At 40.4% G+C, this 72,089-nt stretch overlaps 5 protein-coding genes across 5 annotated transcripts in view; all 5 read left to right on the top strand.

The window, feature by feature from the left end:
- The window catches only part of LOC124268102 (acrosin-like), a 17,447-nt gene extending 14,285 nt beyond the window's left edge, over positions 1-3,162 (top strand). Inside the window, exons 2-3 of the mRNA XM_046703119.1 lie at positions 2,349-2,483; positions 2,627-3,162. Coding sequence (XP_046559075.1) covers positions 2,349-2,483; positions 2,627-3,162 — 671 coding nt within the window. The remainder of the gene's footprint in view (positions 1-2,348; positions 2,484-2,626) is intronic.
- A 67-nt stretch (positions 3,163-3,229) lies between these two features.
- Positions 3,230-4,027, top strand: LOC124268100 (early nodulin-75-like). Its single transcript, XM_046703118.1, has one exon. The coding sequence runs from the start codon at positions 3,230-3,232 to the stop codon at positions 4,025-4,027; it is 798 nt and encodes a 265-aa protein (XP_046559074.1).
- Positions 4,028-27,579: 23,552 nt separating this feature from the next.
- On the top strand, positions 27,580-36,764 carry LOC124268099 (integumentary mucin C.1-like). Its single transcript, XM_046703117.1, has 3 exons — positions 27,580-27,952; positions 36,128-36,247; positions 36,454-36,764. Exons 1-3 carry the CDS (start codon positions 27,625-27,627, stop codon positions 36,762-36,764), a joined length of 759 nt encoding a protein of 252 aa, XP_046559073.1. The 5' UTR covers positions 27,580-27,624.
- A 365-nt stretch (positions 36,765-37,129) lies between these two features.
- On the top strand, positions 37,130-42,001 carry LOC124268108. Its single transcript, XM_046703127.1, has 6 exons — positions 37,130-37,179; positions 38,346-38,474; positions 38,854-39,123; positions 39,995-40,129; positions 40,537-40,668; positions 41,642-42,001. Exons 3-6 carry the CDS (start codon positions 38,958-38,960, stop codon positions 41,899-41,901), a joined length of 693 nt encoding a protein of 230 aa, XP_046559083.1. The 5' UTR covers positions 37,130-37,179; positions 38,346-38,474; positions 38,854-38,957; the 3' UTR covers positions 41,902-42,001.
- Positions 42,002-46,865: 4,864 nt separating this feature from the next.
- Positions 46,866-68,502, top strand: LOC124268098 (multiple epidermal growth factor-like domains protein 10). Its single transcript, XM_046703116.1, has 26 exons — positions 46,866-47,203; positions 51,726-51,959; positions 52,375-52,534; positions 53,193-53,314; positions 55,179-55,336; positions 55,756-55,859; positions 56,859-56,996; positions 57,524-57,661; positions 58,251-58,388; positions 58,982-59,119; positions 59,262-59,399; positions 59,569-59,706; positions 59,817-59,954; positions 60,105-60,242; positions 60,369-60,505; positions 60,960-61,095; positions 61,504-61,641; positions 61,755-61,892; positions 62,371-62,508; positions 64,361-64,498; positions 64,963-65,100; positions 65,565-65,699; positions 66,009-66,146; positions 66,451-66,570; positions 66,743-66,836; positions 67,150-68,502. Exons 6-26 carry the CDS (start codon positions 55,820-55,822, stop codon positions 67,361-67,363), a joined length of 2,808 nt encoding a protein of 935 aa, XP_046559072.1. The 5' UTR covers positions 46,866-47,203; positions 51,726-51,959; positions 52,375-52,534; positions 53,193-53,314; positions 55,179-55,336; positions 55,756-55,819; the 3' UTR covers positions 67,364-68,502.
- Positions 68,503-72,089: the final 3,587 nt, after the last annotated feature.

Genomic DNA, 72,089 nt, shown 5'->3' with positions numbered 1-72,089 from the left:
ACCCACATCAGCCACCCAGTGATACAGTTATTACCACATCAGTCTCCCAAATCTACAGCTGTACCAACACCAGTCTCCCAATGATAAAGTTATATCCACACCAGTCTCCCCATGATACAGTTATATCCACATCAGTCTCCCAATGATCCAGTTATACCAATGTCCTTCTCCCAATGATACAGTTATACCCATGTCAGTCTCCCAATGATACAGTTATACCAAAATCAGTGTCCCAATGCTACAGTTACAACCATGTCAGTCTCCCAATGCTACAGTTATACCCTCACCAGTCTCCCAATTATACAGTTATACCCACATCAGTCTCCCAATGATACAGTTATAACCATGTCAGTGTCCGAAAGATACAGTTATTTCCACACCAGTAAACCAACGATACAGGTACACCCACACCAGTCTCCCAATGATACAGTTATACCCACACCAGTTACCCAATGCTACAGTTATACCCAGATCAGTCTCCCAATGATACAGTTATACCCACAGCAGTCACCCAATGCTACAGTTATACCCACATCAGTCTCCCAATGATACAGTTATACCCACAGCAGTCTCCCAATGCTACAGTTATACCCACACCAGTCTCCCCAATGCTACAGTTTACCCTACCCACAAGTCTCCCAAATGATACAGTTATACCCACAGTCTCAGTCTCCCAATGATACAGTTATACCCGTCAGTCAGTGTCCAGTCTCCCAAGATACTCCAACGATCCCAATGATACAGTTATACCCCACATACCCAGATCAGTCTCCCAATGATACAGTTATACAGCTACAGTTATACCTACACCAGTCTCCCCAATACCCATGCAGTTGTATCCACATGCAGTTGTCAGTCTCCCAATGAACAGTTATACCCACACCAGTCTTCCAATGATACAGTTATACCCACACCAGTCTCCCAATAATACAGTTATACCCTCACCATTCTCCCAATGATACAGTTATACCCACATCAGTCTCCTAATGATACAGTTATACCCACAACAGTCTCCCACCGATACAGTTATACCCACAACAATCTCCCAATGATCCAGTTATACCCACCAGTCTCCCAATGATACAGTTATACCCAGTTCAGTCTCCCAATGATACAGGTAAACACGCAGCAGTCTCCCACTGCTGCAGTTATACCCACATCAGTCTCCCAATGATACAACTAAACCCACATCATTCTCCCAATGACACAATTTTACCCATGTCAGTCTCCCAATTATACAGTTTTAAACATGTCAGTCTGACAATGATACAGCTATACCCACACCAGTCTCCCAAAGATACAGTTATACCCATGTCAGTCTCCCAATGATACAGTTATACCCATACCAGTCTCCCAATTGCTACAGTTATTCCCACACCAGTTTCCCAACGATACAGTTATACCCACATCAGTCTCCCAATGATACAGTTATACCCACACCAGTCTCCCACTGCTACAGTTAAACCCACACCTGTCTCCCATTGCTACAGTTATACCCATACCAGTCTCCCAATGATACAGTTATACCCACCAGTCTCCGAATGATGCAGTTATACCCACACCAGTCTCCCAATGATACAGTTATACCCATGTCAGTCTCCCAGATATACAGTTACACCCACACCAGTCTCCCAATGATACTGTTGTACCCACAGCATTCTTCCAGTGATACAGTTTTACCCACACCAGCCACCCAGTGATAAAGTTATACCCACACCAGTCTCCCAATGATACTGTTGTACCCACAGCAGTCTCCCAATGATACAGTTTTACCCAGACCAGTCTTCCAATGTTACCGTTGTACCCACACCAGCCACCCAGTGATGAAGTTATACCCACACCAGTCTCCCAATGATACTGTTGTACCCACAGCAGGGTGCAGTAATTCCAGAGGGAAGCACGGTGCGATCGCCACGTAACATTGGTAAAAATTATATTTTTAATAAACCTACTAACCATATATTCTCAGAAACAAAAATTAAATACCGAATTCTGCTCTTGAGAAATAATACACCAACAAATGCAAAATAGATCAACATTTGAATGGCAGTTCCTAAAATACTCCATTCCACCATAAGATGTTTCAGCGTTTGTGCGTGTTCTTAATTATTTTTCTTCAGATGCTCTTTCCTCTGGAGGAATGACCAAGTAATATCGACACTAGCTGGAGTTAAAGAGTATCTGATCTGTTTCCACCCTTTATCATTTGGTTTGTGACTATGCACATTAATGCAATGATACTCGTTGGTCTTCAGGTGTTTTCATATTATCCCGCCTTACGTTGATCTGAGAAGAGATAGTGAGTAGTGTTTGTGGATATCACGCTTGTTATGTGTTTCTTTTGTCAGCCCCTCAAACGTTTGGATCCAGCTGCACAACGAACAAAGACTGTTCCTTCACAGCATATACCGCTTGCAGAGACAATTTCTGCAAATGCCAGGAAAACAAATTGCAATCGGGGAGCATATGTGCTGACATGTCAGGTAAACATTGCAACATTGTCTTCATATTCACATTATATATTACCGTATAAAGATCAAGTTTCGGTGTAATTCAATCACATGAATAAAAGAAACACAAGGAGCTGTAATAAACACTATCCATAGCTATAAACAATTTGCTTCAGGTTCTCCCGTCACATTAACAGATACAAATTCTCCTCATCAATCTCCTCCACTTACTATAGAGCCTCCACAAAACGATCCTCCTCCACCAGCTATGGAGCCTCCACAAAACGATCCTCCTCCACCAGCTATGGAGCCTCCACAAAACGATCCTCCTCCACCAGCTATTGAGCCTCCACAAAACGATCCTCCTCCACCAGCTATGGAGCCTCCACAAAACGATCCTCCTCCACCAGCTATTGAGCCTCCACAAAACGATCCTCCTCCACCAGCTATAGAGCCTTCACAAAACGATCCTCCTCCACCAGCAAAACGATGGAGCCTCCACAAAACGATCCTCCTCCACCAGCTATGGAGCCTCCACAAAACGATCCTCCTCCACCAGCTATGGAGCCTCCACAAAACGATCCTCCTCCTCCACCAGCTCTTGAGCCTCAACAAAACGATCCTCCTCCACCAGCTATTGAGCCTCCACAAAACGATCCTCCTCCACCTGCTCTTGAGCCTCCACAAAACGATCCTCCCCACCAGCTCTTGAGCCTCCACAAAACGATCCTCCTCCACCAGCTATTGAGCCTCCACAAAACGATCCTCCTCCACCAGCTATGGAGCCTCCACAAAACGATCCTCCTCCACCAGCTATAGAGCCTCCACAAAACGATCCTCCTCCACCAGCTATAGAGCCTCCACAAAACGATCCTCCTCCACCAGCTATGGAGCCTCAACAAAACGATCCTCCTCCACCAGCTATTGAGCCTCCACAAAACGATCCTCCTCCACCAGCTATTGAGCCTCCACAAAACGATCCTCCTCCACCAGCTATTGAGCCTCCACAAACGATCCTCCTCCACCAGCTCTTGAGCCTCCCACAAAACGATCCTCCTCCACCAGCTATTGAGCCTCCACAAAACGATCCTCCTCCACCAGCTATTGAGCCTCCACAAAACGATCCTCCTCCACTAGCTATTGAGCCTCCACAAAACGATCCTCCTCCACCTGCTCTTGAGCCTCCACAAAACGATCCTCCTCCACCAGCTATAGAGCCTCCACAAAACGATCCTCCTCCACCAGCTATGGAGCCTCCACAAAACGATCCTCCTCCACCAGCTATGGAGCCTCCACAAAACGATCCTCCTCCACCAGCTATGGAGCCTCCACAAAACGATCCACCTCCACCAGCTATGGAGCCTCCACAAAACGATCCTCCTCCACCAGCTATTGAGCCTCCACAAAACGATCCTCCTCCACCAGCTATGGAGCCTCCACAAAACGATCCTCCTCCACCAGCTATTGAGCCTCCACAAAACGATCCTCCTCCACCAGCTATTGAGCCTCCACAAAACGATCCTCCTCCACCAGCTATGGAGCCTCCACAAAACGACCCACCACCACCTGCCATATAATCTCCTGTACCAACTATTGAGCATTCACAAAAACGACCCTCCACCATCTCCTCAAGACCCTCTATCAACAATATGAGTTACCTCCACCTCCTGCGTAATGATCCAGACATTACTAGAACCTCCCCTACCGTCACCACCGCCATATCACTGTAACCTCCCCAAACTGACCCTCAACCACTGCTTATTATAATGACGACCTTCACAACCATCCCTTTTGACACAACTTTCACCACCCTTCCAAAAATGACCCTCTGTAGCCACTGATACAGCCAGAGCCACCACATATTGACACTCCTCCGCAATCCGCAATACCACCATTCCACCACCCAACACTAACCTCCAGGAATGATAATCTTCCTTTGGTTCCTTGTAATACTGTGGCGTTTACCAAAACGTCAGCACACATAATGGTATTATGGTCGATTCAGATATAAATTTTTGTCACTTTTACTCGTCTTTATGTGTTTTGCTCTCTATCAGAACTGGGGACTGTTCGCCTCGTTGAAGGACCAGAGGCGTGTTCAACAGAACGAATACCCGCGAGTATTCGCGAATATCCGCTGAACGAAAACGAGGTCTCGCGTACCCGCTAATACACGAGTGACCACTTTCGAGCAGTCACTCCTAGCGAGCCAAGATGGCGTCCCGTGTTGTAAATCTTGAACCTGTCCAGCTGAAAATGGAAGATAATTCCAAGATGTGTCGATCTGGCGGGCTATTTTGTGAATGAAACGGGGTTACACCTTCAGAAATTCGACCACCTTTAGCGTTATTTTAACAAGTGGTATTTTAGCGGAGAAAGCGACACTTTCGTATCGTATGCGGGTGCATATGATATGTTGAAGCTTATACTTGCTATGTTTCTATTTTTTGGGTGTTGTTTAACGCCGCACAGCAATATTCCAGCTATATGACGACGGTCTGTACATAATCGAGTCGGGACCAGATAATCCAGTGATCAACAGCATGAGCATCGATCTCCGCAACTGTGAACCGACGACATGTGTCAACCAAGTCAGCGAGTCTAACCACCCGATTCCGTTAGTCTCCTCTTACGACAAGCATTGGTTGCTGAAAAGCAGTTCTAACCCGGATCTTCACGGTTCAGCACATAGGATATAGAAACGAAACACATGTGATAAAATAATATGCATGCGTGTATGTGTCTGTACTCTGTGCATGTGATTTCATTTTAGTGCATGGTGTGTATTACAATCATCGATTAATAATCGGTTAAACTAAATCACAAGAATACCCTCTAAATAATAAATATATTACACAAGGTCATGTGTTTGTTATTGTCTCAGACTCCTGAAGGTAAGCATGTACAGTTCAGAGACAGATGGTTGAACATGTAGAGGTACACAAAAGAAAATATTTTTTGTTCTTTTATGGTTAATTATGTACCATCAACAGCATCAATTACCAACCATTCAACAAACACCAGATCTTGTCAGATGTCATAAAAACACTACATGACTAAAATGCGCCTTGAAATGAAGTGTAGTTGACAGAAAATGGATGACGAGGCGGTAATCAGTTTGTGATTGTTGAGAATAATGTTAAAATTGGTACTATCACGGTTGGAGCGAAAAGCGTACCCTCATGACCATGGTAAGCAGAAGTTGTATGCGCATGGAATGAGGTGAAATACACATGACAGTTTGTTGTGATCGCAAGCTCCAATAAATATGACATTTAACAAAACAAAATATATGTATGTATCCATTTTCTGTCAACTACACTTCATTTCGAGGCGTGAGTGGACGCAATATGTTTGTGATTTCTGTGAATAATGCGGATAGAAGTTGCCAGTTGTCTTGTGGTCTGAGTTGGGTATTCATTACTGTTTTCGTAAGAATTATTAGCGACAATCGATTATGAAATTTTGCAGTCGATTGTCGCGTTTGGAAAGGGTAACCAATCAATTTTTGATTATAATCGATCATCGGAACACCACTACCCAGCGCCCACAGGAGATGCCTTACTGGTGAGGATTTAGGTTGTGAAAGGTTTTCGTAATATTTGCCGTCCAGTACTGCTTAGGATATATATTAGTCGGTGGACAGAAGTGGTGCTCGCAGAAGAGTTTTCCCCATACACAAAAGTATTCGTGATTGGACGTATTGTCCGTAGACTTGCATGTCAATTGGTTGTTGGTGAAATAATTGTCATTTAGTTCATTTTTGCAGGATGAGTTTCAAATTTTACAGTTAATTAGAAAGTCATCTCAGGCACACGAACACAATCTTCACAGATTTATCCGTTCAACATTACACACATGGTAGCACTATGTTCGCGCTAAAACGATTCCTCACACTGGAACAATATGTTTGACAAAGGTCCATCCTAAACTAAATGTTTTTAAATCATATTACCTACACCAACTGAGCATGCAATTCTATGGAAATTACGTCCAATCTGAATCACGAATACTTACGTCCAGGGACTGTAGTCAAGGGATATTAATAGCAAACCGTTATGTCTCTGCCATAAGCCTTTAAACATGACTTGTCGCAGTTTTATTTGAAATTCAAATTCAATTGAAAGTTACTGACTGGTGTAGGCTTAATTTAAGTAAACCTCCAGATTTTATAATGAATCGTAACAAATTGAATATTTCTGGTAGCGAAAAAGACTCTGCGCATTTCGTCGCTCGACGCCATCTTGGAAAGTACCAGCCAGCCAATTTCCCGTTCAGCCGAAGTTAGCGTGTACGCAGGTACTCGCTAAAGGAGTATTCGTTCTGTTGAACACGCCTCAGGTCTCCTGACCGGCTAGGGTAATATAGTGAAGAAGACTTCTAGTTTCCCTACTCGTGAAGGTCCGGGTTAGACTATTGATCTTCAGTAACCCTGCTTGTCGTAAGAGCTATATCGTCAGGCTCGCTGACTTGGTTGACACATGTCATCGGTTCCCAATTGCGGAGATCGATGCTGTTGATCCCTGGATTGTCTGGTCCGGACTCGATTATTTACAGACCGCCGCCATATAGCTGGAATGTTGCTGAGTGAGGCGTAAAACTAAACTCACTCACTCACTCTAGTTTCCCTCGGGTGTGATATTCCTGCGATATTGCTAAGTGGCGTAGAACTATACTTACTAACTAAACTACCTGAGATTGTAAACCAAAATTCACTGTGTTCTTTAATCTGATTGGTTGAAAAACGTGATCAAATGGTATTCGATTCCCGGAAATTCGCTGCGTATTAATACATACAAACATCGCTCACACCATTGTATTGTTACGTCGTCAGCTGTGATGACGTCATTCAAATCATTCTTGTGACGTAAAGTCCGAATGACGTCACAAATGAGCAGTTCAAGATGCTACCATGAGAGACAGCCGAAACGACCGGTTGATGACATTTCACTGCTGTACCCGTACACGATGTCAATGAGTGCAGGACGTGTGTGGACCTTTTTGTTTACTTTTGTGTTTACAAAGTCGATAAACATCATGTGTTGGCCAATTTCCGGGTGTTATTGAGTATTTGAAGCACGGGAATATTCCATTTGAAACCTCCGGCTGACGCCGTCGGTTCCAAATAAATTCCCGTGCTTCAAATACTCAATTACACCCGGAAATTGGCCAACACATGATGTTTATTTCCTAATTAACAACCGTGTTCCTGTAATGACCATGTCAATTTCAATGTCGTGTTGTATTATCCATGTATATGTAGTATCGTACAAAGACCAGACCATCAGATATCCTGGTCACTAGTTACGTTCATTGCATTCTGGCTTATCATAACTGGAAACATGTTAATGAATTCAAATTTGTCAAAATCCCAGCGATTTGCGAAGACGTAATATAGAGGACATTTTAAACATTTTCTTTGCCCGTAGAACTCTTTGAATGTCTTCAAAACGAATGTGAATTTAAATTATGCTTGAATGTTATGTCTTGATACAATGATGAGGTCATATTGTTCACACGAGAGTGGGAAATCACCTCGCTTGGCAGAGGTACCACTCTACACCACCAATCCACACAACAACAAATTGAATAAACAATCTGTTTATTAGACAGTCAATGATAGAAATGTTTACAATCAATTATTAGAGTATGTCATAGAAGATGGCGCGTGGTGAAGTGGTGCCGCGTGGTCCTGTGCTTAAAAAAGCTCAGGTCACAAATCGGTGAAGTTAAGCAGCGTCGAGCTCGGAGAGTCCTTTGATGGGTGACCGTGTTTGGCAGCTTGACTCCTGAGAGTTTCTAGGACTTGAGTCCTGCCCCACAACGAAGCACATGTGACACATGTGGTCTCACCTTAGGCATGTGAGTTTGTTCAAAATTGTCTCTGTTCACCCAGCAGGAAAATGGGTACCCGGTGGAAAAAAGTCATATGACTATAACCTTCTAGAGCCTAACAGGCAGCTTGGGTTATCCGGGGTAATAAAGGCCTTGATTGTTAGCGCTATGAGCATACCTAGTGTGGAGTTTGGCGCTATATAAATGGACACATTATTATTATTAAGATATCAGTTATAGAAGTACAAACGTAAGCCAGGAACATCAGCTGAGCACAATATTGATTCATTACATAAGGTGCTTGCTACATTAGACACGAAGTACACAGGGCACAGCAGCAGTTTACATATGACTGAATACGGTATTCCTGAAACACTCTAATACATTACCCGAGTGGGCATTCGCAAAAGCTACATTTTTATCCGCAGTACATAAGGTAATTAACACAACAAAGTTAACAGAAGTGGCCTCTATTTGCAGCAGTAGAACAATGGGAATATTTAAGATATTTGTTGAAACTAAACAATTAACCGTGGAGTCTGTGAAAGAACTGGGCGTGCAGCCAAAGAAGTGTGCTGTAATGAACAGCTTTAAAATTGATGAAGTTCACAAACAAGTACAAAGGTGTGACTATGGTAATACACAGTTGTGTGGCAGTCTGTAAATAATGGACTCTGGACCAGACAATCGATTCCCGTAGATAGCATTCCGCTGCCCAGTTGTGTAATTCGAACAACTGTGTGGTTGTGTTTCCCCATTCATGTAACCTCTGGTTCTTTCTCTGGTTCAAATAAACAAAATCATTAACAAGTTTACCAAAGAATAAGTTCCTTATCACAATAACTTTTGCCATGTTACGTTTGGGTGGCACTGAGGGTACATGTATGTAGAGAAACAACGGGACCATAACATGTTTTTAAAATGCAAATGTAAAGCCAACTGTGGAACAAATGCTCATTTATATGAACATGTTACTTATTCTTTTCTTTACACTGTAAATTTGGAAATGAGTACTGATACGATATACAGTTTTTCATCGCCACTGTTAACAAAGTTAAATAAAATCTCTAAAATGGGGTGATAATTCAAACGCTGAGCCGTGGCATTATGTGAATATTCTGTCACGGGTTTGTACATTCACTCCCCGGCTTGTGATTCAATGTACTCTTTCAGGACAACAGGTTATGTCTTTTTAAGTTCATTGTATCATTTTATGGCTTGACATGTTTACACTTGAACATAAAGAGTACATGTATTAAAGTCATCCCTGATGTACCTTCGTCATTCATACTCCTTTTGGTGCCGCTGTGAATGGGAAATCAACCCTGATCTACTGATGTCGGTACGAGTTCCAGCGAACATGATATCGCCCCTGGTCTGTCTTGGCCAAATGTTAATCACAATTGGATTCCTCTTAACCCGATGCTACCCCTGATATAATTTTGTAACACATACTGGTCAATTAATTCCTGATCTTCTTTCACACGATGAACCCTGCTATTGAAGTTCCTCTAACTCACAGTCATCCGTAGCCTGCTTTCACACCGTACGAGCCCTGTCATTGAAGTTCATCTAACTGGCAGCCATCTGATGCCTCCTTTCACTTCACACGAGCCCTGTTATTGAAGTTCCTCGAACTCGCAGCCATGTGTTGCCTCCTTTCACTTCACACGAGGAACCCTGCGTATTGAAGTTCCTTCAACTCACAGTCATCTGTAGTCTGCTGTCACAACACGAGCCCAGTCAGCTCTGTAGTCTGCTGTCACATCGCACGAGCCCTGTTATTGAAGTTCCTATAACTCGCAGCTACCTGTAGTCTGCTGTCACATCGCATGAACCCTGTTATTGAAGTTCCTCTATTAATTCTATTTCTTTTTAAAAGCTAATAATTAAATGAGGACTAATTCTAGTTAAAAGATCCTTCACAGAAGATGATTTGATAGGAGTGTCATCTAAACTTAACTCCGGATCTGTATGGTGTTTATTTGTTCTACAAAAATGGATACAGTTTGTTTTCGATTAGAAATTTGAATCCAGTTTCTAAGGACCATTTGGAAAATGTATTTAAACATAGCTGCAGTTGCCTTTCAAAAGTGTTCATATTTTTCCCACGACAAGACACACCAAAATCATGCACAAAAAACTATCCATCAATTGAATCATTTAAAACTTTAGCTAAACTGTTATTAATTTTTATGCTAAATAAAGTGACAGACAAAATACTGCTTGTGGGACACCCTGATCCTGATTAGAATGTCCAGGATAGAACCCACAGTGACTTGAAATTGTCTGTCAAATTAAAAACGTGGATATAGATTGAGGCAAATGGCCTCACAATCAAATATCGTGAAAATCCTTTAAAATACCACGTTTCCATATGTTGTGTCATATGTATTTTTCTAAACCGAAAAAGGTAGACACTGTATGTTGGTTATTAATTGCATATTTAACAAATGATTCTAAGCGATCTAAATGGTTCAGGTCAACGGTACTTTGAATTTTCCGGAATCAGCACTGAGTATATGCAATTAAATTATTGGATTCCATATACCATGTCATTCTGTTGTTGACCGTGCGTTCAATGGTTTTGCAAACGCAGCTTTTCAATGAAATGGGTCCATAATTAGAGGAATCGGACTGACCACGTCCAGGTTTTGGTACTGGTACAACTATGTCTGTCACGCCATGACGGAGGGAATTCACCAGATGTCACATATTTACCAAGGTTTCCAAACATGATTCTGGTAAATGTTCAGGAGTTGGTAATATATTGTGAGCTTGCCCTAGAGCGATATGAAGCTCAATGGAAGATAATTCATTTTAATCTTCCCCGTTATCAGACTTGAAATTTATTTATTTGTTTTTTTCTTGATGCTTTTAATATGTTTTATCTTAGGTATATAATTAGAATGTTTGGCAAAAGTTTCATCAAGTTTAGTTGCAATGTCTGAAGTGTCTGTTAATAGTACATTTTCATCATTAAGATGATGGATGCTAGATTGAGTACCCTTACAATTGATTATCTTTATCATGTGCCGTACCTTGGAGATCGGGGTTCGTAAAAGTACATGTGTTTCGAAACATAATTTTGCCGAGATTGGCGTTTATTTTGTTTTGTTTTTGCATTTAAAATTGTATATTTGTTCAAGTTATGTACCATGGCTTGCGTATGTAACGCGGAATATATTCATCAGCAATTTTGTTCAGTTCGTCAGAAAATAATTGAACCGGATCAGGGGGCCGTTGTACAAAGCGATCTTAGCGCTAAGGTGATCGTAACTCCCATACACCAGACTTTACGACTGGCGTAGCGCTAAGGTTGCTTTGTACAACGGCACCCAGGAACATCAATGAATAGATCAGGCTTTAACTTGTGTAATGAACGTATTTCAAACAAAGGCCAGTATGCTTTGTTGAAGTTCCATCTGGATGATGGAGGAACATCTGACGGAGTTAAAGCTTTGAGAATGGTTGGAAAATGGTAAATCTTCCAGTACTTTTCTCTTATCACTACTACTTCCCCAGAGGGAGTTGTGTCAGTTCAATCACCCGTGATGATACAGGGCCTGGGAAGCTGATTATACATTGTACGATCTCGTACAGTTTCTTTACATGAGTTTAATGTTTTGTGTGCTGAAACAGAAACCCCAACATTGACAATAGATAAAAAGTTCAAAGATTGCTGTTTTCGCAAACACTCAGCAAGCAAAGAGCCAGAACGGAGGCGAGTAACATTATTCACTTCGGCACAATATCTTCTGACAGCCTTTTAAATCGCAAACGGATTGAGGTTAATTGGACTGTGAACTAAAGCCTCGATAACAATGAATCGAGCCCAGGAATACACGTTAATGCCATGATTATCATTAGACGAGCTTGCATCTAAATATCGTCCTTTCGAACCAGAGTTTTTTTAGACATAATGAAAGGATGTGGTTCGACAACCCTGCTCTCCACCCACCAAAGAACGTCAACAAAGACGATGTCTAATTGCATCGGACCTCCAGCATGCAAACTGCCAGGGATACAGGGGTGCTATATTCCAGCAAATATGACATGATGAATAACTGCATTTGTTTAACAAATTTAGTGTCAGGCTGGTTCTGCCCATAACAATATTTTAGAAACATACAGAATTCAGCAGTCATTACTATATCGGCGCATGAGCCAGGTCTGGTATTATTCTCTAGGCAATGTATGTAGATAAATAATTTGAATTTCAAATTCAAAATTGTCTAAATTAACAGAATTCTCAAATATCAAGACCAATATTTACCATACGCAGGGCATGGCGTGACCAGCCGATTGATAGAACCGGGCTCATTCTAAAGCCCGTCCAGGTGAAGTAAGGATCGAAACGGTGTGTTGGACAAAAGGAACACGGTTCCAGGCTCATATGCCCTCAACCACCAGAATCCCGTCCTCAACCGACACAGAGGCGCTGCCCACGGCAAAGAGGTTGCCCAATTCGGTCGCCTCTTACGACCAGCAATCGGGTGCTGAGGACCTATTCTGCCCGGGGTCAACACAGGGGAAGAGCTATTAGCATTACCCATGTAGGCGTGGTCGTCCTAGTCATCGACCTTAGAGGTTAGTTCAACAAATTCAACATGAGCAGTGACAATGCAACGAAATCACTGCCAATTGAAGACTCGATTTCGCCCTCCGTTAACTACGATCCTCTGTGAGACCGGAGACGGAAATGTTGATTTGCAACAAGCAAAGTGGCCCCATAACGAATTCAAGTATGATCGCCAGGGGAAATGACCTTTTCCCCGTTTTCTCTATTTATCATTTAACTTCAGTATGTAAGCAATATGTATAGCCCATTTTAAGGATAGGAGGATGTAATACCAGTCGAAACCTGCGTAGCTGAAAATTACTTCGGGAAGTGAAGACATTGTCAGAGATATAAAGGCACTGAGATGTTGTCCCTAGCCAACAAAGTAACGCAGAAGACAATCTACGTTCATAGACATTGATTATTAATATCTATATATCTATTCCAAAAACTCGAAATTTCGATTTATTCGTTGCTTCGGTTATTTTCTCGTTGTTGTCACTCGTTATTTCAAATTTATTTTACCAAACACAAGAATAACAACAACAACAACAACGACAAAACAAAAAGGTAGGTTCTTTTGGCACTTCGGTTATTTTCTCGAATGTCCACAGTTTTTAACATTAACTTGAAATATCGAGAATGCAATCGGCGTAACGAGTAAAACTGTTACTCGTAATTTCGAAAATATTAAATAAATAATTGAAGTAGGAAGATAATTCGCTTTAAAGAAATGATTCATGTTACCAAAGTCACTCCATAAAGCTTTTCTAGGTTTTCACCTTTCCACAGCTGACTTGACAACAGATTTGAACACTGGACAGTTGTTTTACGTTTGCGGCACGGTTGATGCAATTTTCACGACTTACTAAAAGATCAAAGGCGCCCACAGTACTTTGTCAGACGACAACGTACACTTTTTGCATCACGTCACACCGCCTTGACGTCACTACACCATTCTAGTCTCTAATCTGCAATGTTCACTGACTTGCAAGCCTCTGTCCACAGTCCTACAATGCATATGTGGAATGTCGCGTGACAAGTCACCTTCATCTGGATATACTGATCCAAACGTATATTGAAAGTACATTTGAAACATATATATTGCCCCTAACGAATAACGATGAACTCAAATTCAATTAACATAATTAAGAGAATATATTAAGCTCTTTGTTAATAGAACAGCACGTCAATTTGCCCTGAACGAAGTTACCGACACCGTCATTTTCTGTCTGTTTTCTGCCTTAGATTAATTGTTGGTAAGTATACTCGGCGTCAATAATGAAGGGTCAAGCTATCGGTAACACTATTTCTTAAAAGTTGTAAAATCTTCGTTTTTGTTTAAATATATACAACTGAATGTTTTACAAACTTTCTTAACAGTTCAGGCCATTGAAATGTCATTATTACATTCTTTAACGTCTGATACATTCTGTTACAAGTGGCATATTTCTTAATTCAAATTGTCAATATGGAAATCCACCTGCCACTTAATGTCAATGATTTGCACGTACAAGTCGCTCTATCCATGGGAAGTGGAGGGTAATGCATTGATCCTTTGCACTGGCGTTCACTGTTATCTGTTTGCAATCCAATCAATCAATCAATCAAATTACATGGCCCATAGTACAATTGTATTGTAAGTTATACAGTCGTTGTCACATGACCAAAATTACATTAAGAAGATCTTAAGCTAAATATGTTTAGCAAATGTATAGATGTTAAACGTAATATATTTACATCAGGTGTGTTTAAAGAACCACTAAACTTTGTTTTTTGTTACTCTTTTAACCATTACATATGAAAGATTTGTGGTTAGTCTTATGCGGAACACCAAATTTATTCTTTAAAAACTTGTGGTTAATTAATACCGAGCGATTAAAAGTGGCCAAAAAGTCGCCTGCTTCCCTCTCGCCCGCCAACGAAACCACAGACAGGTTACGTAACTCTGTCGCCAGAGCACTGCAGTGACGTCATATGAGGAACGATTTTCAGTTAGTTGTATAGAAAATGTGTAGCACGCTCATCATTTTGATGATTTCTCGACATCAACGACGATATGCCGAATCGTTGCTTTGTCGTCAATTGCTCCTAGGGGTCGGGCGATGGTGTCCCCATGCACAGATTTCCACAGGACCCCGCAGTTCGTGCTAAATGGGTTATGTTTGTGAGTGCGAAGCGAGCGTTGTGGAAGCCTGAAACGATATCTTACTTGTGTTCAGATCGCTTCACGGAAGTTAAAGAATCAAAACTACTTACTAGTTGTAGTAAAATATGCATATGATTGATGACCATAAAGATTTTCTATGACACAACTTGTAAGATAACGATTTCTTCCTCGGAAGTGAGGTTGTGGTCGAAGTAACAATAATATTGTAAGTAGTATTATATTGACACCCACCTCGCTGCCACGAGAGAAATTGTTATGATATACGCTATGTCATGCAAAAATCCTATTGGCCATCAATAAAATACATATTTTACTACCAGTAGAAAGTAGTTTTGATTTTGTAACTCGGTGAAAACAAACCTAAATACCATTTATCCTCAGACTGGCGGATGTTCCCGACAGGGCGCCGCCATTTTTAAAAATAAAAAAATCTGTTAGAATTAATGAGATTATAGTTTGTTTTCTTCAAGTTAGAAAATCAAGACTACTTTCTACTCGTTGTTAAAGATGTATTGGAATCATAACCAAACGGATTTTGCATGACACAACTTATAACATAACGATTTCTTCCACGGAAGCGAGGTGGGGGTCGAAGTCACAATACTGCGCGATAAATTTCTTGCTACATTCCCATGGTTAATGTCCACTCACCAGTATGTAGATACTAGTCAATGTGCGTCTTTATATTTGGTCTTATAATCCTAATTAGTTTATTATCACACTTGTATGCATTTTGAAACTAAATAAAAAGCAGACGATCTGCTGATACTTATAGTGAATTTATAACAGAACTGTAATATCTAGACATTTTATAGTTTGCCAATGTGAATCATAATTCGCACACACACCCTAGTGCATGTTGTCTGTCTCATTACACTTCACGGCGAAAACAATGATTCTGTTGAATGCTACGACAAATGAATAAAACAAAATGCAAATATTAAAATTAAAACAGATTAAAGTTATAGGAACAATATCAGGCCATTACCTTGTTCGAGGAATGTATCCATCAATATCCACAAAACTGTTCCAAATGATGTGTCTTTTAACAGTTTAATATACGAAAAAGTGATAAATCTTTTCAGATATTGGTGTATAGTCTCATTGGTCACCCAAGATAGCACACCTGGCAACTAATTGCATAATGTCCGCCTTTCTTTAAAACAGTAATTTAGTTAGCCAATAATGGGCAATCAATCAATGTATTGCCGGTTAATCCTTTGAAAGAAGGACGTTGTTTTTACGCAGACACCGACACGACAGAGTGTATTCAGTATAGATTAGTAAATCTACATACATAAACACTACCTTTTGACAATTCCGCTGTGTAAGATAAAAGTAATTAATCAATCAGCGTGTTATCGGTTAATCCTTTGATCGATGTTTATAATGTTGAATATTTACTCCAGACACAAGAAATGCCAAATGGGAACCTTTGTCGGGTAATCTAAGTGTGTTACCACTAATTATACCTGTTATAAATTCATTAACTGACCATCAAGTGAATGATGACAAATAACATGTGTAGGTTTATACCACCTACCACGGGTTACAACGAGGGAGTATTAATTGCTGTGTTGCATGTGAAAACTTATGGGCCGACACTGTTTTGAGAATACAAACAGATTTTTACATGACATGATTAAATATCGAGGTAAAACGACACAGAAATGGGATCAATTTGGATCAGTCATTATACAAGTAGGGCCTAACGACACCAATCGATTTTGACAGAATCGTCTATGAAAACAAGTTGTAACTCGGAAACTAGGCAAAGCAGGAGACAAAATTAAATGACAGTAGATTGTGAGAACATATAGCTTTCATTTTCCACAACAATTGTCACGATTTCAGGTTTATACAAGCCTGTAAACACGATAATTTACCCCCTAAAATGTAGATGAATTCTGCATCGGCTCTCAAAGCTATTCCTCATATGACGTCACAGAGGCGCGCCGCTCTGATTGGTTGAAATTTCGTTCGCGGGTGAGAATTGTGCACTGTTGTCAAAAAGGTCGATTTAAGTCAATTAAAGGTCGAAATGAGTAGTTTTAATGACGGGGTTTCATTTATAACGATGCCAGTTAGTGATTTATGTATTTGTACCCCCTAGGGTTTATGTGACCTTTAATATTTGTTGCGAAGTTAATCTAGTTTTACAATATTCTTTGATGGACAAGAAGTAATTATTACGGAGGAGAAAATATCTATTACAGATAAAGAAAACATGGTATTCATTTTCTACAACATTCATATCACAGTGCAAACAAATAGATTCTATATCAGAATTATCATTGACTTTCTTTTTACGTTGTTGATTAACCCTGAAATCATGAAGCGATATACGAAATTTACACATCGATCTAACTAAGTTTCTATTTTCAAGTTTATGGATATACGATTCGCATGGGAATAAGTTCTTTATACTAGAATAGTGTGACAAATATGATGATGATTCAATACTTTGCTGCCAGGATTGTACTCACATATCTGTACATATACATATGTAACCTCTTCTGAATGTAGATATAAAAATAGTGGCATCACCAACATCTTGCATAATCCATACATACCTAAAACCACTTGTAAATAACATCTCGCGAACGCGAGAAACCAAGTTAATTTTACCATGTTTGTCATGTAATTTAAGCATTTCATAACAATGTAAAGGATGACGTGAAACATTCATTCTTAGTAACTTAATCCAATATTTTATAACTTTTATCTGCGTGTTTATGAATAAACAGTATCGTCCGGTTTCTCCAAGAATAGCTTTGTTTGCAGCATAATTACCCTGCCCCAGAAATCTTTTGAGGAAGCGTGTTTATACTTTTTGTATAACTTCGTGGTATTTTACCAACACACACACACACACACACACACACACACACACACACACACACACACACACACACACACACACACACACACACACACACACACACACACACACACACACACACACACACACACACACACACACACACACACACACACACACACACACACACACAAGGTTTATGTTTATGTTGATTTTTTATTTGTCTATGTTTACACCCAGTCCCCATTTCGAACAATAACAATACTCAAATAAGACATCTAATTGCCTTTGTAGGCCAGTAGTTGAAAACGAAAATAAAACAACATCATCTGCAAATAACAACATTAAGTCGTCAATACTCTGGTTAACAAATATACCGTAATAGCAGGCTTTATAAATTTCTGTTTGAAATCGCAGCCTATAATGATACCTTTTTTGACACTTACTGAAAGGGGTCTGGCTATAGGCCTTTTGGAATCTGGTCAAGCTCAGCGGCAGGTTGCTGTCCGCTTTAATGTGAGTCAGAGTGCTATTGGTATACTGTGGCAGAGGTTTCAAGCCAATGAGTATCCACGTCGACCAGGTCGCCCCAGTCACATCAGTCCGAGAAGATCGGCACACGGTAACACTGCGTTACGTAACAGATTCCTTAACGCAGCAGATCTCCAGTCAGAACACCTCCATGTTAACAATGTAAGGATATCCAGGAGCACCGTTCGTCGACGTTTAATGGCAGCCGGACTCCACTGTAGGCGATCTGCAGTTCGTCCACCACTAACACCACGTCACAGGCAGGCGCGTTTGAGATGGAGTGGACATCATGGCCGCTGGAATCAACGTCAATGGTCTCGCGTGCTCTTCACAGATGAAAGCAGATTCAGTTTGTCCTTCCATGATGGTCGACAGAGGATTTATCGTCGCAATGGACAGCGAGTCACAGTTGCAAATGTGGCCACGCTTAACCGATTTGTAGGGGAGTCGGTCATGGTTTGGGCAGGGATAACTCCTACTGGACGTACTCCACTGCACGTGGTCGACGGTAATCTTACCGGACAGCGTTATCGGGACGAGATTCTGGCTCCTATAGCAGTACCATTCCTGCAAGCTATGCATGGCTTTTATGGTTGACACTTTTTACTGCAAGACGACAACGCTATTTGAGAATGCCTTAGATGAACTCGGTCGACAAGAAGGGTACACAAGATATTGAATGACCGAGTGCTTCATGTTTGTTATTTACATTTGGGGGCGTTGGTCTGTACAATTGATGTTTGCTAGGGCTGTTTGAACTTTTTGTCTGTATGTCACGATGTGTCACGTTTGTCAACACATTAAACATTATGATGACACACGTAATTGTATTATTTTTGAAAACTTTTCTTTATATGTGCTATATATCATTTGACCCTCTATCAATGACGCATTGTATATCAAATTTGACATCTAAGAAAGGATGCGAATATGTCATCACTACGAACTTCTCATCAGAATCAAATTACTGTCAACCTTAGTCAATCCTGTTGGATAAAGGGGCGATGGGGTAGTCTTGTGGTTAAAGCGATCGCTCCTCATGCCGAAGACCTGGGTTCGATTCCCCACATGGGTACATTGTGTGAAGCCCATTTCTGGTGTCCCCCGCCGTGATATTGCTGTAATATTGGTAAAGGCGATGTAAAAACTAAACTCACTCACTCACTCACTTATCCTGTTGGATAAATTATGAATTTTAGGCAATAGCGTGGCAGTGTTGATTTGTGTGCATATTTTCGGCATAGTCTAACCCAGAATATTATGGAAAGTTGGAATGTTCACATATTTCACTGATGTGTGACCATTCATTCATTGATTATTCATTCATTGCCGTCCGCGAAACTGAGGGTAAACCTGGATTCATCGCTAAAGACGACTCGATTCCAGTCTCTCTGGGTCCATCGGAGGTGACGTTGGGCCCACAGCAGACGTTGACGTTGATGAAACGGCGTCAATATTGGCCCACGATATGGACGTCGAGAATGGAGATTGGCAGCCCGCAACCGATTTCGAATGGTCTGTGAGGACAGTCGACCTCTAAACATCTCAGCCCTGGTTCGTGTAGCCGGCAGAAATCTGTCACGTACGTGACGTAGGACGATTTGACGGTCTTCTGCTCGTGACGTCACACGTGGACGACCCGACCTTGGGCGATCAGAATTGGTGCCAGTTTGTGGTAGACGACCTCGCAAGTCATACACAGTACGACGGCTGCATCCCATTGCTCTTAAGACGTCAATAACTGATCTTCCCGCTTGCAACATGCCAACGGCACGTTCACGTTGCACATTTGACAATCGTGGCATTTCAAGTACCGTTAGAACTGTGGTTTAAAAGTGTTTTTTCAATTCTTGAGGCCAATGCAAACACGTGCATATGAAGAAAACTTCGATGCGAAAATCACGTGATCGACTGCACGTGCAAAACCTGATTTGGCACTAACGTCATTTGCACGACGAATGGATGGGTTTGAGTGGGTTTTGCTAACGTTTTAGAGTCGAAACATAGGGATCCCATTTCGGATACATAGATGTATCATCAGAAGAAAATTATTCATTATTTTTCAAATTACATTTTGTGAAGTTTCTTTTTTGACTCAGTGTTTTAATGACACATTAACAGAAATGAAAAGTTCTCCATGATCCAATTTATCGAAACTTACAAGAACAATGGATAAGTAATAATTATTAACTAAAAAAGGACCATGAAAGAGTAGCCGAATATGTTCCAATTCATTTTGTTACATTTGTGATACATCGTACCTTCTTTGTTGTTATTATATCACGTTAGTGGTTTATAGTCATGTGTAACTAGATTTTCATTTAGGTCACTAATTCTTAAAAAAGTGTTTGTACTTCGATCGAAACAAAAATCGCTGAACACATAATCGTATCAATTGTAATAAGATCTACATTCTCAGTGTGGCGCATATGTATGCATGTCTTTACGTTACTGTTTTACACATGTTGTTCTGTTGGCCTCTTGGCCATATATACGTAATAAGGGATGATGAAATACGAAATAAGGAACGATTGCAATTATTATTAATAAGGAAAATAGGACCATGAAAGAGAAGCAATTCGTTTTGTTTTATTGTTTATATTACATAAGTTCTTTAATGTTACTAGATCAAGTTTATAGTTAATATTCGTAGCTGGAACGATGTCACGAGAGCAGTTTCTATCATACGCTTGTGAACAGTATGATCGTGTGTTGGGGTGTTGGATGCGCGAAAGGGGACACAAAACAAAGAATATTTCTGTGAAACCACCTTGTGAAGTAAAAAGTTTAATGTTCCAAGCCTAGACATATGACACCAGAAAAGCGTGACCGTGGAAGGTGTTACTGAATTTCTGTGGGTTTTATCACGTGAATGAGTAAGGATTATACTCCAAGACTTGCTGCCAATCTCAGAGTAATCGCGGAAGCTTCAAGATACCCATTGACAGCTTGGTTAAAACAAATATTTTTGCATTTGATAATTAATCGACGTAATATTACAATGTAATTGTGACATCAATTTGCACTAAATTATATTCGAGTCATATCAGTGCAATAGACACCATAAATGGGCCGCACTCAAAATCTGCCAAAACGAGTTATCACATATTAATGTTTTGGCATTGGTGAGGAAACCACAAACCTGAAAAAGAGACACGTGTTCTCATCTCAACTCACCCATCATTTATTTCCTTAATATTCCCACTGGGGAAATAGCAAACATAGTCCTCCATGTGAATTGAACATCAAGGATCCATTCAAAATGCAGGTGTGCCTTTTTCCTTTCTGCTTTCTTTGGCTTTGACCTATCATATTTATTGGACTGTTGACGGAACCAGGCCCCTATCTGATCAACATGTTATGTATAATAGATGCCTATTTGTGTTAAGTCTTTTGTAAGACTGATTAAGCATTAATGAAAAACATGTGTGCTCACTCACAATACAAAAATTCTACAAACTACAATAACCTTCGTGGCCTGGCGAACTAAGGATGCCTGACCGAGTCTACTAATTAACGAAAATAGCAAACATTAAAAAACACCATAAATTGAAAGGAGATCTTGGTGATGGGATTCCTCTTACTTTCCCCCTGACTTCAATAGACGTCGACGTGCATTCTCTGGTCTACAATGGTTTGATGTCGTGGGCTTTTATAATCTTTGAACAATAAAGAGTGATATACATTGCATTGGGCTAAATTGGACTGTAATACGTACTTCCCTGAGCCCTGAACCTACAGGCCAATTGGCATATGCCTGAGGCATTCCTCGCTGATGACATCACAGTACGTAAGTACAGGTCTTTATTGGGCGTAGTTAACCTCGGTGTTCCTCTTCATGGTCTGTCTGATATCTACCCGCTTTCACTGTAAGGTTACATTAAGATAGTTACAGCCACAGGGGGTTCGAATCACTGTTTGGACAATAATTTTTAAAAATACAAATCTAAACTTTTGCAATCGTTTATTGTTTTTATATATTCAGCAGCAAAAAGCGAACAAAAACGTCAGTACGAATTCAAAATTAGATAAGCACTGTAATCAAATCATTACAGAAATCAAAATCATTTTCTGTGTACAATAGTTTGACACATCAATGAATAGCTCAGCACAATTTCAAGACATTACGTGAACGTTTGCAGTCCATTCAGACTCTTGACTTCAGTATCTAGTGTGACCACCAAGAGTGGCAATAACTGCAGCACAGTGTCTATGCATGGAGTGCACCAATCGATTGATGAAGGCCATTGGCACCTGGAACCACACTCTGAGAAAAGCCTGGCGCAACAAATCGGCTGTGTTCGGCCTTGGTATGACATTATTCAGTCTCCTCTGAATTTCATCCCACAGGTGTTCAATTGGGTTTAAATCAGGACTAAGGGCTGGCCACTGCATAATGTTGACACTGTTCGGCTGAAGGAAGTCCCGTGTGGCTCTGGCAGTATGGGCCCGGGCGTTATCATGCTGGAAAATGCTGTTCCGGTGACGTGCGAAATGGGGTCTGAGAGCTGTAGATGGTCCGATAGTTGACCTGGAAGTGATTGGCAACGGCTTATGCAGTGTGGCCAGCTTCAATTCTTCCTAGCGCCTGGTTCCTCTGAGCTGTCGTGAGTCGCAGTATCCTGATGACGTTGTAATGTGAATGTTTCAACCCGGTTTGGGGGTGCATTTTATAGGGCTGGTCCTTGTGAACAGCACGTGCAGAATGAATTGCATGAAAAACATGGAGAACACCGTACAATCTCCGAGATCAGGTTGCGTTTTTGAGACCATTTCCTGGGTTCCATTAAGAGTTTGGGAAAGAATGTCTTTGCTCAGGTAAGGTTGGAGATGTTGTCAAAAATATACAATCAAAACAGTAAAATGAGTTTATAGTTATACGTTTATGCGAAGGAAAATTCCAAACTGACGTTTCTTTTGCTGCCTAGTATATGTTAAGATTAACCTATATTTCAACTTTGAACGAGATCGGAGAAAATGTGAATTTTAAAGAAAATTCTACCGCTACACTCATTACATAAAATACACAGGTATTTGGGAACAACCACATGTTCCAGCAATGTGGGCATGAGTTGGTTCCATCGATATCAGACCCAGGGCCAGCCAGCAATGTAGGCATGAGAGGTTCCATCGATATCAGACCCAGGGCCAGCCAGCAATGTAGGCATGAGAGGGTTCCATCGATATCAGACCCAGGGCCAGCCAGCAATGTAGGCATGAGAGGGTTCCATCGATATCAGACCCAGGGCCAGCCAGCAATGTAGGCATGAGAGGGTTCCATCGATATCAGACCCAGGGCCAGCCAGCAATGTTCCGGCGTCAGACGTGGTATTTCACTTGTTTTGAAATCAGTGTGAGTGTCTTACATGGAGTCCATATCATGCATTGCTTGTACTTTGTGAGTCCACGTGGCACGGAATTTTTGTTCGTTTCTTTTATTCGGCATACACAACCGTGCTGTATATTTCTGTCGCTGCGTTTGGACGATGTGTCTGTCTTGCATTGATTTACCTGAATTTTGTTTATATATATCAAGAATTTCCTTTTATATGATGGTGGAGGCTCTTTTTGAGTTTATTATGCAAAATAGGTCACAGATGGTCAGCAGAAGGGACAGGTGTAAAATGAAAACATATATATGAAATAATCATCAAATCAAAGTTCGTACCTTGATCACAATTTTCATGGACAGAAAATCTTAACAGATGATGACGACAATCCAGGTGAGTGATTGTAACACCTGTTTGAACAGCATTTCAGTTGTATCACACAGCACAGAGTAGGAGGAAGACCCGAAGTAATGCATGTTTTAGACTTGACGAACTTATGTCAAACACAGTAGCATCTGTATAAGTGCTATCGTGCCGACAAATCTAAATCTGGGGACAAACCGGGATTCGAACCCCGACTGCATGTCTTTTTTCTTTGATGCAAGAAGACCATGAAATATCAAGATAGGACCTCGTTATGATCCATGTACAATAAGGTATGAGATGAATGCACAATGCCATTTAGAAAGTGGTCAAATGTTACATGTGTTTGGGATTACAATTTCTCAGTGTAACATTACATATTCACACCATCCATTGAGCTCAGGCAGTTTGGGGTTGGTCCCCGATATTACGGATTGGTCAAAATCCAACATGGCGGCCATGTCGCGCTTCAAGCCTTTGAATGGGCAAAAGAGGGAATAAATATTCATTTTTAACATTTTTATAAATTCAGACGTCGACAACTAAGCAGATCAATTGTTGAAATATATGTGTTTTAATGACAATTGCTCTATTAAGTCCTCAGTTTGCTAAAGTTCACACGGTTTTCAAAGAGTCATCAAATCACGCCACGGCTGTCACGATTTTCATCGAAAAAAATAGGAATATCCTTATCAGGAACGTGTATTATAGCTTGAGAAATACTCTTTGATATCTTACCAATCAGTGCGCCATATTCAGAGTTACCAAATTTTCTCTAAATTGTTGAAATTGTCCGTCTTGTGAGGCACCCCTCGCCGTTGAGTGTACGGATTGGTCACGTGTCAATTTTTAGTAGTGGGCGGATTGGTCGTTTGACGGTATACGGTTTGGTCATAGCACTTGAATGTGTTGTCATTCAATAAAGTAGATTTATATTTCCTGGATCCCCCAAAATTGGGACTGAGAACATTGGGACCGGTTGTGAAATTTAATAGGAAGAATAATTGGTGTAAATAGACTTGTTGATGTCCTGTTAAAGAAATTTGTACAAGTATTTTTCTCGGAAAATTCTTTGGATTGGCAAATGACAATTAAAATAAAGACACATATGCTATTTTTGAGGACTTTTGAATTGTTTTTAAATCATTACAAGAGTTGTTTTCGTTGATGTGTGACAGTGAATCTGGTCTTGTCACATTTAAAGTGTCCTAAGAAAGTATAAAGATAGATCATTGAAAATTGTTCTTCCAATGGTGAGTGTTTCCTTTTTTCTGTTGTAGCAGTGCAGCGGTTGTGGATGCCTTGGATGAATATATCCATGAGCTTGACGGTCCCAAAAATGTGTCGAAGCTTTGTAGTACATGCGGCAGAACATTTAAATCCGTTAGTGGATTGAACACTTTCATTCAGTTAGGCTATATACTTTGAGATATGGTCAAGGCAGCACACTGATATCTGTGCCCCTGAGCGTGCGGAAAGTTGTGGAAAGCCTCTTTAAAGTAACCGAGATAACTTTTGGTTAATGCAATATTACAAATGTGTCTTTGAATTCACACTTCACAGTAAAATAGGACAAGTATCTTCGGATAAGTATTATGACAAACCCGTACACCAACTGTTTAGAAAAAGCGACCAACCCTGCAGTGTGTGCCAAACCAGCCCGTACACTAATAGCATTGCCCGTTGTTGGAAAACGCATTTCTACGGCCAAATGCAGTAGTTTGTCTCAACGATACCGTATTCCCCATGTAGCAGAGGGTTTCCCCTTCAATTGTGCGTGGTGACAGTTTCCAACTGTCGCTCGTTATCAAGAACGAAGCAATAATATACCAATTCAATGATATAAATAAATTCATTCGCTTTATCAAAAAGGTTTATTATTATTATTTATTATTCCGCCGATTTTTGTACCAAACATACCTCCTCAACCAATGCTCCGAATCGCTTACAAATAATCACACAGATGCCCACCGAGGTGAAGATATTCCCCTTAAAAATCTCTAGGCTCTAGGCCCAATAGCAAAGGGGAGATAATTCCAAATTAATCCCACAATTTCAAAGTTTAACAGCAAATATCTCAAGAACTAACTGATCCAACACTTCCAAATCTCTTGTACAGATGCACAATCGAATTCCCAAAAATTTTGCCTGACAGGTCAAGTCGCTAAAATGTACCGTTTGGCAGTTATTTTTGTTTTCAATGTTTGGCAATGTTTTTCAGCAGTTTTCTAAGTAGTTTGCTCCCAAAATGTGCTGAGCTCGAACCATCAGCTCTAGACATTCCAAACTTTCCATAACTGATGTCCAGTAACCATTGTGTAAATTTTGCACAAAAGTGGTAGATAAAGTCTTGGTGATTCCTGAACACTAATTGTTTTGACCGTAGACCCAAGAACAACTGAGATACAGCCTTTTAAAGAGGGACTATTTCTTCTCCAGAACTTCTTAAAAGGTACATCAACCCCGCGACCCCGGCTGTATTTGGAAGATCCGCTCGCCTGTCAAAAACGTGTTCTGGCTCCGTTTTGGACGATGATTTCTAGCCCTCAAATACAATAGATAGAACTAAAGCCAAGGAGCCCTCATCGTTGCTTGCACTATATTTCATGTTTGGTTTTGGTTTTCGAATGGAGTTGTGGTGGTATATCGGTAAATAAAGTCTTCGCTCATAGCACTAAAAAATATGGTCCACAGCTATACCATTGTTTATGTTCCATGAACTTGTGAAATATGGATGGATTTTTCAGAATTTGTGTCATGAATATATGATAGATTACAATTGTTGTTCCGATTAGAATTGGTCCTAATTTGTTGTTGCTGACTACACTTATTCTTCTAGTTGTTTATCAATATACAATGGCTGACTGCGCCTCTCCCTAGAACATTAGGTGAGGGCACATTGAAATGTGCCGCTAGAATATCCTAAACTCACCAGAGCAACACGCATAATTATATGCCAGCCTCTGATATAAAATGAATAGTTTTCAAATAATTAGAATTAGCATGTGCATCAATACACAAACTAGTTGATATTAATCCCCTAATTTAAAACCACACCAGCTCGGCTTCTTTGAATAGTTCTTGTTTGGTCCTTTCTGCAACTTCATATGTAGAAAGAGACAGAGAGACCTCTTGTTACAATGTTACTGCAGTTCATACTTTAGAGAGTGGAATTATTAGACTAGTTAGCTGTCTCCACGGTTCCTTTCAAGTTAATTTGCACAGCACGAAAATGGCTAATGTTTCAATTGACAATGCTGTTCAAAGCAGCCCAACAAAATATCTAAAGACTTATATTCAAAGCGAACTTGATACAACCTTAACTATGCATCTAGCTATGAAACATTCAATGGCATGTGATAATACATTCGGGAATATATACAATGGTGACACTATTGATTATTACTACTGTATGAGGCTATCTGACTCTCCAAGGCACTGTATGGACATGGGGACAATGCACTCGATACAGCGTATTTGCATTTAGCTATGTATTTGAGTATTAAAGATCTGTTTCGTAGTTCCACAGGCACTAAAGGATGATCTGTGAAGACTCCTGACCCATGACCATGAACACATCACTCGGCACGTTATTCCGGATTATATCATACTTTTTCTTATGGTTTGAAGTCATCAATGCGAGCATCAGTTATGGACGTCTTGTACATAAGGCCGAAGACTTCGATGACAGATTGCTGACTCTTGACGCCAAATGGACTCACGAAGTGACTTCTCTAATAAACTGTGTCGCAATATGCTCCTTGGACGAAAGGTGTGTTAGCGTCCAGTTTAATGAGGCTGCTACTATTTGCACTGGGTACGTGGTCAGCTCTGCAAGCGGTCCAGACTCTATTAGTAGCCCGGGCTATGTCATGTTTGATATGGAACGATGTAAGTATAATTTTCGAATTGGTATTTACATTTCGCCAACACCTGTTGTTATCAATTATTATCAGTTATCATAAAATGTTTTTTTTACTATTTTGAATTTAAAGCAAGCAGTCAATGGTGACTGCAATGACACAGAGGAAGAAACAGGATACTATATCCACCGCACTTGTCTGCAATGTCCATTCTTGATTTAAAGCAATCAGTCAATGGTGACTTTAATTACACAGAGGCAGAGAAAGGCTATCTTGATTACTCTGAGATGGCACCATGCCTTGGAGTATAATCTCCTCTTCAATGACACCACTCATTCCTGTGATGAAAACCAAAAGAATTCAATAAATTCAATTCAGAGCTACGCTTTTCTGGTCTGATATGACTGGACTAAGTTTTTGAACATTAAAGTATTTACTCTCAATGTGGTTCCACAGAAATGTTTTCTGTTGTGTGTCACCGTCCGTGCACCCAGCACCCCTACTGCATATTCTACTGTTCACAAGCACATGATAGAAACTGCATTCCGTGTTTCTCGTGACGTCGTCCCAGATACGAATATCCACTAAAACGAGATCTAATAACACTAAAGAACTTATGCAATATAAACAATAAAACAAAATGAATTGCTTCTCTTTCGTGGTCCTTCTTAATAATTGTAATTGTTTCTTATTTCGTATTTAGTTGTTATGTTGATGATGGTAATCAATATTTCTATCAGCTTTGTGAAACCTTCCTCTGTATCATTACCGTTAAACGTTAATGAATCGGAAATATGTGATTTCATTAAGTTAATGCCATGTTATTGACTTTTAAAAACACTAGCTGACGGTTTTGCCATTTCATTAAGTATTGTTTATAATTGATTATTGATTTTCAAAAGCGTCAATACTTTCAGACAGCGTGAAATTGTCTCACGTCATACTTTTGTTAATCAGAGTACTTGTGAACCAAGGAAATACAGGTATTATCACAGTGCGGCTATACTATGGTACTGTATTTGTTATCGGAAACAAAATAACGGCATTGGTAATGTCAGTTTTTCATCTTTGAAATTTACTAAACAACACAAATCTGTTTGTGCACATTTGCACATTAGATCCATGATATTTGCACATTTGCACATTAGATCCACGGTATTTGCACATTAGACCAATGGTATTTACACATCTGCACATTAGATCCATGGTATTTGCACATTTGCACATTAGATCCACGGTATTTCCATATTTGCACATTAGATCCATGGTATTTGCACATTTGCAAATTAGATCCATGGTATTTCCACGTTTACACATTAGATCCATGGTATTTGCACATTAGATCCATGGTATTTGCACATTTGCACATTAGATCCATGGTATTTCTTTATTTGCACATTAGATCCATGGTATTTGCATATTTGCACATTAGAACCATGGTATTTGCACATTTGCACATTAGACCAATGGTATGTCTTTGGAATGCCACAGCATATATGACATTTTGGCCTAAAATTGAATCAGGAAAAAATTGTTTCTCCGGAAAAGCACTTCATAGAGTTTTTTTAGCAGCTATTGCGTGCACCTTATCGCTACTATTTTATCGCTATTTTAATGACAAAATGTCATTATAAAATGTTTTGAAGTTCCATGAATGCCGACACCTCGAAGCTTTTAAACATTTAGAGGGTCATCTAATCGCTGTCGCCCAGCATAGGGGCGTGTCTCGCTTAGAAACAGCGTTAGAAAGACATATAGGTGTATAGACTCAACCCTTTTACTATATAAATGGAAAGAGATGTAACGACGAAACCACCCTCTCCTCAATCAAAGTTAGATTTCACCACGTAAAATATTTGTAAAGCCCCGCCGAGGCCTACGAATCAAAAGCTAGATGATTTCTCTACAAAATGAGCTATATCGGTCACAATCGGATCATTATTTCAAAAGTTATACGCCACAACTCACCGAAAACAGCTACCTCCACAATTCCAAGCCAAAATCATGGATCAGCCAAGACAGCGAAAACTCACCCTTTAAATTCGTTCCATGCTCAATGCGTGCTCAAAGCGCACAGTTGAGAGAAAATTCAGGGGAAGAAAGCTTGTCTGAAAAGATTGGTTTTAAGTCTTGTTTTAAAAGTTGATAGAGTTCCTGAGAGACGGATCATCTCAGGAAGAGAGTTCCAACATGAGGCGGCGGCAAAGGTAAATGAACGTTGACCACTCAGGAGTTGCCATTGTTCACAACGTTGACCATTCAGAGCGTAGAGAACAGCTAGGGACATAATGGTTGAGTAAGTCCGAGAGATAGGAAGGAGCTTGATTGTTGAAGCATTTGTAGATTAGGCAAATTACCTTGAATGTGATTCTCTAGGAGACTGGGATCCCTTAGAATTGGTGTTATATGGTCTCGTTTCGGACTTTTTGAGATGATTCAACGTAACGATAAGATTACCTAATCAAGGGACTTGGACCCAACCTTAGTTGACAGGGAATAGATGCATATGTCATTAATACCATACGTTGATTCACTGAAAGTCGTATTTGTTGAGTGGGACTAACCTATATCAACATAGTATTTACGTGATCAAAACCTGCAAGGCTGGTTAAAGTTGTCTACGAAATAGTTATACTGGCTCTTTTCCTGAAACAGTTTTTGAAGAGAACGTATATTTCTTTTCAACTACATTACATTCTCTTTTTGAATGCCACATCTAGCTTACAACAGAACAGAAACAGGTTTACAGTTCGGGTTAATATTAGTGCAGTACTATAATCTTCCCCCTGTACAACGTGGAGTTACCCTGACATGACCTACCTTTGCTAGGAAAAGTAGCTGCTGACAGTATCAACGCCGATGTGCTAGTTTCCCTTTGCACGAGATGGTCGTTTAAAATCTGTATTGACTGTACCCTTTAGGATCTATGAGTTTGATCATTTCACATGCCTCAACCCTGCCATGAGTGAGTGAGTTTGATGCCGCTTTCATAAGTATCCCAGTACATCACATCGTGTTGATGTAAACGTACGTTTACCTGTTATCGTTATATATTCCGGGTTATTGTACAGCTGACTTCTGTAATACAGTATAAATGGGGCTTTGCCATCGACTAACTGTAGCGGTTATTGCAGTTATCGTAAAAAACGCAGGTGACATGTGATCTCACGAATTTCGTCAGTTATATAAATGACACTCAGTCATTATCTGGGTCCACGTTCAAACTAAACATCAACGGTAAAGCAATGGTGAAAATTATATTCATGGACATCAGCGCCACCAGGTGAACTGGGTAAACATGTCCTGCCCTGCTTGTAGCACCCGCCACTCGTACAATTTGCATGAAATGGTAAGTGTTTGTTGCCTGGCACCTGCGCATGTATTCCTGCCATGCGACGGCGGTCTGTAAACCAACAACACAATCAAATAATTAAGACAGACTGAGAGCGTACCCAGGAAGCAATATACTATGGGCTCACTAATGCTATCCGTCTTAATGAAACAAAGCTAATTGAGCTTGGTTAATTATATAAATTAAGAACGTATTTTTGTTAAGTCTATATTTAAAATACGATTCACCAATACATCCATAATATTCTTAAACGATACGCGATAAAAACGTGCCTTTATCGATTCATGTATTAACCCTGTATCGTTTAAAACAAGGACTTATTCATTCATATATTTTAGCAAAATTGCCATCAATTTAGAATTGCGATACATATCGTGTTGTGACATTCTTGCTTAACACATCCAATTTCAGATAACCAGCGTCCCTATAACCCACAGAAACAGGGCCTTCTTCAATGCAGTATATATGCCCATTTGTTATTGCTGTTTGTCACCCCTGCGCATAAATCTGTATACAATTATTGATATGTCATAAATCTTAAAAACCAGCAGGAAGTAATAAAACGCGTCTACACGAAAGTGCGACATATTGGTGAAATGTCCGTTGGCACGTCTTGGTAAAAAAGTACGGATAAGTCTACTATGTAATTAAAACCGGCCCTCTAGGTCGATTATAATTACTCTGAGAAATATCCCCACCAACCTAAAGTGCAAGCTCATATGGTCTCAAATCCAAATCCACCACACCCACCGGTACTTTTCCTCCTTACACCCCTAGCAAAATACTAAATTCAAACTCTCAAGTCCAAAAATTACATGTGCAACCTTAACGATCCACCTTCTCAGCCTGCTCTCTTTCGGTCAGATTCCTCCCCTATTTTTTAACCCACACCAAATATCCTGGCAGACCCGTGTACGAAGTAGGCATCATCTCCAGAAGCGCACGTTAAATCTCTCAGCTAAAGTAAGAGAATCGTCAGTCCTCCAATTTCTTTGCATTATTTATTGACGTGTGAGAATGTAAGCGTGATCATCTTTCCCTTATTCAAGTTACAAGGTAACTTCTCAGTAAAGATGTATTGATTTTCGGGGGCTCTCTGAAGTGAAGAAAGTATTCATCATGGAAGCTCTGACGTCAGCTTACGAGATTGGGTTTATGACTGGTAACTTCAAGATCCTCTGCGATATTAAAATACGAAAATGAATTTTTGTTGATACGTTTTAAAATGCAATTTACTCAGTTACGAAGGCTAAGACAATATAGGTATTTTCTAGGTTCGTCGCTGGCCACAATATGTTATGGTTTTTTCATGTATTGATTTACAATAAAGTAAACCAAAAGTTATCAGATAACAACTATCCGTCAGGTCTTTCCATGGCTATCGTCTTTCCAATCTGTCCAATGAGCGAGTATCCCGCCTCGCCAAACTGGTTTGCTTAGGGAAACAAGATTTTGGTGGCTCTTATGAAAATCGGTAGATGTACTTTGCATGAGGATATATTTGACCCAGATTCTCTTTCCATGTATATTTTATATGCTCGGCTTTAATTACATGGAAAGTTCCTCCACGACATCATTGATAACCTGCACAATAATTAGACCTCTTTCCACAACTGCGATAGGTAAATACGAGTATTGGGAGCATCTTGGTAATTTGCAATGCTCTGGATCCGATTGAATCAAACTTTAATAAAGGTTTAATCGTTAATTAAACTATGAATTAGTTAGTCATTGATTATCTTCAGTTGCATGAAACCTTTAATAAAGGAATTCCTTCGAATTCATCATTAAGCTACTGAAGGTTTGGGGATATCATTAACTCGTCATTAGTTGTATCAACATGGCAGACGACATAATGTTCCATCAACTTGGACATCGGAGAAAAGAGAAACATTTTCATGAACGGATTAATCACTTGGAAAATAGGAGCAACGAAGAAGTCAGAGCGAGGTACCGTTTCAGTATTGAAGCGATACAGTACATCTATGGGTTGATTGTCGACAGTCTACGTCCTATGACAGCGAGATCTAGAGCACTGAGTGTGGGAATACAGGTATGCCTAACCATGACTAGTCTATTAAAACAGACAATATTCATGAAATACGCACTGTCACACACGCACAGTAACTAAGATAAAAAAAACATTTATTGACGAACGAAATCTACACTTATTAATGAAAAATGGGTAATTACTCATTACAAATAACATATATTCCTTTTGGTAGAGCAATAGTCATGTCTTACCCAGTCTATTTAATGATTACATACCCAAACACCAATCGATCTTAAAATTATCGTATCGCTGTCCAACAACAATGTCAAGGCCACTGTGATAAGGGAAGAAACACTTGTGAAAAGTCCTAAACATAAATTTAAAAGCGTACGAAATACTTAGAATATTGAAAGTTCGAGTTTATGTGTTAGTAACAAATTATTTATATTTAGTGAGTTTTGTGCATAGATAAATTAACAGTCGACTTTGCCTTTGTCATATAATTAATATATCCAGAAATTAATTGATCTTTATTGAAAAATACGAAAGCGAAAACATGTATTTCACGGTCAACACCTTCACCTTAAAATATGATTTTCAGTAACGCAAGAAATCAATAGTTATTGTAAAGACTATTGTAAGGTTATTTTTTTAATATATTGAAGACTTCAAATAATGTTTTTTAATTTCAACCTACATGCAGATATGAAACGCATAAAAGCAGCAGCCTCTGAATTTATTCCAGGTGCTAATAGCACTACGCTTCAATGCGACTGGCAGCTTCTTGCAAGTGATTGGCGACACGTTTGGGGGTATCTACTGTGTCAAGGGTTGTGCGAAAAGTTAGGCAAGCGCTAGCACGACTTCTACCACAGTTTGTTAAATGGTCAAACCATGGAAGAAAAGAGTATTCGAAGAAAGGAGTTCTTTCGTCTTGCTAAATTCCCTGGTGTAATAGGCTGCATCGATGGAACCCACGTAAGAATACAGGACCCCTCAACAGACGAACCAGCTGATGTAAACATAAACGGATTTCATTCTATAAACGTATATTTTATAAATATAAAATATTAAATGACCTAGGTTGTATGGAAGTGATGTTAATATAAGCTCGACAGCTTGTCCACCAATCCTAATTCATTTTCTTGACTCGAATACGTTTAAGCCAAATAAACAGATGCGAAATAAAACGTAAAACTTGCAAGGGAAAGTATTCATTGTGTGAATGAATAGATTATATATTTTCACCTGTTCATATTCTCTATAGTGTGAAGAGTATATAATGAGTAATTATAATATATTTATACGTATTAAACATAATTTGTTACTTTTCTATCAGGAAAGTTCACAAATGTAGTGGCAAGATGGCCCGGCAGCACTCATGACAGTCACGTTTTCAAAATGAGTCAACTTGGACAGAGCTTGCAAAATCAGAAAGCTACTCTTCAAACAGGAATTATTCTTGGGGACAGTGGCTATGCTTGTCGTCCATTTCTTTAAACCGAATCATTAACCTATTCAGACAATGACCTACTTTTCAGCCGATCCGAATTTTCTCGTGTGAAAGTAAAAGGAGACACTGAATTCCAATTCCTTGTTTCATAAGAAAATGGTATTTACAAGTTAATTTTAATTTTGAAATTTAATAACATCGTAATTCTATATTTTATGGCGAGGTGTAGGCAGCATGACCTAAACTAAGACGTCACAGACTGCCCTGATTGATGAGGTCGTAAAATGATTCACAATTCATCTGGCTAACTGGTTACATCGGTTATGTGTTTTTTCCGCTTATTCAGTGTAGTTTTGTAACGCACAATGTGATCGATATAATATCAAGTCCGTACCAGACCGCCAAACCTTTCTAGCGGCATGGCCTCGTTTTGAGATTTCCACGATATCCAGATTTCCTTTTGCCAGAGCACGCTGTACGACAGAGCACGCTGCACGACGTGTTTGCAAGGATTAGAAGGAGCGTAGTATTGCAATATACAAGTGGTTAGATGTATCAAATACTCCTGATTAATATTTATGTATCCAGTTGAATAAATTGGTCTCTGGACTGGTTGTTGTACTAAGTTGCGCAATAGGACGGAACCCAGTCAGCAGGAAACGAGACTGTTGTGTTTTGACTTGTGAAACCGTACATGCGAACTACTTCTGAGGACCAAGAGAACTTGAACTCCGCGCACAAGAGGACGAGGGTCACTATAGTGCGCGTATTTGGGTGGTGGACACACAGGTTCCACATTAGATACATGGTGAAATCCGAGAGAGAGAGTCCAGAGAGAGCATGTACAAACTCTATTTTGCATTTTGAAACATATTGTTCCAATTTGTCTTGATTTCTTTGGACGTTCTATTGCTTATCAAAAGGCTATTGACCTCGGCCGTTATTTTGTCCCATATCTGCTTCATTTTGTCATTAGCAATGGAGTTAGTCAGTTTGCTGTTTAACACACCGATATGATCTTCAACTAGGTCTGTTAGAACTTGTATTTCCCCGCATCCCCGTCTTGATCCGACCCTGAGATACGACCATTACACGATACAAACTCTCCTTTCCTGTAGTTTACACGAGTTGGCCAGATGTCAACAAGTCTCAAATAGACATTAAACACGCATTGCCACCTCATAATATAACTTCCTCAAAAGCGTGTGGAAAAACACTCGTCCACGGCCGCCAGGGACTTGTTTCCCTTTGACCAATAATCCACCCAAACATATTGTCAGGTTATCTTCAGGGGAAACATTTGGGGGAAAACACATGACAAAGTTGACTTTTCTTGGACATTTGCAAAGTTTCGCTCGAGTTATTTTGCGTATTTTACAAAATTATCATGTCCTTCTTTTGTCAGCTTCCCAGACATTTGGCTCCAGTTGTTCCGATGACAGTGAATGTACGTTCACAAGACACACTTCCTGTGTGGCGGGATCCTGCAAATGTTCAACCTCACGGACAGGGGATGAATGTGAAGGTACAAAGTCCATAAACAGAGTGGCTTTAATTTAGCATTTCACCGATTAAGCGCGTTTTTTACATAAATGAACGGTCTATTGATTGTTTGAAAATATTAATTGGTAACGCGTTTCCTTCTGCTATATCGTTCGCACAAATTGATTTTTCACATTAAACATATGCACATGAAAGGTATGCCATTGATTGGGTTTCTATGGTTGACAGGCGTCGATACGACACAAACAGCGACAACGAGCGCTGCAGCACAGACAACCACGACAGCAACCCTGATAACCACCGCTGCAACCCCGACAGCCGCCACGGCAACCCCGACAACCGCCACGGCAACCCCGACAACCGCCACTGCAACCCCGACAACCGCCACTACAACCCCGTCAACCGCCACTGCAACCCCGTCAACCGCCACTGCAACCCAGACAACCGCCACTGCAACCCAGACAACCGCCATTGCAACTCCGACAACCGCCACTGCAACCCAGACAACCGCCACTACAACCCAGACAACCGCCCACTGACAACTACCACTGCAACACTGCAACCCCCGGGATAACCGCCACTACAAACTCTGCCAACCACTGCAACCTCTTGCCAACCGCCACTGCAACCCCGGGATACAACCGCCACTGCAACCTAGATAAATCCTCGCCATTGCAACCTTGATAAACTTCGCCATCACTGCAACCCCGACAACCGCCACTGCAGCAGACCACAGCCATGCAGCCCCGACCAGCCGCAAATGCAGCAGACAAACAACCACTGCAAGTGGACGGGTAATTGCCGCAGACCAGTGATCCCTGGCATCACGCACAAAAGATACAGATATCCATTAACATCAGGTAAGACTTTCCACAACGAGGAACCAGGGAACCAGCGTTGTCCATCGGACACCAGTTGTCTCAAGAGGAGCACCTTGTATATTTGTGCAATACGGTACAGACTGCATTGATCTCTACAAATACTATAAACAGTCAATTGAGATAGCTGATTTGGTGTCGGAATTAGCAACAGAGGTGCGATGTTCTTTGACTCGGGTGTTGATGGGTCGGGATGTTTCACCTATGTAGCATTGTCCACAATCACAGTCTATTTTGTAAATAACACATTTCGGGTTGTTGTTGTTGACGGTGGGTTGTTTTCTTCCGTTGGCATGGAGGAGGTTGTTGAGGCTGGAGGACGCTGAGAAGGTAGTGTCTATTCCTGCCTGTTGTTTCAGGAGTCGGCTGATTTGGTGTGATGGTTTACCAATGTAGGGAATGGATATCTTGATGGGGGCTGATTCTGGTTTAGACCTTTTGGCAGGAGGTGAAAGCGTTGCTTCGATGGTTCTGTTGACTATTTCAGGTGGGTAGTGGTTGCGTTCCACAAAGACTTTCCTCAGGTGTTCAATTTCTTCCTGTAGGTTTGTTGAGCAGATGGTTTTGGCTCTTCTGGTCAATGTAGAGATGACGCCGGTCTTGACTTTAGGTGGGTGGTTGGAGTTGTAGTGGATGTATTGATCCGTATGAGTTGGTTTTCTGTACACGGAGGTCTGGAGTTGGTTGCAGGAGGTGCGGGACACAAGGACATCGAGGAAAGGTAGTTGGTTGTTCTGCTCTGTTTCAATGGTGAATTTGATGCGGGGATGTTGGCTGTTGAGATGGGCGAGGAGCTGCTTTGGATCTTGCTGAGGTTATTGTACGTCTCAACTTCTAAAATGCCACTCAAACAAGTTCAAGGAGTAAGGTTTTAGCGTTATCATTATAACGAGCTGAATGGGGATTAACACATAGCATAGCATCTCTGAATAATTGCATCTCTGAATCATAGCATCTCTGAATCACATCATCTCTGAATCACAGCATCTCTGAATCACAGCATCTCTAAATCACAGAATCTCTGAATCACAGCATCTCTGAATCATTGCATCTCTGAATTACAGCATCTCTGAATCACAGCATCTCTGAATCACATCATCTCTGAATCACAGCATCTCTGAATCACAGCATCTCTGAATCATAGCATCTCTCAATCACAGCATCTCTGAATCACAACATCTCTGAATCATAGCATCTCTGAATCATAGCATCTCTCAATTATTATTTTTTCCAACGTTGCAGCGCAGCCAATCTGTGGCTTGGGGGGCGACTGCGGTGGTCTGGCCAACTCGGCGTGTGATGGCAGTCTGTGTACCTGCAGCATCGGATATAACTATAACCCTGTCACGAACGCTTGTGACACCTTGGATAGTGAGATAATTTAAAATTTCATTAAATCTGTATTCCTGGTGGGATAAGGGGTAGATATATAGCGTGGTTGGATTTTCAAAAAGCAGGTATAACGTCATATAAAGAATTATAATGAGATTTAAATTATTTATGATTGTGGGTTGCTGTGCGATTTACCAGTTGGACAGAACTATTGCATTTGCCGATTTTCGGACATGTTAACCCTACGATGCTCTTAAATTGTGCATGCTGGCGGTGATAATGCTAAGTTAATTATTGACAAGGCCCAGTTTCTGTGACAGAACACTGACGGTAATTTGTTGAATCGAAGGGAGGGTGTTTATGGCGAACATGAAACAAATAATGAATCAATGCATTTAACATTTTCATTTTTCCTCAGATTGTGCCGAATTTCTGGACACATTTTCAGTTTATTTGGGCATCTTCAGTTTTTATTCTGAAGATGAGAGGCGCCCAGCGACATCTGTTCAGCAGTGTTTGGACATGTGTGTCGGCTCTACTACTATTACCTGCAAAAACTTTGAGGTGTCATCGCTGATAATCTTGACGTGCTATATGCACCAGACCACGTGGTTTGAGTTTCCAACATCGGTGCATTCACATGGAGCTGCCTACAACCACTATCAGCGGAACTGTGATTGGAAAACAGGTGAAGTATACCCGTTGAACTTAACATTGAAGCCTTAAAACTGAACCCCAAAGTGCACGGTCCCACATAAAGTAAGCGATATGGTCACAAAAAGAACCTTAATGTCCCAACATAAAGGGCCTGTAGAAATGAGATCATCACACAAGTTTGATATGTTGTATATGTTTTCATGTCCTGTATTATATAAATGATTTTGTCAGGTGTACGTTCGTGTTCATATCGAGATCAATGTCACTTCTGCAGACGATAAGTTAATTGAGAAGATACCCTTTAATTGAAACTCAAATATATACTCGGCGTCATTAATGAAGACTCAAGCTATTGGTAACACCATTTCCTACACAAGATATTGAATAACCGAGTGCTTCATATTTGTCATTTTCAGTTGGGGGTTGGTCTATACAACCGATGTTTGCTAGTGCTGTTTGAACTTTTTGTCTGTATGTCACGATGCATCACGTTTGTCAACACATTAAACATTATAATGACACTCTTAGTTCTATTATTTCTGAAAAAGTTTTCTTTACATGTCCTATATATTATTTGACCCTTTATTAATGACGCCTAGTATATATCAGAATATAACACTGTACTATAAATACTGACGACCACATGTCATTTTTGGGCATATAATTCTTAAAAAATATTTATATACTAGGGCTAAAAATAAGGCAACAGGTAAATTATAGTGAAGATGTAATAGCGTAATGTTTGTACAGTTTATTTCGGATTCTATAATCTTGTGTGTCCACCATGTCGCGCAATACATGCATGGTTAAGGTGATGACCCGGTCGTAAATTGTAGCTCAAAGCAAACATGTAATACAGCGACGGATCGTTTGTACTGACCATGAATGTTATTTGGGTACAGTGACCGTTGGCACTGGCTGCAGAGAAAACGTGGACTGTTCCCCGTTGACTAACGCCGAATGCGTGGCGGGTAAATGCGCGTGTAACAGCGGAACCCGCCTGGTACCCAGGGTCAACAAATGTCTCACATTCCAAGGTAAACGTGTAGAATCTCCTTCCATTCTTCAGAACATCATGTAATTTCCATTTTCGCGAACCCCTGGTCCTGTAACTGATTTTCCAGTGGTCAATTCATATATTACCTTTTATCAATATTTTGCCTTTTATTCCCAGTGGAATACTTTTTAGGGTATCCGAGATTATTTCTCTGGCGTTGATGTGTTATATGAAGCACAACAACTCACTGTATCCATAAGTTCGAAGTTTCCACTGGTCGTATACCTGCAACCCATTTAAATTACAACTTTCGGAATAAACATATCAACCCAAACACATTCATTTCGTGTAAAATCAGCAGTTAGTCACAACGAATGTATTCTCGGTTCAACCCAAAGCCCCAATATACAGACTGATTAGTATCTTGTTTTCATCCGTCAATTTCAGGATACGGCAAGGGTTGTACTGCTGACAGTGACTGCTACTCTCTGCTGGAAGCCTTCTGTCTGTCGGGAGTGTGTACATGTAGACACGGATACAGCTATTCGCCAGCTGGACAGTACTGTAGGGCCTTAAAAGGTGCGTATCTACCGTACTTTGACGTGCTAATGTCCTTAACCCGTTGACTGAGTGTAATGCTTTAACAAAGAAGGTAATTATACACTGACATGCTTCACGGAACTCACCTGGTATGGTCATGTTTTCTGTGGCGCTGTATATTAAACATTAAATGATCTAATGAAACAAGTAAATACTTGATACAATTACAGCTGAGTGGATATATTCACCTTTGTTCTTCAACGTATCTTTATGGTCAAAGCAAGCATTGTTCCTTTCTTTTGAATATAAGGTTTTATATGTTTATACTACAACATAACGGTGGGAGCTATTAGGCTTGTATACATCACTTGTATTACTTTCCATTGGCGATTATTTATATCTATTAAGCCATCACATTTCTAATGATCTTATGTGAGTAATATATAGCCTCTTCTTTATCAGCGATTAATTGATTATTACCTCAGCAGTTAACCCTTTCAAAATGTGCTAGTCTCAGCAGATAGCAAATCAGTAAATATTTAGGTTAACATTTAGCCATATCGAAAATAATAAGATGAAGATTTAACCATTTAAAAATAGTTAGGTAAACATTTGACCACTTAGAAAATAGTTAGCTACGCTTAGAACCAGTTCAAAATTTGTTTACTAAACTCAGATACAAGAAGTTACCAAAGTATTTAAGCACTTCCGCAAACATTTAACCTTTAAACATATAACTACTCAAGTTGTTCGTCAAGGTCCCAGAATTTAGCAATTAATTCGGGACATTCCAAACTATTTAACTAATAGTTACAATCATGCAGATTCAATCAAATAACAAATAGATATGCTCAGACTCGTTTACCATATGCTCATCTACCCTTGGAACATTTAGAATAGTAAATTAAGCTCTGAACAAATTAGGCAATAATAAGTTAAGCTCACAACCAGTTAGAAACAAATGAATCTGTTTCAGTACATGAACAAATATTATCATTCTTGTTTGTTTCAGAGTGCACAAAGTTTAAGGATACATTCACCACGTATCCAGACTCGGTGATTCTTCTTCACGACGTTGGGTCTTATATATTCTCTAACCCAACCAAATGTAAAAATTCATGTATCAATTCCGGAATCTTCTGCAAGTCTGCCGACCTCAGTGTGCTGGCCGTCTGCTTTACGTCCGATGTCACATGGCAGGAGGCGACCGGTGAAACGTCCAGCTTCGACACGACATATACCCACTTACAGCGTGACTGTGACTGGTCTTAACTAGTGGAATTGTGGACGACGTTTAAAAACTAAGGCCTTATTTTATTATTATTTATTTTTTATTATAGGATATTTATATAGCGCACATATCCACGCACTAGTGCATGCACAAGGCGCTGGTATTTTTTCCCTCGATCATTGGATGTCAATCTCAACGGCACATCACATTATCAATCTCAACTCCCTGGGGAGTATACAACTCTTGCAGCCACTAGGCGCACCGAGTTATTGTGGCTTTCTCATCCTAAGTGGGGGCGGTGGGGTAGCCTGATGGTTAAAGCGTTGACTCGTCACGCCGAAGACCCGGGTTCGAATCCCCACATGGGCACAATGTGTGAAGCCCATTTCTGGTGTCCCCGCCGTGATGTTGCTGGAATATTGCTAAAAGCGGCGTAAAACCAAACTCAGTCAGTCATCCTAAGTGTGACTCAACTTTTCAAAAAACACGAACATGCTGATTCAACAGGAATTTCTTTTAGCCATCTTAAACGAATACCCTATGTTATTTTTGCACCCCGACACACGTTGCCTGGTGTCGGCTTTATTTTTTGTGCAGAGCCCGATATAATTTTTCACGAATACATCGAGTTGTATAGTAATGATCCCGCCTTGATTTCACAATGTGCGGGCTAGTTTTCCAACCACACTGATCCCACACTTTGTGATAAACTTTCTGTTCAAAGCGGCGTGACTCGCTCACCTGACCACTTTCCTAACCAGATGACAGGTGAATAGAGTTCATTAACTCTAATTAACGTCGCTTACCAAGCGTAGTACTATAGTCCGTTTGGCTCAAAAGCGGACCGATGAATTGCAACCTAACTCGAAAGATAATACACATATAATACTCATTGAAACACTGATCATAATCAAAACATCAGACCAACTACCTGATTTATTTGCAGAATTTATGTCCTAAAGATAAAAAAGTTGTTTAACAAACTATCATTAAAATTCACGATTTGTTACGAAGGAGGAATGCAAAGACAGGGACAGCCAGGTGTGCGAGAATGGATGGAGACGGCACAGCACAGGCTAATGAATCAATAACTTTGTCGGCACTTGTGCACGTGCTTCTCGAACACCTGGCTGTCCCTTTCTCTGCAACTCCTCCCTCGTAACACACAGTGAACTGTGAACAAATTTCAATGATAGTTTGTTAAACAACTTTTTTATTTTATGACATAAATTCTGCAAATAAATCACAGAGTTGGTCTGATGTTTTATATGATCAGCGTTTCATTGAGTATTATATGTTTATTGTTTTTAGAATTAGGTTGCAATTCATCGGTCCGCTTTTAAGCCAAACGGACCATATGACGAGCCAGTGATACGTCGTTCCTTGAGGGTGTATTTGTAGTGTTCCGCCTCACATATTGCTGCAATACCTGTACAACGGTACGAGTTTCTTTCCTTCAATATGGGGTTGTGTGTATAGTAGTCCACATGTTATCTTGTTGAATATTATCGTATCTTGTTGAATATTATCGTCATGATCTGTATTGCTTTCATCACTGCTATGGTATTATACCACCTTTAAATGCCTTCTTGTGTACTGTCATAGTGAGAGCTTTGTAGTGGTTTGTAAACGTCTTTAATTTCAGAATACAATTGTTAATTTCATCATATTTCGTTGTTGTTTGTTGGTTTAAAACCTGCTTCTTTTACGGACTGAATCACGGTTAACTTCTGAGTTCCACCTGAGGAATCAACTCGTAACACTATGGTCGTTACGCTTTCACGGACCAGACTCAGGCATACGTATAACTCTCCATTTGTCAGTTTCCCCGATTCGAACATCCAGAAAGACGAAGTGTAATTTTCAGATCGGAACTTTTTAAGACTGTGAATACACACTGCCATTTGGAAAGTGGTCAAATGTAACACATGTTATATTTGGGATTACACTTTCCCAGTGATGTTTTGTTTGGTTAGATCGGTCTAGATGGCTAACTTTGTATGCTGGCGTTTGTGTGCCTGACTCTGAGAGTGTGGGTTCGAATCCCGTATGGAACTTAACCCAACATAAGTACTAGTATCTGTACTTTACTTGGAAAGTGTAAACCCAAATAAAATACGGATACGTGTTCTTAAGACTGTAGTGAGTGGAAATGATGAGAGTCTGATTGTGCGGAATTTGCAAGTGAACATTGCTTGAACATTTGCTTTCTGACAAAGACCCGATTTGTTTGCATGCCACTCCCGGAACCGATCATATCCAGATCTCGACCAGAACACTGTGTGCTGTGCTGTGCTGTGCTGTGCTGTGCTGTGCTGTGCTGTGCTGCTGTGCTGTGCTGTGCTGTGCTGTGCAAACTGCTAAATACTCGACCACATCAATGGGTGCTGTGCTGTTCTGTGCAAACTGCTAAATACTCGACCAGATCACTGTGTGCTGTTCTGTGCAAACTGCTAAATACCCGACCAGATCACTGTGTGCTGTGCTATGCTGTGCTGTGCTGTGCTGTGCAAACTGCTAAATACCCGACCAGATCACTGTGTGCTGTGCTGTGCAAACTGCTAAATACCCGACCAGATCAATGTGTGCTGTGCTGTGCTGTGCTGTGCAAACTGCTAAATACTCGACCAGATCACTGTGTGCTGTGCTGTGCAAACTGCTAAATACTCGACCAGATCACTGTGTGCTGTGCTGTGCAAACTGCTAAATACTCGACCACATCACTGTGTGCTGTGCTGTGCAAACTGCTAAATACTCGACCACATCAATGGGTGCTGTGCTGTGCAAACTGCTAAATACCCGACCAGATGACTGTGTGCTGTTCTGTGCAAACTGTTAAATACCCGACCAGATCACTGTGTGCTGTGCTGTTCTGTGCAAACTGCTAAATACTCGACCAGATCACTGTGTGCTGTGCTGTGCTGTGCTTTGCAAACTGCTAAATACTCGACCACATCACTGTGTGCTGTGCTATGCTGTGTTGTGCAAACTGTTAAATATTTGACCAGATCACTGTGTGCTGTGCTGTGCTGTGCAAACTGCTAAATACTCGACCAGATCACTGTGTGCTGTGCTGTGCTGTGCAAACTGCTAAATACTCGACCAGATCACTGTGTGCTGTTCTGTGCAAACTGCTAAATACTCGACCAGATCACTGTGTGCTGTGCTGTGCTGTGCTGTGCTGTGCTGTGCTGTGCAAACTGCTAAATACTCGACCAGATCACTGTGTGCTGTTCTGTGCAAACTGCTAAATACTCGACCAGATCACTGTGTGCTGTGCTGTGCTGTGCAAACTGCTAAATACTCGACCAGATCACTGTGTTGTGCTGTGCAAACTGCTAAATACTCGACCAGATCACTGTGTTGTGCTGTGCAAACTGCTAAATACTCGACCAGATCACTGTGTGCTGTGTTGTGTGCAAACTGCTAAATACTCGACCAGATCACTGTGTGCTGTGCTGTGCTGTGCTGTGCAAACTGCTAAATACTCGACCAGATCACTGTGTGCTGCTGTGCAAAACTGTGATCACTGTGTTGTGCTGTGCAAACTGCTAAATACTCGACCAGATCACTGTGTTGTGCTGTGCAAACTGCTAAATACTCGACCAGATCATACTCGACCAGATGTGTTGTGCTGTGCAAACTGCTAAATACTCGACCAGATCACTGTGTGCTGTGCTGTGCTGTGCTGTGCAAACTGCTAAATACTCGACCAGATCTATGTGTGCTGTTCTGTGCAAACTGCTAAATACTCGACCAGATCTATGTGTGCTGCACAAACTGCTAAATACTTGACCAGATCACTGTGTGCTGTGCAAACTGCTAAATACTCGACCAGATCACTGTGTGCTGTGCTGTGCAAACTGCTAAATACTCGACCAGATCACTGTGTGCTGTGCTGTGCAAACTGCTAAATAGTCCACCAGATGACTGTGTGCTGTTCTCTGCTGTGCAAACTGCTAAATACTCGACCAGCTGTTTTTTTAACCATTCACCTATATTTGACAAGATCGGTATGTGTTGTACTGGCAAAGTGTTCGACGGTGTGTATAGCATTGTGCGTCAAAATTGAAATGGATGTCCCCAGCTACAGACTCCCCTTCCTACAAAGTTGATCTTCAAAGTTGCATAGGCCTTTCCTTTCCTCTTTTACCCGTGAGTATCATGAGTATCTTTCTCTGGGTAGTTTGTGTGAGGAAAACAAACTCACTGTGTGTGAATATCTTATGTGCGCTTGTCACTTGTTGCAGTCTTTGCCAAGTTTACCTCTATAATGAGAATTAATGTATTCGTCCCCAGCTTCTATATTCGTTTAAAACTCACGTAACTCACTTTCGCTAGTTTAATACACAATTGACTCCTAACGTATTCTTGAACGAAGTGCTGCTAATGCACTTCATATGAGTGGTAGATATGTTTGCTATGACGCTGATGAATAACCAGTTCTGGAGAAGTCAGTTTCACTCACATGTTGCTGACAACACACGATGCCCAGAGTCTTGAGATTAAATGAGTTCCTGGTCACGTTGATTTCCTCGGAGCTGCGTTAAAAACAACTTTACTACATTAGTATCCGTACCATAACAACGCGTCCAGTTCGTCCATCACCACTCCTTCTCTTGCTGTTCTTGCTCGTCCCCGTTTAGGAATGATTGGGTACGTTTATTGTCAGAAATGTTAGGACCTAAATCCTACCACCTGGCAATTCAGGATGACATTAAACCATTAAGAGTAAGTGACGCTATTGTTGTTACAGAAATCCACTGGCCATACACTCTCGCCAATACTGCACTCCATGTCAATGCAAATATATGTTCAAAATTAAAATTTAATTATCTATCAACCATGACGTGGTTACAGTTTGAGAAATCACTCGACTCTATAAATTCAGGGAGTACAGCCAACTTTCCTTTTCCGTGCTTGTCTGTTCTACTTCCGGATTCAACAGAGTCAAGTGCTTGTCCATTTACTAAAATGACACCGCGTTTATAAGAGAACCACACAAAATCGGAAACAGTGGATCTGTTCAGTACCTAAGGAACATTCTGATACGCATTAATATATTAATAACGCCACATCATTGTAGATCTTTCTGGTCGTCATAACTCTCATATTTCAAATTTTAGTCAAGGAGATACACTTGTTCGTAGTCTACATATGAACTGTTCTCATCCGACAGTCAACAGTCATTATACTTTGGTCGAGGCCATACGAGTCATGTTACCTGACTAGTTACCGCCGTGAGGGTCACCAGTCAAACCTTCCAGTTGTACACAATGCTCTATGCCGCTGCTCTTGTGTTTTTCCAACATGTGTTCATCATTGCCGCTGCTGCAAGTACAGGTAAGGTCATTTACTTTAATTGTCCAACAGCAACAACGACAGTGTATTAATTGTCGTTCAACCTCCTTAAACTGTCATAAGTATTGGTTTTATTACATGCACTGAAATTTAAACCAGAGTGTTTTTCACAAGAGAAAACGGTGTCTGCTTATGGTAATGCTGTATCTTTGGAGAAAACTTCGCCAACTAATATTGTTCCTTTAGTGTTATAGAAATCCAAATAAATGCTACAAAACCCTTTCCTTACCCGTAAGGCATCTCTGCTAATAGCAGTCGAGTTTACTATTCCGACTCTCTCATGAGCATGTGTTCATTATTCACTATCACAATTGTGATTGTACTAGATGGTGAGCGTATCCTGCCCCGCCGGCGTCACCCGTCATAAACACATGCAAAGGCTAGTCAAATATTCACCTGAAACAAATCGGGACAACTCAAAGCACCGGTACAAGAGGGTACAAAATGCATATACTGAAAATGGCATCATATTTAAGGCTCACGACAACAGGAACTGGTCAGTACTTGTAATTGTGGGTGTATCGTATTTGAACAGTCGTCCCCCGCTGTATGTATCGAAGACGAGTGAATGTAGGTTTTGTTTGTTATATTGTAGTGTAATTCATGATTAAAAAGTCTTATTTGTTTTATTCGTATTACGTTGTTTCTGGCAAGTTTCAGAAGTTTAGTAGTTAGGATCACAACAGTACATGAATGGACAATGTGGGTTCGAATCCTGAATGGGACTCAACCTGAACAGATGTACGAGAATTTGTACTTAACTAAGAAAGTGTAATCATACATGTATAATTCGTGTAACAACATGGTGTTTTTAAAAGGAGTGGTTGTCAGGAATATATTACAAATATATGTTTCGATATGGTATGGTCAACCTGGATAACCTGCCTATGCCTATTTTGTTATACTGTCATTCTAATTGTACTTCAGTTGTATTTTGCCCTATCTCTCAATTGTGGGCTACCATTGTAATCAAATAATTAATTAAACAAGTAACAAAGTAATTTGAAATTTGTTTTACACCTGACCCGTGAAGATCCGGGGTAGAATAGGCCTTCAGCAACCCATTCTTGTCATAAAAGGCGACTATGCTTGTCGTAAAAGGCGACTAACGGGATCGTGTGGTCAGGCACGCTGACTTGGTTGACACATGTCATCGGTTCCCAATTGTGCAGATCAATGCTCATGCTGTTGATCACTGGATTGTCTGGTCCAGTCTCGATTATTTACAGACCGCCGCCGTATAGCTGGAATATTGCTGAGTGCGGCGTAAAACTAAACTCACTCACTCACTCACTGTTTTACACCTAGTTATTCTAAAAATGCAAATTGTTCATTGTATAACAGTTTGGGGACTTTTGTGTTAGTTTCACACTGAATTCTGTTGCATAAAGATCTCTAGGTTAACCCACTGTTTTATCTTGGAAGTTGATACGTTACATTCTATGTAATATGGGTACATGAGGAAGGTGTTTAAATGTCTATTGACCATCATGCGCATAGCTACGAGACCGTGAGTGAAGCTGGAGACAAAATGTTACAGAGCGAGTTCTCACGGAGACATCATGCCAGCCATGTTGGGACGAGCTGGTCGACCAGTCGACAAAATAGTAAAATGACTAGTAACGTATCGCTGATGTTTTTTTTGTTTAAACAGAATGTGACAGCACATGTATTTCATGAGGCATTAAGTATTGTCATTAAATAATTAAAGAACAGATAATGAATGTTACAGTTTTATTTCGTCGATGTTGTGCAATGATCGGGTAAACCATGGTGTGACCCAAATAAGCGCAACGGATGTGAGCGGAAGTAGCTCTGCTTCCGAGTATCTGTTATAGGGCGAGTGCAAAGTACAGAGTGACATCCCCGTGTCAGTTCCTGCGTGCGTTGTACGTCTATACCCGTGGTCACTTCGAGCTTTCAACCAACATCTAATAAATTTAAACTATTACTAAAATTAATCCAACATCATTCGCTATCTGGATCACCACGCGCAAATTCAGAACACTGCCAGTAAAGGAACGTGCGTGGAAGTAAGATACATGCTAGATATGTTTTATTGTGTTGCCATGTCTGAATCCGAACACGTGTTTACCACTTAAGGAGGCCTATATGCCGCACATAATCACTTTATATTAAACGCTCCACATTATTAAATGTATTTACTCTCTATATTGCAGTTTAATTTATCTATTACACAATTCTGTAATTGTATTTCATTGTTTCTGGTAGATTCATGAAGTCCATGATTACATTGTGTTTTAACAATAATTAGTTGCCAGGAACGATGGAAATAGTGGTGGATAGGTTACATTTTTTATGCCTTTGTATTTTTTATGAACTTTAGACTCATCGAGCATGGTAAGGAGCTTTCTGGAGGAACTTTAGGCTGTCTAAGAAGGCAGGCACATGTCTCTCTCGAGTCAAATTACGTCATGTTTGTAATCATGTTTCCATACTGGATATCCAGTCTCGGCATATTGTGGAGGATTGACTGCTGCTGTGGGGTGAAGTTCATTGTGGTTGGTACTTCTATTTTGTTTCATACTGCCATTAAATTTTGTATTGCCACTCCACTGTGTAATGCCACTGGATTTACGATAACGTGTAGTGGTTTGTAAACCGAGTTATATTTCTGATAAATTATTCAGTGTACAACGATTCTTTGTTATTCATTGATTTGACATTGGACTCTTTGAATATAGAATTCTGGCTTAACTGTTTATGGGGCTTCACATTGATAGCTTCAGTTTCAGTTTTCGCGATAAGGCCGACATATGGAGTTCGTATCTGTTACACTGTTCTGGACACCGGCACATTAAGCGATATAAACCCCCCAAACTCAGGCATGATATATATAAAGGAATCAAGTTCTGACAAAGATGATGTAGATCTACCTTGTACGTGTCATGATTGTAAAATTATTCCTTTCCCTGTGTAGTGGGTGGATATATAATGTACTAGGTCTAGCATGATCTTTGCTTCTGCCTTTACACTATCGACACACTATGTCTTCATGCTTTGACATCTTTCCTTTGTCATCTGTCTTGTTATTATGTTTACGTGTCTCTAACAGTGAGATTGTCTCTACCAATTACTATTCAATGCAAATATGAATCAAGAGTAATATATGTTCAATTTAATTTATACTAGTTCTTTGACAGATGAGTGTTTTTGGAGCGTTCTAGCAACAGCCCTTTCCCAAAGGTGTTGGCTACAATTAGTGGAGGGCAAATAAGAAACATTTTGTAAATGAGTTACAGCTGGCAATGTCAATTGTATTGTTTGTATGAAGCTATGGAAAGTTAACCATATGGGAAATATATACTGTGGAAGCTACCTCCAGACACAGAAAGTCATTCAGATGATTTTAAAGGAGCAATGTATATATGCAACCAGGGTTTTAAGGAATGCGATCTCCAACAAAATGTTCTACAATGTCACGGACGCCACATCAGGTGTCATGAGCAATAGAAACTGTACTGGTGATGCATCTTCTCCAGAGAAATGGGACTTTCGCTTTAATGTGAAGACACTGATTTGCTTTTCGATTTGTATTCGAACAAGGAAAGAGTTGCTGTCCCTGAACTTGATCCATTTTGGAATGAAATGCAGGTTTCTAGAGAAAGGACTGCATTTCTAAATGGATGTATAACTGAACATGTCTTTGTATCATGTTCCACCTTAGTAGAAGCCTTGACAACAACCAGCCACTCGAACAGGACCCACGCAGAATTTGGCTCTTCTGGATGTTGCACTGAATGCGTTGTGATTTGGATAGATTACACTCAACCCAGGTCGAATTGGCGTTCTTAAGCTGTCCGGCCACTTCGCGAATGCTTGATCTATGTCATTTGTTGATTGGCCGCACAGTAATTATACAATTGAAAAGAAAGTCATAACCAGAAAAGCATTGATAGTAGAGGATATTGAGGTATCAATGACAACAGTTATGCTAATAATAGTCACTACGTGGACATGTATAAAATATTCCAGGTTTTATTCCAGATGAACGATTGGCTTGCCTTTGCATGTGTTTGTGACAGGTACCATCCTCTTGGGCAAGATACGTTTACCTTTTTAAGAACACCTGGTGTCGTCACTATTTGATTGTGATTCATAAACGTATATACTCACATGTGTACAAAATGTACAATGTAAATATGTACACTCGATTCACTGTACACTGTACACTCAGCATTTACATGCATATGGGGTGGGCTTTGTCTCTATATTTGAAGCATGAAAAGAACACATCAATAATCCACGTATAAACGTAAACGTAAAACGTACGATATTCATTCAGTATAACAACTAAGATTAATTCTAAATGTGTAGAGATCCCCTGCCATTATGAGTAAAGATTTATCCCTCTCATAAGGAGGGTATAGGGTTGGCACGTGGTTAAAATGCCAGCATAACACAGAGTTAAAGTGTTCAATTCTTTTCACTTTCAAACTGTTTTACAATTCACTGCAATTCACTGCGATGACATGTTTCTCAGGTCAAGTTGTTGTCGTCGTCACTGACTTCAGTGGCGGTATCTACAAATACACCATGAACGGTGACGTCGCAACGCCGATGGAGCCGTCATTCCTTGAAACCAGCAAGAAGCCCTTACCCTTAGATTACGACCCTCTCTATCGGCAACTGTACTGGGTGAGACGGTCGACCAAGACGATCATGAAGGCATCTTTGGACGGTAGCAACAAACAGACTTTTCTCAAAACGTCAGCATGTAAGTTCATGATTTAAAACAAAATACAGAATCGAAATAATGATTATATTCTTCCTCGATGATATTTCATAAACGATGAGTGACTTGTTAGCTTTACGCCGCTTTTAGCAATATTTCAGCAATATCACGTCGGGTGACACCAGAAATAGGCTTTACACATTGAACCCATGTGGGGAATCGAACCCGGGTAATCGGCGTTACGAGCGAACGCTTTAACCACTAGGCTACCCTACCGCCCCCATAAACGATGAATATTGTTAATGCACGTATGGCAGCCTAATGACAAATGTATTGGCACATGGTTGTTAAAATACAAATTACTTTCTCCAACGATCGATGGGAAACATTATATTCGTATAATCCGAAGATGCACAGTATCTTATTTAACAACCCAAACTGTCTGTTTTATTAACAGCCATCCGAGACATCCCTATCGACGCGGAAACCAGGCAGATGTTTTACATTGATGATACCACCAATGCTATTTATTGCGTGAATATGACGACTAAGAGCGTCTCAAGAATCATAAATACGAAAAGTGATCCTCATTCACTGGTGTTGGATACGTCGCGAAGGTCAGAATGTTTAGTTCTTTTCTCATTTTATTTGGGTACAGTAATGCCTCTTATTGATTGGTTAAAGATGATATTAGTCTCCGGAATGAAATGTGTCGAAACGAAACCAACAATCTCTGATGATATGCCTTTTTCCGAAATATTCAATTCACTGTGCCTGTGACATAGCAGCTACAAAGTTGCCACGGATGCCCCGAGGCTGTTGTTCGTCTCTGGGCGCAGGAACGAGCAATCCTTGAACGTATCCGTAACCCCACATATACCTGCAACGTAGCGTACGGCAACATTGTTTACACATATATTACCCCTGCAGATCCGGGTCAAATTGATCTCCAGCATTTCAGCAGATTATTTTTGCCTTCATCTACAACATGCTCTTTGAATCATGTTGCAATCATGAAGTATAAATATTGATACCAAGTGTTTACATAACATAAGAGTTGATCACAAAACATCAATATGAATGTTGATTATCTATTGCACCTTCTATTGTAAACCCGCGAAGTACGAAAGACAGAACGATATCATCCCCCATAACATATCAATCGTAGACTCAACAAGATTATGTTGTACATATGAAATTACAAGCCTGAATTATTTAAGAGACTTTGAAACAAAGGTTTAGAAATAACAAAAACAAATGCACAAAATGTTTTAGGCTCCTGTATTGGACTGATGTTGGGAAGGGAGAAATTGAACAAGTTTCATATGAGGGAACCAACAGAATGCTGCTAGCACGAACAGGACGCTGGCCGACGGGACTTGTTATGGACCAAAAAGGTATTTTGTTGTGTAGTTCCTCAAATTCTGCGTTCCTTCAACCAGATGTTGTTCAATTCTTTGATTGGATGTTGTCTTGTATACTTTTTTGATGTTTCCTGTTTCAGTTAACAATTTTGGACATCCAAGAAATTATATGTAAACAATCGTTAAATCGTGGATTTGAGAAATGTAATGTCCATACAGTTGGTTTTCATATAGTTTATCAAACAGTTCTTGTAGTTCTTGTAATAGATAAACATAATTTCAATCTCTACTGAAACAATTAAACTTGTCTCATTTACATATGTTATTTTTACGATTTTCTCAGTAAAGTACCGACTCTTGTACTTATGTTAAGTAGTTGGGTTGGGCCGCCAACCCACACTCTTCACAAATACTAATCAAGAAGTATATTTCAGTTTGTAGGCCATTGGCCCATGTACAAAAATCAATACAAATGAAGTTGTGCATGATGGCAATAGGCAGACATTTGTGTTGTCAAGTTATAGAAGATCGACAGTTAAGAGATGATTTGATAAATTTAGCACAATTCAATAAATGTACAATGTCGTTAGAGGTTATTAACTTTATGAATTTGCAAGTGAGTGAGTGAGTGAGTTAATATTTAACGTCACATCGGCAATATTTCAGCCATATCGTGACGAGAACATTTGATATTGAAATGAAATATATGTATATTATAAAAAAAACCTGTCGACAAAGGACAGTAAAGCAACTAGAGTATCACAGATATACTTGTAAAACTAGTAATTAAATCTAAAACATTTCAATTATAGGGGACAGAACAATATAAAAATAGGCTATAGATCGCCAACAACTGAAGGTAGATCACCATACTAGGGACCATGGGGACTTACATGAATTTGCAAGCATTTTTTTAATTATTCCATAGAGGTAAATACGTTTTTCGTAGTGTTACATATTTATCACATTCAAACAGGAAGTGGACTTCATCTTCATATCTATTACTATTACACATCTTACAAATTACATCAGAGTTCTTAGTTTCCTAATCGCCAGCACACAAAGTCGGCCATCTAACCCACTCAGCCAGCGCGACTTCCACAAATATGGCAAACTAGCAGATTTTTAATTTGTGTACCCCTCTGACAAGTGTACTCGGCTCCCACGGCCGAAAGCCATGAATACACAATGTCATCTATTCCATTTTTGAAACGATGGTGCAAACAAACATTCTCAAAAATAATAGAATATCTATTCGTAGTGAAGATGTATCCATTCATGTGTGCCTATTTTGCTCTTTTTAAAATACCATGATCACTTTGAAACGCGCCAAAAGGACACATCCAAGTCTGGCAACATTGGTTTGAGTAAACTCGAGATTCCAAACTTTACAGTTAGGTGAGGTGAAGTGAGGTGAGGTGAGGTGAGGTGAGGTGAGGTGAAATTGGGTTTAACGTCGTGCTTGAGAATATTTCGCTCATATGACGACGTGCATGCGTGTGTACAGGTATGTGTGGCTGCTTGTACTAGCCCATACTGAAGCTGGTTTTATAGTGCTAGCCCACTGAGATACCATGCCGCAGTGAAGCATGAATACCCCACTCAGACACATTATACCGACTCCGAGCCGACCAGTCCTTGTTGTACCCATTAATGCCGAGAGCCAGGCAGGGACCAACAAGTACCATATTTTAACGTCTTTTGGTATGACTACAGTTATGTAACAGCTGTGAAATACAACACGAACTTAGTGAAAATACTCTCAACTGTTGTGGCGATAGTCGACACGGGCAAATTATGCCTTAAAAGCTCTTCCATAGCAAATTACATTGGTTAATTCACAACCTGTAAGAAGTATATTATTGAGTCTTTATCATTTGAAATGTATTTCCTGCAGGTGACAATCTGTTCTGGTGCGACGCACAAGCTACACAGAAAAACATAATGAAAATGAACATAAAACTGAAGAAGATTACTGTCCTACTGCAGGGGGGAGACGTACTATGACGCAGCATTCTTTGATGGAAAACTTTACATCACTGCCCGAAGTGACAGGTACAAACAAGAAAGTGAATACATAAGTGAGTGAGTGAGTGAGTGAGTGAGTGAGTGTGAGTGAGTGAGTGAGTGAGTGTGAGTGAGTGAGTGGTATGTTATTTGAACAGTATTTCATTTATAACACAGTGGCACAGCATGGGATTATATTTTGAATCTCTAAGTGATATTCGTTTTTATTTGCATGTTGACAACCCAAGAATTAAAATGAGAGAAAATCGAACCATGATCATAGGATCATGAGGTCCCCCTTTCCCCAGGAAATGCAGAATTGCATGTATGTATCAGATCACTTCACATAACATATTTACACTAACACGCTCATGCGTGCATGCGCGTGTGTGCGCGCGCACGTGCGTGTGCGTTTGCTTGTGTGTTGAACTGAATTTCGTTCTTTTATATACGAATAACTGTAACAGGTCGCACTTCTTCACATTGTCCGAACAAGGGGGCAACGAAATATCGCACAGCCTTCATCGGACCATGTCAGAGTGGAAAAGAATAAAAGTCTTCCGATATTTTGGTAAATATCCCCAGAGCGTATTATTAGTTTCACGGCCATTTGCCAGGTAGTATCGGGTGGTACGACCTTCAGTCTCAGGAAAAAGGGAATCAAATGGTCGTACCATCACATAATACCTTGAACGTAATATCTTTAAGATATTTCAGCTTTATGTTTCTGCTGAGGTAATGGACGCAAAGCGTTTCGCAATGTTTGTTCTCGCAGACAAACATTATATCAACTGATATTCGATATTGTGACCTTAAAAAATATATTTTAAGGTTCTTGTTACTTCACATAATAATACCATGGTTAGGTCCAGTCTATTTTTACTTAACAGCATAAATAAATAACAGCATACTCTCCCCAAAAATGTTCAAATACCTTTCCGTGATAATAACAGTAACTGTTGAATTCTCCAAGTGAGTTGGATTTGAATGTCAAAGGCCGCAAACTGTCAAGGTCGTCCAATACCACCCGTTGGAAGAGGGTAAGATGGGTTTATACTACCCACTAAGATGGGTCTCATATACACTGGTCATTACTGAAAGGGTGATAATAATCTGTGCATCCGTACGGGTGCAGTCAGTGTTAAATTAGAAACTATGTCACAGTGTACGCACATACAAAATGAACATATCAGATTTCTCGGTTCTTGCCTAAGTAAACAATTCCTGAAGCGGCCCATGCTCTGCACCTACAGAAGTTATACCTGCTAGAAACAGGTACCCTAGAAACCGAGCGATCACAATGATACATGTGACTGATATGACTGATGTTTTACTAGGTGAGTGAGTGAGTGAGCGAGTTTGGTTTTACACCGCTTGTAACAATATTCCAGCAATATCACGGCGGGGTCACCAGAAATGGTCTTCAAACACTGTACCCATGTGGAGAATCGAACCTGGGTCTTTGGCGTGACATGCTAACGCTTTAACCACTAGGCTATCCCACCGCTCCTGTTTTACTAGGCTCCAGGAGAGCAGTATTTATATATTTATTTTTTGCAAATATCTTCAGAATGTGACAATGGCAGTTATGGGATCAACTGTAATTCTACCTGCCGAATGTGTGCTGGGAAGGATGTCTGTGACCCAGCAAGTGGATATTGCCCATCAGGATGCCAGCCCGGGTGGATAGGAGACATGTGTGACACAGGTGAGTGTTTCAGTATGGCGGGATGTGATCCCGACAGAAATAATAATGTGTCTTCAGTCTGAACAAAGGACGCGTAGACACCTGACTCGCCAAGTTGTGCACTGAACCATTGCAGCATGCATCGACTCCTATAGGAACAATCTTATCCCACTGTTTTCACATAGTGAGTGAATGAGTGAGTATGGTTTTACACCGCTTTTAGCAATATTCCAGCAATATCACGGCAGGGAACACCAGAAATGCGATTCACACATTGTGCCCACGTGGGGAATCGAACCCGGGTCTTCAGCGCGACGAACGAACACCATAACCACTAGGCTACCCTACTGCCCCTTTTCCATAGCATATACACAAATACAAAATCGTTCAGGTTTTTACCATAATCTTTCACGTGTTATGTACATACTGACTATCTTGCTCATGATAATATGTACTATAGCAACATAGAGGGGATTCATTTTTAACTCGGCTGTACGAAGATTGTGACCAGGAAGTTTTATTATTGCATTCATGGTTTTTCAAACCAGGTTGTGCTGAGGGTCATTATGGGGTCAACTGTAATTCTACCTGCGGAAAGTGTGCTGATGAGGATGTCTGTGACCCAGCAAGTGGACATTGCCCCTCAACATGCCAGCCCGGGTGGACAGGAGATAAATGTGATACAGGTAGCTGTTCTACTGTCTACAACAAAGTACGATAATTCGGTGCTACTGTATGTCAGGACGGGTGGACGGGTGTGACACAGGTAGGTGTTCTACTGTCTACATCAAAGTACGATAACTCTGTGCTACTGTATGTCAGCACGGGTGGACGGGTGTGACACAGGTAGGTGTTCTACTGTCTACATCAAAGTACGATAACTCTTCGCTACTGTATGGTAGGACGGGTGGCTGGGTGTGACACAGGTAGGTGGTCTACTGTCTACAACAAAGTACGATAACTCTGTGCTACTGTATGTCAGGACGGGTGGGCGTATGACACAGGTAGGTGTTCTACTGTCTACAACAAAGTACGATAACTCTGTGCTACTGTGTGTCAGGACGGGTGGCCGGGTGTGACACAGGTAGGTGGTCTACTGTCTACAACAAAGTACGATAACTCTGTGCTACTGTGTGTCAGGACGGGTGGCCGGGTGTGACACAGGTAGGTGGTCTACTGTCTACAACAAAGTGTCTAATACATTCATGTCAACTTGTATATCTGTTAATCTTGGTATTCAGCACACCAAACCTTACCCTCCTTATATGTTTTCAGAGTGTGGTGATGGACATCATGGCTTGAACTGTACATCTACATGTGGTCGGTGTTTTGGTGATAATGTTTGTCACCATGCTACTGGACAGTGTTTCTCTGGTTGTCAAGCTGGGTGGACAGGCGAGAGATGTGACATAGGTTGGTGCATTACATGTAACTTGAACAGCTGAACAAGGATGATGTTCAGTGATTTGTAAATGCATTATCTGGCAAAAGGTAATGCATGCATGTAAAAGTCAATCCTTAGATGCGACCATGAAAATATGTGGTGGTCACAATCGTTAAATAGCTTGATATTGTACATATATAGATTCCAGATTTGGAGGTGAGTTTACAAACGACGGTCCATATTCTCGACTGTATCACGCGGTTATGGACATTCTTGATAATAACTGCAAATCATATTTATGTATAATATTTAAGACTTTGTTAGACGGTATTTAGCATTTATTACGTGGGTAGACAGGGGCAGAATGGTTGATTGGGCGGTCACATTGTGTTACATTGCTCTCATTATGACCCTGTGGCGTGGATGGTTGTCAGCACTGTCTACACATTGTTTACCTGCTCCCGACATTTGAGACATTGGCTCACTGATTCGGACATAAAGCATCAATGGAGTAAAATTACTTTCGTTTATGATGATTCCAAAGTCAAATGCTATCTCTCAAGTAAGTATTCATTTATTTTCGTGACAAGTTTAAAAAAAATAAGATTGAGCATCTTTTCAGAATGTTCTGGTGGCAGTGATGGGTTTTCATGTCCGCGCACCTGTTGCCGATGCCTTGACCGAGAGCAATGCTACCTGGCTTCAGGTCGTTGTGACACTGGATGTGAAGCTGGCTGGACGGGGTCCATGTGTGGCAAAGGTATGTTCACGAAGGTAGTTCTGGTTTGGTTATGTTACTGTAACCTACTTACCAAAATCTGTTAGAGAGTAGGCCTATGTTTCGCTGAAAATACAGTAAGGTATGAAATGAACTCACGTATCTTGACTGCTGTACATTTCAGAATGCTTCGATGGGTATTTTGGTGTCAACTGCAGTTCTACCTGTGCTAACTGTAAAGATGGAACTGTCTGCAGCAAGGAGAACGGACACTGTCCATCGGGTTGTCAGCCAGGCTGGACAGGTGACAGATGTGATATGAGTACGTTTCACCTCTATCATCGAGCTTAAAACGTTTGAAAAAGTAAAATTATTTTTTATTATGCAAAAGTAATATGCATCGTTTGCATCATTGTACACGATGAAAAATAATCTGTAAAATCATGTTAACCTATCAAAATTATCCACAACCTGACCTTTCATGATCCCAGGATGTCCTAACGGCAGCTATGGAGCTGGGTGTCAACATACATGTGGCCGATGTCTGAACGGACAGCCATGTGACAAGGCGACAGGTCGTTGTATGGGCGGATGTGAACTCGGCTGGACAGGAAACATGTGCAACAAAGGTATGTGTCTTCAATCTTACATATGGGTTTGAATTGACATAAAATGAGAAAAAATATTTTGCCTTGAGGAGGATAAATGAAATCAACATATGAAATAATTTACCTTCCAGAGTGTAGCGCTGGGTATTTTGGTCTCAACTGTAGTTCTACCTGTGGTAACTGTGAAGGTGGAACTGTCTGCAAGAAGGACTTTGGACATTGTCCATCAGGATGTGAACCAGGATGGACTGGTGACAGATGTAACAAAAGTAAGTTTTTAATCTGTTTTTCAAGATGTGAGCTATTGAAATTCAATGAATCTGATAATCAATTAGTCCGAGAAAATGAGTGAATTCATTTCAGCTGGATACACAGTTGTTACTTTTGTAGTATGGATAACCACGTTGACATGTTCCCAGGATGTCCTAACGGTAGCTATGGAGCTGGGTGCCAACATACATGTGGCCGATGTCTGAACGGACAGCCATGCGACATGGCGACAGGTCGTTGTATGGGCGGATGTGAACCCGGCTGGACAGGAAACATGTGCGACAAAGGTATGTTTGAATCCAAGAAGAAAAGGTTTCGTCAGTGTTCAAGGTGGCTGTATTTTGTCCTACGAAATGTTAACATAGCAAAATTTATAAATCACGTGTCAAGATTGCCTCACGTTTACTTTCCAGAATGTAGCGACGGTAACTTTGGAGTCGCTGTAGTTCCACCTGTGTTAACTGTAAATATGAAACCATCTGTAACAAGCAGAATGGTCATTGTCCATCGGGGTGTGAGAAAGGTTGGACAGGTGACAGATGTAACAAAGGTAAGTTTGCAATCTGGCTCACACATTTATATCTGCTGAAAAGAGAATTTGACAACCAATTAGACCCAGAATATAAAAGAATTCAGTTCAGCGACTTAGACACAGCTGTCAGTTATGGTAAAGTGTCCCTATTACATATTAACCCACATTGCATTAAGACAAAGAACCGAACATGTTCCCAGAATGTGGTAACGGCAGCTATGGAGCTGGGTGTCAACAAACATGTGGTCGATGTCTGAACAGACAGCCGTGCGACAAGGCGACAGGTCGTTGTATGGGCGGATGTGAACTCGGCTGGACAGGAAACATGTGCAACAAAGGTATGTTTGAACCCAAGGAGAAGCGGTTTCTTCAATCTTACATTTGGGTTTAACTTTGACATAATATGAGAGAAACTATCTTGTGTTATGAAATATAAACTAAGTACACATGTGAAATAATTTACCTTCCAGAGTGTAGCGCTGGGTATTTTGGTCTCGACTGTAGTTCTACCTGTGGTAACTGTGAAGGTGGAACTGTCTGCAAGAAGGACTTTGGACATTGTCCATCAGGATGTGAACCAGGATGGACTGGTGACAGATGTAACAAAAGTAAGTTTTCAATCTGTTTTTCAAGATGTTAGCTATTGAAACTAATTGTGATGGCATGTGGTCCTGTACATATTACTCAGGTCACAAATCAGTTGAAATAAAGCAACGTTGTCGCGGAAAGTCTTTAGGTGTGACCGTGTTTGGCAGCTTGACTCCTGAGCGTTTCATGTGACTATAAGCTATTATCTCCTCACGGACAGTATAGGTTATCCGGGGTAGAAATTCCACCGAGATGCGCCGTTGATCAGGTACGAGTTGGATGCTAGGCGCCATATAAATTTATTATATATAATCTGATAATCATTTAGTCTGACAATCAAACAGTCCGAGAAAATGAGTGAATTCATTTCCGCTGGATACACAGATGTTACTTTTGTAGTAGGGATAACCACATTGACATGTTCCCAGGATGTCCTAACGGCAGCTATGGAGCTGGGTGTCAACATACATGTGGCCGATGTCTGAACGGACAGACCTGCGACAAGGCGACAGGTCGTTGTATGGGCGGATGTGAACCCGGCTGGACAGGAAACATGTGCAACAAAGGTATGTTTAAAAGAGAAAGAGGTTTCTTCAATCTTACAGATTGGTCTTAATAATGACAGAGTGAATCAAACTTCTTGAAATCGCGTGTCTACTTGCTTTTGTTTACGTTCCAGCATGTGACGATGGGTATTTTGGTATCAGCTGCGGTTCTACCTGTGCTAACTGTAAAGATGGACAAATCTGTTACGAAGTGAACGGACATTGTCCATCAGGGTGTGAGCCTGGCTGGACTGGTGACAGATGTGACAAAGGTAAGTTTCAGGGCTGTGTTGAGAGCGTTTGGATGTTCAGCATAAGGCAGTACTAAATTCGCTATCAATGGGTTATAGAAATAAAGAGCACATATTTGCCTGAATATCAGTTAATCCTGATCTAGATCCAGTTTGTGTGCTTAGCAATATTGTCTTGCACAATATTAACTGCAAATAACAGCGTTTTCTCTAATATGTTGTATTTTAAATGTCTGTAATTATTGGGTCGATTCCTATAACCAGATATAGATATTCCTATATGCACTGTGATCGAAGGCTACGTAATACTCACGCTGATAGTCCACATCTCCAAACTGTTACAAACATTCATGTCTCACAATTCCTAGTTTTAATGGTTAATCAACATCCATAGTTCACATGGAATAAGATATCAAAATAAAAGTAAACAGATCGGATTACATACACAATAGTTTATTATGTGGGACTTAGTGACTTTTTCTATATTGCTGTTTTTCAGAATGCCCGTTTCTAAGCTATGGAGTTGAATGTAAATTGTCATGCGGTCGATGCTTGAACAAAGAATCCTGTGACAAGAGAACTGGAGCGTGCAGAACTGGGTGCATGTCGGGATGGACTGGACTCAAATGTGACACAGGTTTGTTCTGGTCTTTGTGAGCAATGACTTCCCAAATGTTGGGAGTGTGTAAAACAATTAATTCAGTGTAACGTCCATGTACTAGGTATTTCTTGACACGGAGAATTGATGTCTTACATTTAGGTAACCAATATCTCGGAGTTACCAATATTCCAGATTTCAGGAATCACCAGTTTCACTGGCAATGTAGGAAGGTGGTGCTGAATGATGAACTAGGCAGTTGATGATGTAAATTCAACTGCTTGGGACTGCCAAGATTGGTCATAATGCTACAAACATGTAGGTCGTATAGTCACAGTTGACAACATTCGTCACTTGTTCAAATATGAACCAACATAACGTGAGCAGCCTCCTACCAACTGGGATCACAGCCACAACATCATCATGGAGGCTGTCGAAGGATATGCCAAACATGTCACCAAATCACCGTCACAAAGATAAAGTAAAACCATTAAAATATATAAGGGAAGGAATAGCTCTATATTCACAGAAATGATGTAAAACAGGTGGAACGAATACCACAGGGATAGTAAAAAACCCAAAGGATTTGCTTCATTTTTCACTGAGTAAGAAGCATTCCAAATTGAATTAAGTGGCGACAATAGATATAGTTATATATATTCAGAGGTTCAGTGCAGCTTATCAAAAATAAAAGGAAATACGGAGTGTACTGAGTAAACAATATGTGAGATGTTGAACTGCCTCACCGATGAGGTCTTTGTACAATTTGGGTGTGAAACGTTTGGCTAGAAATCTGTACCCCCGTTGAAATCAATCCAAATGGTCTGATTCTTTGTCAGGTTGGATACGTCAAAACAGAACTGTATTTTAGAGATTTAACTTAAGCTCTAGATTTATCTTGACCTTGAACTATTTAACCAAATGCATAGAGATCAGTGTGCCTGCCTCGCCTATACACATAAAGTGTGTGAGTGAGTTTAGCTTTACGCCGCACTCAGCAATATTCCAGCTTTGTGGCGGTGGTCTGTAAATAATCGATTCTGGACCAGACAAACCAGTGAGCAACAGTATGAGTATTGGGATACAATGACATGTGTCAACCAAGTCAGCGAGCCTGACCACCCAAACCTGTTAGTCGCCTGTTACGACAAGCATAGGTTACTGAAGATCAATTCTATCCCGGATCTTCACGGGTACTATACACATATAGACTTAGAGTGACACAACACTGTCTAAAAGAAGGATGACAAGACATTACAACTATCACTTTAATTCGAGCAATAGTCCAGCAGCTCACGTCTCTGGCGTCTACATTTCACAACGTTTGAGGCACACTCGAGCAAATTATCTGGAGCAAGTATGATTATAAAGAGCGTCAATCGATTCCTCTTCAAATGTTTAAAATGTTGCTTAGCTTTAACAACATATATTTTATATGTCCGATATCGCTCTTCAATTGGTCTGGTATTATATGTTATTGTGTATTTTCAGTGAAGCGTGCATGTGTTTATGCTGGGTGCCACGGTTGAGGCAAGATAAATTCAGCTTTTTGCAAACACGCATTGTCATCAATATTCCAAAACACCTGTCTCAATCATGCTAGGGACTCTACTTTTAGCAGAGATCTCTGATGAATATGGAAAACCCCGATTGGACGCTTTTATTAACCTTCCCGTAAAATTAAATAGCTGCAGTCGGATGAAAGAAAAATCATTTAGAATCGAAGTTTATCATATGATTAACTAACAATTTATTTAACTGCAAAGAACGTATGAGGTTCGTTTGAGCCTTTGATTCCTAAAGGAGGCTTTCTTTGATATTTTATTCGCTTACAAATCGATTTTTATGCTTCCATTTTCATTCGTTATGAGATTTATTTTCCTATTTACAGAGTGCATGGATGGTCTGTACGGCAAGGAATGTAAGTCCTCATGTACCAACTGTCTGAATGATACTACTTGCGAAAAGGAAACCGGCCATTGTCCAATAGGCTGCAAGGAAGGATGGATTGGAGACAGATGTGACAGAGGTATTGGTCTAAAATGTGCATACGGTTGCCCGAGTATATGTAGTACCTGTTTTAAAGCTCATCGAGTACACATCGGTGCGATTTCCCCATAGTTGATCCTTACAGTCTCAGGTGATGCTTATAGAATGTATATCATGAAGTTGATATGGGTTACCACCCAAATGAGTCATGTTGGTTTGATGGACAGGCCCTTTGGCAGGGCTGATTGACTGTGACCCTTCCAAGACTGTTTTAGTGTTGCTTACGTTTCCATACATTGTGTTCCTGGCCCGGCTCGGCTGTGGGAAGTTTGTGCTGCATGAAATGATATTCACTCAGATACTGAGAAAATATTCCAGATGCTTCCCCTACATGACACAATGTCAGCTCACATTTGCCAGTATTCCTGTAACGTTGTGCAACCTAACCGTTGTAATTAGTTCCCGAACTACCGTTCAATTATTCACGTTTCTGCCATGTTTCAGAATGTCCAGCTCGCACTTATGGAGCTGAATGTCAGATGCCATGTGGAAGGTGCTTGGGTGGAGAATCATGTGACAAAATTACCGGGACCTGCATGGGAGGATGTGACGCTGGGTGGACTGGGCCCAAATGTGATCAAGGTAATTTTAGATCACAGATCAACTGAAGCGAGATGCATCAAATCTCCTTGTACGTGACTTGAAAATTTACTGAACGTCAATCGGCATTACAGAGAAGAAAGTAAAGTGAGGTTGAGTTACAATCACATCTAGATGCATCATGATTGGTTATATTTGTTGAGTTTATAAACAGCTTGATGTTTCTTTGAATATGTGTACCCGAGAAGATCCGAGTTAGAATTGGTCTTCAGTAACCCATGCTTGCCGTAAGAGGCGACTAACAGGATCGGATGGTCAGGCTCGATGACTTCGTTCACACGTCATCGCATCCCAGTTGCATAGATGGCTGCGCATCCTGTTTATCACAGGTTTGTTTGGCCCAGACTCGATTATTTACAGACCGCCACCATATACATGTAGCTGCAATATTGCTGAGTGCTGCGTTCAATAGGAAACAAACAAACTTTGAACATGTTCTTTTTCAGAATGTGCCCCTGGTCATTTCGGTGATAACTGTGACTCCACCTGCACGCAATGCAAAGGGCATCGTTGTGAGGCAACACAGGGATACTGCCTGGATGGATGTCTACCCGGCTGGACGGGCATTCATTGTACAGCTGGTAAGATAGTGCGTCATTGAAGGGTCATGCAATGTAGAGATGGTAAGACTTGGATTATGAGAAACACAATGTGAACCACTGGAAGAGAGTACAATGTGCCACAAGTACGACAACAGGTGATAAGAAACGCAATATAATCTCTGTCGATAGGCATTTGCAACAAATTACACAACCAAACACGCACCACAAATATCTACATTTACAAGAAGTGGGCATTATTGTATACTACTTCCGGAAAATGACTTCAGTGAGATTTGGTATGTATTGACACAAGACATGAGTGATGGTATCTGTTGTGTGTATGTCCAGAATGTCCAGATGGCACGTATGGTGACGGATGTCTCTCAAAGTGTGGCAGGTGCGTGACCAACACCTCGTGTGACCCCGTGACTGGTCAGTGTGGTGCTGGCTGCCTACCAGGCTGGAAAGGGGAGATGTGTCGTGAAGGTTAGTCAACAAATTGAAATGTACATTTAATGCTTAACGAGTTTATGGTGAGCGTTAGTGTCTGTTTCGTTTCAGTTGTCTGTCGTATTGATCTGCATATGGTCCTCTGATGGATGTGTGAAACTAAAACATGTTTACTGAAATGCAGCTTTATTACAACATTTATAAAACCACAGTTATAACTACAAGTAACTAAAAGAACGTGATCAACATCAAATTTCTTATTCTTATTTCATAAATATATCTGTACTATGTATTGTGTTGGGACTTATTGGTATAGTTGCCCTTTATGTTGAACATGCAGGGTGTCCTGTAGGTAGGTATGGAGATGGTTGCACATCATCCTGCAACAAGTGTCAGTCTGGACAATGTGACACGGTAGATGGCACCTGCCGGCTGCAAGCTAACATGACGGGTGAAACAGGTAAATGTATATAAATTATTTCTGCAAATATTTAAGAAACCGTTTATCAAAACATAGCAGAGATTTTAACAGTGGTTGAGACCTGGTTGTACGATCCGATCGCCGGAGAAGACCTGTCAAGATTTGAAGTGTGTTATGTCATGATTTCTCCTTTCTTTGTTTAATGTTTCAGGACCATCTATGTTAGTGTTCCTGTTGATTGGAGCATGTGTTCTGCTGATGATTTTACTGCTCATAACTTCGGGAATTGCATGTGTGTTTCGAAGGTAAGTTTTACAGATGTGGTTCAAAGGGCATGTCAGCCTTTGTCTCATAGTATAGTGTGATCATCGCGAGCAACGGGTGGGAACATGTCATATGTAAATTACAGCATCTACCACACGAAAACAAATATTGATGCTTGGATTTCACTATTATGGCTTCGGAAAATATTCTGTCTTGTCTTTCTCACGACAGACAAGGCAACGTTAGTTTTCGTATTGTATTGGTTCGTGACATCTACAATTGCATCATATGATTCCTCTACAACTCTTTCCATCGATTATCTGCTGTACACCTGCGCCAAATTTGATTCTTCAGACGCCTGAACCGACTTTCTACAAAACCGATGGATGGTCAAGCCAACGGTTACTTCATGGAGAACGAGGGATATAGACCATATTCCCCATCACCAAGCAGCAACACTGAAGCATTCCTGTTCAACCCTATGTACAACACAGGCTTAGATGTTATGCCTCCAGCTTCCAGTGAAAACCAACAAAGTCTCCTGGACACGGACGTTCCTACCAGTTGAGCAGTTGTTGCTCCACACAGGAGCTCAATGCAGGAGAGGAATGACTATAATAGCATTAGAGGAGGCAACCCACCTTCGTGACAAAGTGGCATCACTGATAAATCATAGTATACTAATAGTTGGTCGATATAGTATCGGAAATAATATTCCAACTAGAGACAATTAACAACTTTAAACCTACATTCATGGCCAAGTGCCAGGGACTCTTGTAGTCTTTTAGTAATATGGATGAAGAGGTTCAATGAACGATTTTCTAAATTTGTATCTTATGATCATTTATTTTCTCTTCAAGACTAAATCGAACTTTGATGACTGATGTAAATAGTAACCGATGTTTGTGTTAAGCGTTATCGCCGTTGGATATCAATGTGTAGATTGTTGTTTCGTCGATCTTGTCTGTGAATATTTTCATCACTTAATCCTGTTGTAGCAATATGTATATAACCACGTTATGACATTAGACTTCATATAGACTTCATGTATTGTAGGCTTCAACCAAAACTCCTGGGGACCACCCAGCCGCACATAAATAGGTGTATTACCCTTCTGACTAATGCTGATATAAAAATCAGAGTGTCGGTTTTGTAACTTCCGGCCTGAATGGCCTCCATTTGCTGAAAGTTTCTTATGTTGAATTAAACCACAAAGGGACAATAAAAACGATAGACTGCAGACTGAGAGGAAAAGACCAACACTGCGTTGTACAAGAAATCTGTAAGAGGCGGTGCTGTGAAATACAACTCCTCGAATACGATTGGGAGCAGGGCTAATTGACAAGCAATATGTACAATTATAAGCAATTAATCAAGAAATTGATCGGAAAGTTGATGTGGATGCGCAATCTAAAATGACAATAGTGATGTTACCGAGGATATATTGAATCTAGGGGGAGGTAATTTGAACAGCACATTATGAAATAATTGAATAAGTGAACTTTATTGCAGGGTTAAGTACAGCTGGAGTCTATGATCTTTTGTCGAATCATATTTGAAACTGCTAACAGAGCCTTGGCCATGGTGGTAAAACAGCCGGCAACAACTACTCCAACCAGCTATAGGCCATGGAAGTAACATGGGATCAGCCATGTATGTTGTTATAGTCCATGAAACAGCTGAATGAAAATAAACATTCAAAATATATCTACATTGTTTTTGTCGCTTTGTCTCTTTCAGCACTATTAAGATCACCTCTAAGCACATGAATGCAATTTGAGCTAATACAATATATGCAGGTTGGCAATGAACAAGATACTTGAGAATATATTCAACTGCCAGGAAACGAGTCAAGTAGATGCACTCCTAGTTCATCAGCTCTACGTGTAACCTCTTCTCATCCGTTGTTAAGACTCAATAGTTTTGGCAATTAAACTTTGATCGAAGATATATGCGCCATAGTTCATGACTTGGTACTACATTACACGTTGGCCTTTAGGTCACAATTCAGCCTGCCCATGCACACGGTCCCCTCAAGGTTGTTGAAGACTAACTGCAAACCCGGATGTTCAGTCTGATCTCTAATGGTATTGGCGTGTAAACATCCAAACTACTTTTGATAGCTAACAATGCCCACCAAAGAAGAAAACTCTATTTCTGTTTAATTCCAACAACAATAAACATTACAGAAGCACGTGAAAATTCCTGCTTGTAAACTATTTTAAACTGTTTTAAACAATAATTATGATGTTGAAAACATATCCAACGTATTTTTTACAAGCTGTTCAGCTTATATTTCCACATGTATTTTTCTAAGTACCGTTTAAGAATCGCAGCTGCAATATCCTGGCAGCCACTCGCCAGCACACAGAGTCAGCCGCCCACGCGCTGGCTGGGCGGGCTAGGAGGCCGAACCCGTGCGCAGGCGAACAGGCGCCCGACCCCGGGGCCTGGGGTGCGGACCCGAATCCCGGACGGGACCCAACCCAACATAAGCACGAGAATAACTGCTGATGCCCAGTTTATGTAGCCTATATCATCTTGTTGCTTCATGAGTAAATAACAATGTTTAACATATCTATTACAATTCATACCGAGTATCCTTAACCAAAAGCTTATAACTCTGAGCTGTTGATGAATAAACAAGGGATGGCGTCCACATTCGCCCAAAGTTGCCAAGTTGCTTGTGCGGTAGCCAACTCTTAAAATAATTTACAAAATTTTGTGGGGATAATTTCTAAAACTTTTCTTTCCTTTGTACCCCAAATTTCCGAACCCTACATCAAAATCGGCTGAGTTTGTCTGTCAAAAATATCAAAACAGGTATTAACATCCAAATTTTCATATCTACAAATCATTCTTTTGATATTTTTCCTCCTTTTTTAAACACCATTATTTTGGTTTTGTCTAAATTTACTGTTACACCCCACTTTTCACAATATTCTTCTAAAATATCTATTTTTCTCTGGAAGTTGATTACTGTATCGCAAAACATAATGACATCATCAGCAAATAAAATCAGACAAATTTCTTCAATATATCACTATCTACAAAAATACCTCGTGGGTTCGCTTGGACAATAGTTGCAGCTAACTCTTCAACATACATTAAAAACAAAATTGGTGACAACATACACCCTTGTCTAATACCTCGAGAAGATGAAGACATTTCTGTAAACTGACATGGTGTCCATCTCACACATGCTTTCACATTACAATAAATACTTTCTAACAATTTATATAATTTACCATAAATTCCTTTTCTAAGTAACTGAAAGACAAGTTTACTTCTATCGACACAATCAAAAGCCTTTTTGAAGTCTATGAAAATACAATACAGTTTCCCTTGTTTTTTTCTAAGATACTTATAAGCTAATGCATTTAAAATAAACATGTTGTCAACAGTGGAATACCCATCTCTGAAGCCAGCTTGTGCTTCCGACACTGCAGAGTGTAGTTCTAACCAAAATGTTAATCTTGTATAAATAACTGATGTAAACACTTTGCCTAACATATGCTCTATAATTATCCGGATCTTCTTTACTGCCGCGTTTAAATAATGGTATAATTACACCTTCATTCCAAGCAACAGGAAACTGACCTGTCTTGAGAATGTTATTAAACAACAACACCAAATATGGAGATAGAATGTCAACAACAGCTTTTATCGCCTTGGCTGGGATGCCATCCAGTCCAGGAGATTTACCATTTCTAAAAATGTTAATAGATCTTTTTATTTCCTCTTCAGTTATAGAGTCGCCAAGGATATCGTCACTTTCTGCACAATCCTCACACACCAATGCATTGTGGTCAGCTCAATACTCTTGTACATGTTTGTCAAAATAGTTCCCTAAACTTATTTTTATATAAATGTATCGTTTCGAAAGTCGTAGCTATTTACATTCCGAATACCCAAAGATGTCTAAAAGCGCACGTACAATCTCCAAAACAAGCCCGCGATATATACTTTTCACGATTTTGAAAATAATGCCGTAAGTACTCGGAGTTGCTGTTATCAAAGTGTCCCAGTCCTTGCGTGCATTCTGGTTGGTTTGTCGTATTTTCGCGCATACCAACAAAGGGATCCTCCTGTACAGAACCTGGCCCAATTGGTAGCTGCTCTACACGAAGAACGGCGTAGACTGCCCCTTCAGAGGATCAGGGTGTATGGGGAGGAAAGTGCTGGCTGTCACACAACCACATGGAGGTTACACTCGGTATTGACCTTGAAACGTGTAAGACACACAAAATTACATTTTGAATGTTCACATTCACCAATAAATTCAATATTAAACACTCCATGGCTTGTACAGTGAGCAATTATCATCATAAAATCAACATGGATTCAAATAATTTTGTCGTTTTTCATGAGTCAAAGAATCATACGGGTCAGAAAAACTCACCACGAGAAGTTTCATGTACGTGTTGAAAACCTATCTCTGCAAAAAAAGGGGATGCATAAATAAGATCTTTGTGCATATTTATTGACCATCAGCTCTCGGCCACTGTTTGATAATGTTGAAATAACAGTCCAGATGAAATGATCGAACCCGTTTTCAGAGGACCATAGATTTAAAGCTGAAACCTATTTACCTTAATTGGTTTCATTTTTTTATCTGTTTGCTTGGCATTTTAGAAGTTGATGAACAACAAGAAAGGCAGGATACGTCATGGATGACATCTTCTTTATTGTATTATGATGCGACGTTTCAGTAGATTCTAATACCGTCGTCAAGCAAATGTTCACATTTTGTGAAGCACACGTAAAATACGCAGAACGAATCCGAGCGATCATGCCAAGCTGGAATTTTTAGCTTCGACCAGACCGTTCATAAAGTCCCCCACTCCCAACGTAGTGAGTGAATGAGTTGGGTATTACGCCGCTTCTAGCAATATTCCAGCAATATCACGGCATGGGACACAAGAAATGGGCTTCACACATTGTACCCATGTGGGGAATCGAACCCGGGACTTCAGGTAGACGTTGATAGATCTGCGATTTGTGTAATCTGGTTAGAAACTATTGCAGTACGTAACTTAAAGGCGTGTATGGTTTTGTGTTTGACCTGGAGTTCTGCATGAATCATTTCGGTCGCTGCTGATTGATTTACATCCATGTTCAGCTGACATTGCATATAAATGCATTTTAACTGAGTATATTTATTTGGCCTGTGAAGATCCGAGTGAAAACAATCCATGCCTTTCCTAAAAGGGGTCTTAGTGTATCAGGAAGTCGAGCTTTCTGGGTCTCATATTGTCAATCACTAGATTCTCTGGTCCAGACTCGACTATTTA

This window comes from Haliotis rubra, unplaced genomic scaffold (genome assembly GCF_003918875.1).
Source record: "Haliotis rubra isolate DU_JTF1 unplaced genomic scaffold, ASM391887v1 Scf136, whole genome shotgun sequence".
NCBI lineage: Eukaryota > Metazoa > Mollusca > Gastropoda > Lepetellida > Haliotidae > Haliotis > Haliotis rubra.
This window is presented reverse-complemented; position numbering and strand designations above follow the sequence as displayed.

Excerpts from the sequence above, each read along its gene's own strand:
- LOC124268099 (XM_046703117.1), top strand. The coding sequence starts at position 27,625 with ATGACCATGAACACATCACTCGGCACGTTATTCCGGATTATATCATAC. Across the intron at positions 27,953-36,127 it reads CATGTTTGATATGGAACGAT|CTTCCCAGACATTTGGCTCC; the intron begins GTAAGTATAATT and ends TTCTTTTGTCAG. Across the intron at positions 36,248-36,453 it reads GACAGGGGATGAATGTGAAG|GCGTCGATACGACACAAACA; the intron begins GTACAAAGTCCA and ends TATGGTTGACAG.
- LOC124268100 (XM_046703118.1), top strand. The coding sequence starts at position 3,230 with ATGGAGCCTCCACAAAACGATCCTCCTCCACCAGCTATAGAGCCTCCA.
- LOC124268108 (XM_046703127.1), top strand. The coding sequence starts at position 38,958 with ATGTGTGTCGGCTCTACTACTATTACCTGCAAAAACTTTGAGGTGTCA. Across the intron at positions 39,124-39,994 it reads GAACTGTGATTGGAAAACAG|TGACCGTTGGCACTGGCTGC; the intron begins GTGAAGTATACC and ends ATTTGGGTACAG. Across the intron at positions 40,669-41,641 it reads GTACTGTAGGGCCTTAAAAG|AGTGCACAAAGTTTAAGGAT; the intron begins GTGCGTATCTAC and ends TGTTTGTTTCAG.
- LOC124268098 (XM_046703116.1), top strand. The coding sequence starts at position 55,820 with ATGTCAGAGTGGAAAAGAATAAAAGTCTTCCGATATTTTG. Across the intron at positions 60,243-60,368 it reads AGGAAACATGTGCGACAAAG|AATGTAGCGACGGTAACTTT; the intron begins GTATGTTTGAAT and ends TTTACTTTCCAG. Across the intron at positions 62,509-64,360 it reads TGGACTCAAATGTGACACAG|AGTGCATGGATGGTCTGTAC; the intron begins GTTTGTTCTGGT and ends TCCTATTTACAG.